Source organism: Castanea sativa, chromosome 3 (assembly GCF_040712315.1).
Source record: "Castanea sativa cultivar Marrone di Chiusa Pesio chromosome 3, ASM4071231v1".
Taxonomy (NCBI): Eukaryota; Viridiplantae; Streptophyta; class Magnoliopsida; order Fagales; family Fagaceae; genus Castanea; species Castanea sativa.
The window spans coordinates 24,867,658-24,939,746 of NC_134015.1; the positions used below are offsets into that span (position 1 = coordinate 24,867,658).

Sequence of the window (72,089 nt, forward strand, 5' to 3'; positions counted from 1 at the left end):
TGACCAAATCACATTGTATCTGCACATGTATCAAAAGTAGCAAAGAATATTGCGTGTTGTGTGTGAAAAACATCGCAAGATTGCATGAGCGTCTACATGTTATGACGATTTGAGACATGATTAAATCAATTTAACTCACATGCGATCATAACTGCTTAATGGGGACTATCACATTTGAGGTACATCCTATAACTTCCACATCTCCTAGAATACACGCTTGCAATCATGTTTTAGAGCATTTTGTTTCTTTTGCTTTGATTTTTCTTTGCATATTTCTCTTTTATTAAGCACATCATGCATGAGCATATAAGAGAGAAAAAAAAACCCAATTATGTTAAGCCTTTTGACATTGCACTTTTGCTATGCCGAAGCAAACCAATGTCATTTCATGATTGGCGAGCAACAGTGGTGAAATGGTTACTTATGCCTTTCTCTTAGGTTTTTCTAGTCCTTCCCGTCAAAAAGAGTGATACGAGTATTAAGTACAAACACGAGTCACAAAGCTCAATTGCTTAGTTGTGCATGGAGATGCTCATCTAAGCTACAAGAGCTACAAAGTTTAGAAAACTTTGTTTCATTAGCCATTCAAGGTACACAAGTACCAATGTACACAAACACACATTGTTTTTGTATTTTTCTAATTTTTCAATTTCTTTTTATTTTTATGAATGAAAAACAAAATAAAAACAAAACTAAAAAACAACCAAACAAAAACATGTCAAATAAAGCAATGCATAAAAACTAGATGCACATGCATGAGGAATAAGGAGGATAAGAGAAGATCATTCCATTGAGATAACACTGATGTTTTGACGAAAGAATTCAAACCATTTGCTATCAAGAGGTTTGGTGAACAAATCAGCCTTCTGATCATCAATGTGAATGAACTTTAGTGTAAGGGTACCATCGTTAACAAGTTCACGAATGAAGTGATGTTGAATCTCAATGTGTTTGGTTTGAGAATGTTGAACCGAAGTCTTAAAGATATTAATGGCATTGGTATTGTCACAATAGATAGTGAGGTGTTCTTGACAAATACCATAGTCATGGAGGAGTTTTTGCATCCATAGAAGTTGGGTGCAACAGCTACCGGCAGCAATGTATTCAGCCTCTGCAGTGGATAAGGAGATGGAATTCTGCTTTTTGCTCATCTAGAAGACAAGATTATTACCCACATAAAAACCCCTAAAGTACTCTTTCTATCATCAGCATTCCCAGCCCAATCAGCATCCGAATACCCGACCAAGACATCATTTGTGTCCTTGCTGTACCATACACCAAAGTCGGCAGTGGTTTTGACATACAACAATATTCCCTTCCCAAAAATATTCCTTCATCACTTCGGGAGTCAAATTTTCTCACATTCTCTCTACCTTTGAGAATGAAACAAGTACTTCCAAAGATTATGAAATACTTGACATTCGGCTTCCTTCCCTTCCATAGCTCATAGGGAGTCTTTTTGGTACCAAGTCTGAAATATACCCTGTTAACCATACACGTAGTGTTGATGGCTTCTCCCCATAAGTTTCTAGCCACATATTTGTTGTGCAACGTGGCTCTAGCCATCTCCTGAATAACCCTGTTCTTTCTTTCTACTACACCATTCTGTTGAGGAGTAATAGGAGCAAAAAATTCTTGAGATATACCTGATCTAGTGCAGAAGGACTCCATGTATGAGTTTTCGAATTCTTTACCATGATCACTTCGAATTCAATCAATCTTTAAACTTTTCTCATTTTGCAATCTTGTGCACAAGGCTTCTATGTGCTCAGGAGCATCTGACTTGGATCTTAAAAGAATGACCCAAGAGTTCCTAATAAAGTCATCTACCACAACCATGATGTATCTCTTCCCCCCAAGAGACTCGGTTTGAGTTGGACCCATGAGATCCACATGTAGTAGCTCCAATGGTCTAGATGTAGCAGATGTCTGAGTGCTTGGATGTTTAGCTTTCGTCTGTTTCCCAAGCTGACATGGTCCATACACAACATTGTCCACTCTACTGAGCTTTGGCATTCCCAACACTGATTCATGCTTAGATACAATTTAGAGATGTTTGTAACTAGCATGTCTCATCCTTTGGTGCCATAGATCTTCATTTGGCAAACTAATACTATTGCACACAATATTAGCATCAAGTACCAGACCATAACAATTCTCTAAAGTGCGAACACCACTTATGAGTTTCTTTCCAGATTCATCCAGCACAAGACATTTTCCTTTACAGAACAACACCATAGAGTCTTGGTCATATATCTGACTTATGCTCAACAGGCTCACCCTCAAACCTTCTATGTATAGCACATTTGCAATATCTGACAGTCTAGGTAAAGAGATGATTCCCTTTCCTTTAATCTGTAATTTGCTCCCATCACCGAAAGTGACATTACCACCTTTCTTAGACTCGAAGATCTTAAAGAGAAAGCGATCTCCAGTCATGTGTCGTGAGCATCCACTAACAAGGTAGCACAAGCAAGTATCCATTACCTTGAACGCGGACTTCATCATAAAGCACACTTCACGCTTTGATGACAAATCTGTAGGAATGGTGTTCTCTTTCATTTGCCATTTACAACTAAGGTATTTAACAATCACCCTTCTCAAATGAACACCTCTGCACATTCTCATTTTGAAGCAGTCTAGTTTCTTCTTTGTCATGTTAAGATCCTTTTCAATCATCATCATAATGGCTTTCAAATAACTTTTAGATTTGCATTTTCTAAAACACTTAATCAAATAGAGATTAGAAAAATAAGATGTATTTGAAATAAGAGATCTTTTCTTGCCAATGGCAGCCATGACAACAGGGGTCAATGGATCTCACAGAAAAGATTAATAACTAATCAAAGTGTGCCCGGTCTAATACCACTTGATAGGCCAAAAATGTATTGACCATTTGTGATGGATTAATTGATTAATTAGCAAGGTTAATTAATTAATGAAATTAACATGCAAAATACGTGGTAGTACAAACAAATCACCAAATAACTAAATATGCAATGGAAATTAAATGACACAGTGATTTGTTTAAGAATGGGGAAAACCTACACGATAAAAACCCCACCGGGTGATTTTAAGGTCACCACTCCAGAGAATTCACTATTATCACAACAAGCGGTTACAAGTAAAGGAATCCCCGTACCTTATACCAACCTACAGTTGAACCCTTACCCCAATACCCAATTGGACTTGTTCTGTAGTGACAATCTCTCCTTGTATTGCATGGCTTCCAATACGTGACTAACCAAAAGATGCACGGATCCCAGTACGGGACTTCAACACCAACTTGAGAAGGATGTTGGATGCAAAGTTCTTCAGTCCATCACATGATGAAGATCACGAAGTTGCTTGTTCACAAAATCCTACAGTGTACAAACACAGAAGCTTCTTCAAGAGAAAGAAGAACTAGGGAAAACTAGGTTTCCAGTCACACTTTTCTTCACACTTGTGGAATTGTGCTCTTGTGCAACTGTGCAACCTATGACAACCCTTAAAATAATCCTTATATATGTTTAGGGTTGTGAGAAAAGAAAGCTCAAACATACATACACGGATTGGATGAAAATCAGCTCTGAAAAACTAAACTTCATAAATCTCGAAAAAAAACCCTATCTATCGAGCAGCTGTCGAGCCTCGGGCTGAAACAGCTCTTTTAAACCTCGATAGATACTAGCTGTCAAGTTTTAATGAACAACACTTCTTCACTTGATTTTTGGGCAGACTTGCATGACTTTAGCACCTGATCTTGAAACCTTGTTTCTTGAAGCATTAAACACATCCTAGATCTACCCAATTACAAGTAAAGTGTGTTTTGTCAAAGGATTAGCCAATTACATAAAATATTAACATATGTTCCTAACATGAATCACATATGTCCTAACAATACGGGCTCTACAATGCATGTTGGCAAGCCTCCTAGTACTCTTCTTCTTCTATATTGCATTTGGCATCTCTTAGAAGTGTAGTCATAGCATCAAGGTCCATGTAATCAACCCAATCAGTAGGAACCCCAATTTGTGTCTTCCTTCTTTGGTTCTGGAAGCTTGTTATTGTAGTAAAATAGTAGCTGAAACCCAGGTATCATAGTTCTAGTCTCAAGATCAAATCTTGGTTTAGGAAATCCCCAATAGCGTTGACTATCTCCAGATTTGACAAACTTTCCATTCAATGTAAAAGTATAGGGCTTTAGGGGTTCTAGGGGACAAAGAAGTCCTTTTGCTTTGGCTTTGCCACGGGCCATTCCTCTCACTTCCATCTTTAACAAGTCATCATTAGTGGGCTTATAGCCTAGCCCAAAAGGTGGCATGGCAATGGGAATTATCGGAACTTGAACAATTAGCTTCCTCACAGTCTTCCCCAAGCTCATACCCGGAAGATAATTCATTCTCCTCATCATTGCTACCACATTATTGTTGCTGTAGGGAGCAAAGTCCATAGGAATCTTCTCCACTTCCTCTTCCCTTCTTTCAAAGCCAGGCCCCTCAATCTTAAAGCCATCCAAAGTCAATGGCTCCTTCTCAGGATCAATACCAAAGATAGGCTTGGGTGCAGTCAAAGTATCACCATATATGGTAACTATTTCTCCTTCATGTGGAAACCGAACCTTTTGCGATAGGGATGAAGGTACAGCCTTTGTGTCATGGATCCATGGTCGCCCAAGGAGCATATTGAAGCATGATGCTATGTTCAGAACTTGAAATTCCACCTTCTTGACCATCGGCCCTATAGTGAGCTCCAGTGTTACGGTTCCCAAGACCTCCCTTCTGCTATTGTCGTATGCCCTCACATGCTAGTTAGTCGGCATAAAATCTTTAATACTTAGGCCTAAGCAACTTGCAGTCTTTAATGGACACACATTTAAGGCACTTCTGTCATCAATTAGAACCATCGGAATCCTCTTGCCTTTGGCATCTACAGTATTGCGCAATGGGTCATTGTGGTGCATCCCCTTCTTTGTCAAATCTTCATAGGAGTAGGAAATAATGAGTTCCCTACTTATGGACCCAATCATAGCGTTCAGATCTTGAGAAGTAGTGGTTGTAGGGACTTGGATTTGATTGAGAAGGTCCACCAGATTCTGGCGGTGCTTGTATGAGGCCATGAGTAAACCCCATAAAGATATGTTGGCTTGTGTCTTCTGTAGTTGCTTGAGGATCTCATCTTCTTCAGCGGGTATTTGTTGGATAGATTTATTCAGGGCTTCTATTGGGTTTTCTGTCTCTAGGTGTGGGGGTTTGAAGTGTCTCCCCCCCCCCCCCCCTCCATTATGATGTGAGCAATTTTTGTTAGGTCATTAGGATCAATATCTTGGGGTTGAAGTGTCTTCCCCCATTTGTGGATGTCGGGTTACTTGATTGGGGTTCGAAGTGTCTCCCCCCATATGTAGGTGCTTGATTATGTGATTGGGGTTTGAAGTGTCTCCCCCCATTTGTGGATATTGGGTAATTTGATTAGGGCTTGAAGTGTCTCCCCCTATTTGTGGATGTTGAGTAATTTGAGTGGGGTTTGAAGTGTCTCCCTCCATTAGTGGATGTTGGGTAATTTTTGGTTTCCAATACATCTTCACTCCATATATCATATCCTGTAATGGATGTCATACCCATCAACTATTCTCATGTCATCATAAAGCACTCGGGTAGGTCATAGATTAATTCAGATGGGTCCTCTTTACTTTCCTCTTCAATCATCAAGCAATTAATCATCAATCCTCTCCTAAAATTGTGGTTAGGCAAGGGATTATTAGGGATGCTAGGCCTCGTAGGCGGTGCAATCACCTTATTATTTATTAAGTCTTGAATTGCATGACGAAGGCCAAAACACTTGTCAGTATCATGGCCAGGGCCTTAGTGGTAGGCACATCTCTTATTCACATCAAATCTTGCAGGTAGCAGGTTTAGAATTGGTCTTGGGTCTAAGGGCTTTAGAAACCCTTTTGCTTTTAGCTTCTCAAATACTTGGCTCACAGGCATGTACAACTCATGAAACTCCCTCCTAGGCCTTGGAAATGGCCCTTGTGATATTTACACAAATGCAATGGGTGCAATAAGTCGATAAGGATCATTTTTATGGATATTAGGAACTTTTGCAGTTTTAGAACTAGATCCTAAATTCTTTTTAAACCTTGGTGGGTCCTCATTCTTTATAGCGCCATTATTTATTGCATCTTAAATTTGGGTTCCAATAGCAATCAAAACTTTAAAATTAGGAAAATATTGGGCATGCAAGTACTTATGGTATACGGGTAATAAATTCTTTACAATCATAACTAATTGTTCTTCTTCACTTGGCCTATTCATCATCTGTGCAGCTTTGGACCTTCACTTGGTAATGAAGGTAAAGAAGGATTCTTTCGGCTCTTGCTTCGTGGTCTTGAGATCCCTCCTTGTTATATCCACCTCTATGTTGTACTTGTATTACTTGTGAAACTCACGGCAGATGTCCTCCCAACTCCTTGCTCTAGTATCTTCTAGGTTGAGGAACCACCTAAGAGCGCTCCAGTCAAAGTGTTTTGGAACATTTGAGCAAGTAGTTTGTCAATCGCTCCTAGGGGTTGCATGGCCCTTATATACATCTTCAGATGGGACTTTGGGCAGCCCGTCATGTCAAACTTGTCAAAGGTTCGCATCTTGAACTTAGGAGTCAATCTCACATCAGGGAAAAGTGAGAGTGATTGGTAGTCCATGAGGTCTTCCATTTTACGAGCTCTCCTAATCATCTCCATCTAAGGTTGGGGAATTATGGTCAGTCTTGTTCTCCTCTTGGCCACTCTTCAGGTTCTGAAACTGTTGTTCCATAAGGTTCATTTCCTCCATCAGTTGGATTTGACTAACTACCATGGTGTTCAATAGCTCTTGGGTGTTCATGGGTTCTTCAGTGCTCAGATGTTCTCCCTCTTTCGTAATGGTGACAGGACCTTCAGTCTTCTTATGACTTGAACTATCTTGTAGGTCGAATATAGGACTGTGATGTTATAGCAGCAGAATGTCTTCTATGCTCACGGACTTTAGTATTGTGATGGGAGTGACGGGCTTGGAACTGGAACTACTAGCTTGAGTGTCGGTCTTAGGTTCTCTTTGGAGCCTTCCCTCTGATCTTAACCAAATTCTCCCTTAAGATAAGGCTTGGTCGAGTCAATCTCAGCTAAGTCCCCATCTATATCAATCAATCAAATAAACACATGCAATATGCAATGAAATTTTAACACTGACCGACCTAAGGGTAGGTTCTAAGTCATTACGTTGTAGGGTGGGTTTGTTGTTTTATTGTTTCCCATAGCTAGGACATTACACCTTCTAGCTTGTAATGTAATAAACATTGCGTTGGTCTAAACTGCTTGGTCTATCCTTTACAGTCAACAAGAAATGATCAAGTGACTTTAGGCTATAAGTTGGTGAGTTCACCACTGGGTACCCGAATCTAATGAAGACCAGTGACCATGGTTACTACCTCCATATTGTTAAGATGGGTGCATACATATTTGTTGTTTTGTTGGCACATACTATGACAGTTAGGGAAAGCTCTTAAGAAATAAACATGACAACACAAACAAAGATATCATAAAACATCTTAAGACATAAATAAACAAACAAACAACAATATCATGCAAAACCATGCAAAAGACAAGGGTATATATTTAGTCACTTAAGTCTAACATGAAGCTTAGCCCTTGACATCCCCAGTGGAGTCGCCATTGTGAGAGACCGCAACTTCTCGAGAGGGTGCTCTCAAAAAAGAGATTTTGGTGCTTTTTCAGGACACCTCTCTTTTTGGGTAAGTGGTGTGGAGTTGCCACTTATTTTTTATACCAAAAAAAAAAGAAAAATAAAGAAATACAAATTTACATAATCAAAATTCTTCATTGTCATTGATTAAATAGAAGTAAACATAGAATTGGCAAATTGAATCATACAAGGCTTTGAGTCCTAGTTACAATCTACCAAAAGAATACATGGCTTTTTGTCCTAATTACAATCTACCCAAAGATAATAAAGAAAAAAAAAGCATAGGTCTACCTATTCAAAAGAACTAAGTTCAAAGGCCCTATGGAATGGGAAAGTGTTAGGCACCCATTCCACCCAGACAGAGTCTGGTCTTCTAGACTCTAATGACTAATATACCCTTTTATGCATGATGTGAATGATATGTTGCATACATGACACACTTGACCAAAACTAACTCACATAAATCTAACTTATATGAATGTATCCTCTTTTTAGAAAAATTCAGATCTATTTTTGTGTAGATAAAAAAAAAATTTGATTTGATTCATTAAAAAAAAAAAAAAACCAGATCTGTTTTTTGTAGATAAAAAGAATAGGGTGTTAGGACATATGTGAATTATGTTAGGAACATATATCAATATTTTATGTAATTGGCTAATCCTTTGACAAAACACACTTTACTTGTAATTGGGTAGATCTAAGATGTGTTTAATGCTTCAAGAAACAAGGTTTCAAGTTCAAGTGTTAAAGCCATGCAAGTTTGTCCAAGAAACAAGTGAAGAAGTGTTGTTCATTAAAGCTCGACAGCTAGTATCTATCGGGGCTTAAAAAGCTATTTCAGCCTGAAACTCGATAGCTGCTTGATAGATAGGGTATTTGTCGAAATTTATGAAAAACATTTTTAGTTCTGATTTTCATCTAATTCTTGAATGCATGTTTATGCTTTCTTTTCTCACAACTCTAAACATATATAAGGATTATTTTAAGGGCCATCACAGAGAGCACAATTGCACAAGTGTAAAGCAAAGTGTTGTTCATGCAAATTGTGACCAGAAACCTAGTTTGCCCTAGTTTATCTTAACGAAGTTGCTGTATTTGTACACCGCAGGGTTTTGTAACCAAGGAGCTTTGTGATCTTTATTGTGTGATGAACTGAAGAACTTTGCAGCCAACATCCTCCTTAAGTTGGTGATCAAGTCGCGTACTGGGATCCGCGCATCTATTGGTTAGTCACGTACTAGGAGCCGTGCATTAAAAGGAGAGATTGTCACTACAGAACAAGTCCAATTGGGTATTGGGGTAAGAGTTCAACTTTAGGTTGGTACAAGGTACTAGGATTCCTTTACTTGTAACCGCTTGTTGTGATAATAGTGAATTCTCGAGAGTGGTGACCTTAAAATCACCCAATGAGGTTTTTGCCTTAAAGGTTTTTCAAATTCGTAAACAAATCACAAAGTCAACTTTATTTTCTGTTGCATTATATTTTAGTTGGTGATTTATTTGTGTTGTCATGCACATTGCATGCTAATTTTATTAATTAATAAACTTGGGTAATTAATCAATTAATTCATCACAAGGGGTCAATACATTTTTGGCCTATCACAAGGTTTTTGCTATAAAAAAAAAAATCAAATCTATCTTTGTGTAAATAAAAAGAACATGATTTTTGCTAAAAAATATCATATCTTTTTTGAAGCAAAGTTAGAAATGGTGATTTTTATTAAGAAAAATCATATATGTTTTGTGAATAAAAAAAATCTAGATTTGTAGAGAAAAAAAAAATCAGATCTGTATTTTATGAATAAAATAAGAAAATGACCTTTTTTAGAAGAGGAACTATACTCATGAGATCTATTTTACATACATCAATCAAAAATCATCTCAACTTTTAACTTCCTCTTTTAAACTTCAAAATCTACTATTTTGTGACGAAGAAAATTTTTCTTAAGAAAAATCAAATCTGTATTTAATGAAAATACAGTTTAGTTTTGTGTGTTAAAAAAATCAAATTTGTATTTAATAAAAATACAGATCAGTTTTATGTGTTTAAAAAATCAGATCTGTATTTAATGAAAATACAGATAAGTTTTATGTGTTTAAAAAATCAAATCTATATTTAATGAAAAAACAGATCTGTTTTTATGTGTAAAAAAAATCAGATATGTATTTAATGAAAAAACAGATCAGTTTTATGTGTTTAAAAAATCAAATCTATATTTAATGAAAAAACAGATCTGTTTTTATGTGTAAAAAAAATCAGATCTGTATTTAATAAAAATACAGATCAGTTTTATGTGTTTAAAAAATCAAATCTATATTTAATGAAAAAACAGATCTGTTTTTATGTGTAAAAAAAAAACAAATCTTTATTTAATGAAAATGCAGATATGTTTTTAATTTAGAAAATCAAATCTGAAAAATTCAGATAAGTTTTTTTAGTTTAAAAAAAAAATCTTTGATATTTAGCAGATTTTGAGATTCAAGAGAAAGATTACAACAAACAAAAGAATCATCTAAAGATACAACATCAGAAATCAAAAATAACAAAAACATCCTAAACCTATTCATGCATCATCAAACAAAATTAATAGAAAGGAAAAGAAAAAGAAAGGAAAAAAGAAAAACTACATCCTGCATGAGCATGCTCTTCTTAGTGAATGAATATTTTAGAGTTCAAAGAAATTTATTCAATTCTCTTTGAAGCCTAAAATATTTTACTTACAGAAAAGAAATTTCTAAGGCCAGAGCCTCCAGAACGTCTTTAACATAAGAGAGAAAAGAAAAGAAGAGAGGAGCCAAAAAGAGGGGAGTCAGAAAGCATGAAAAAGAGTGTTGGATTTTGAAAGGCCTCCTCTATTTATAGAGGCTGGAATGTTTGAAAAATTAGCTGAATGATCAGAATACGAACTGAGACGCATTCTTATTTCTAAAAACTCGAAACGGATGAGTTTTATCTCAATCCAGGAGCCCTCAGGCCGGGGCCCACATTTGTGCCAATCGGCACTCCAATAGTGCCAAATGGCCCTCTTGGGTGCCGGTCGTGTGTTTGAGTTTTAGTCCACTTTGGACTCCTTTTTGGGGTTTTTTGAGCCGGGACTTGTACTAGGATGCATTTTTAATCCATATTCTAAAAATTAAACTCATTTTCTAATGATTCAGGACTTTACAGCAATGATTATCTTGTAGAGAAACACTCCAAAAGTCTTGATTATCCATAATTTTATTGTTATCTGATTTTTCTCTTTATTTCCATGCAAGCAAGCTTATTTTTAATACTAACTAACAACCAATCACAAAATTATTTAATTAATTTTAATTGTCTAGCCAATCAACATTAATTTAAATTAATCATGTGTGGTTGGTTCCACCTAAACAAAATTCATGCAGATCATGCAAACTTGACCATGCGATATCTTTCAATCCGACTGTCCAATTTGGAAATCGAAAATACCGTTGCAACTGTTAGAATCTCAAGATCATTTTTATGATATGCAATGAATGAATTAATGCATGTAATGCGATCATGAATTTTGGGTATATGAATGATCACTCTAGTCATCTTCCTTGATTAAATTATGGGTGCAAAATCGAGTGTCTACACCCTCGTTCACCAATGATGCTGAAACTAAGGCCCAAGGCTAGTTTAAAGCCCAATCGGATATCAAATTAACTTGAGAATGGTTAAAATGGAAAATATAACCTTTTAAATGAGCAAAATCCTATTTTTTACAAATAAAAGATCAAAGTGGCCTTAGCCCACGTATGTGAGCAGCGGCCCGCCTACGTGGGCTAAAGCATGCGTACGCGGGCATACTTTTGCGTACGTATATGCAGCTAGGGTTTCAGAAGTATGAAAAATGCAAGAGTTTTGTAATAATGGCTGAGGTTTGGAATAAATCCCACATCATCTGGGAGCCATTCCAAGCTCCATTTTTTCCACTATATAATGCCTTACATGGTACATTTTCAAAACACATAAAAATCTCACAGGAAAAACCTAAGATTCATTAGAAAATAGTGAATCAAAAGGGTTTTTCACAAAACACCCTCAAGTCAATTTTATTTGATTAGGACCGTTTTTGGTCCCAATCCTTTGAGTTTAAGATTACCAATCGTTTGTTTAATGACTTGTGATAGATTTGACTAAGGGGAACGGTCAAAATCAAGCGTGTAAAGCTTCTTATTGAGGAATTGAGTCTAACCCTTTCTTTTTATTTCTTTTTTTCTTTCCTGATTTTCTTTTTGCATTTTAATATTGTTTTTTACATAGTTTATGTTTGTGTATGCTTGTTTAGGTTAGTTTTAAAGTTCTTTTCATGTTTTATGTTTGTTAGGTTGTTAGATTTTCATTTTAAAGTTCTGCACTGTTTCTGTGTTATTAGGTTTTCTGGGCAAGGATTTGCGTAGCATAATCTTGCCTACGCACACAGGCTTGATTATGCATACACAAGCCTGTTCTCACGTGCGTGAGCCACTGCCTAGAAACCCTAATTTTATTTGTTTGTTTGGTTTTTGCCTTCACATGCTTGTTCTGTTTAGCTTCTTTTCATATGTTTTATGCTCCATAAGTTTCTGTTTGCTTTGTTCACATGCTTGTTTGTCTTTAACGTGTCTAGATTAAGGTTTTATGCTTGTTTCTTGCTTTGATGCTATAAACATGCATTCACATGCCCATTCATGATGCCATAGGTGCTGAGGTGCTGCAAAGTAAGTGAGGTAAGTCATGCATTCATATGAACATGCATTTGGTTGATTTAATCTTTTCTTGATAAATATACCATGCTCTTATGTGATGTTGCTTGCTGCCATGATTGGTTGCTGCTTTGTTTGATGTGTATGATAAGGTTTCACATGTTAGATGTATGCAAGGGTTTATTTATTTGGATGTGGGTTTGGCTCTTTATTGCTTTATGGATAGATATGATATGTTGTTTTGGGATGATGATGTCATATCGTAATGCTTAGATGTATGCTAGTGTGTGTATAAGTATAGATACAAGTATTAAAATGTTTTTAATGAGGTTAAGACGTAAGACACAATGATGGGAAGCCAACCTTAGGGTTGAGCGATCTTGGATGCCTAATACCTTCCCAAAAGCATACCTAAAATCTGAACTCATATCTCTAGTAACAAGATCAATGGTCCTTCTTCGGAAGGACGCTATATTCATAGTTCCTAGACCATATAAGTAGGTGGAGACTCCCCCCTTATGTCCACAGATTAGTTACAATAGGAACATTCAGTTAATGGAACAACTGATACAGCAAATATAATAAAGATACTACAGCAGAACAACTGATAAAGAAAAATATAATAAAGATTTTGCGGCAAAACAATTGGTACAACAAATATAATAAATTTCTAGTAGGTAAAGTTATTATGTGCAAAAGTTTGTAATGAAAGCGAGATGCTGAATCTTCCTGCAGGAAGTGAACCAAAGAGAAACCGAACCCCAACCTGAACAACCTTACTATTGGACTATGCCATTAAAGTTGTGCATTCTGGGGAATGGGCCTAGATGGCCACACTTCTGGGATTTCAAAGAGCGAGTTTGCTTAAGAGGGAGGGAAAAGATATCCTATTGATGCATGTTTTTTTGCCGTGCTTACTCTCTTTTATTTTCACTTCACTTTTTCCCTCTTCTTTGTTATTTTTCTTTTAATTCTCTCTGTTTTTCCTGCCTTCCTTCCTCTTAGTTGCTATCTGTGTCTCCTATCTATGGCTACTATTCATATTTATAGTAGGCTGAACCTACAGGATTTCTCCCTTTTACCCCTAGAGCTTTACCAACTGTTTTTGGTTTGCTATGGACATCCCTTCAGAGTTGCCCATTAACCCATTAGTTGCCCATCCATTACCACTACTGGACATGCCCACATGACAAATTTTCCTTTTGTTTGATCTTGCAATGAGCCTTTTCCCTTTGTTCGAATAGATAAGGCTTTGGAGTTTTTCCTTACCTACCTTTCTAGCATGCATTGAGTAGTCCCAATTGTCTACCACTTCTTTTGGGCAAAATGCAATTTCAGCAAAGCATTTCCCTAAAAGAGGCCCTAGCTAGAAACCAAAAATAAGCTCTTTTCCCCCCATCAACCAAACCATACCCTCTGAATCCCTTAACCGTAGATCCACCTCTCTTGTATTTGTTGGGTACAAGTTGGTGGTGCTCCGACTGCTATGTTTTTGCTCCATTACCCTCTATTTTTATTTTCTTTCATTCCCATGTCATTTCTACCATTGTAGGTTAGTTTTGTATTTATCCTACTGCGTGTCCCTTCTGCTCGTGTTTATCCTTTGCGGAGAGAACATCATGGGCCTTCTTCATGGGCTTGCTTTGTCTCATTTTGTCCCTTCTTGGGTTCGTGAGTTCGCTTGGCATTACTTCCTACCAAACTAGCCCATGGGGCTTTTATCCCTTTCTTTCTTCCTTCCTCAAGCCTTTATGGCCCTTTAGCTTCCACCTTACTTTTATTTCACCTCTCACTATGCCTGTGGACCTGTTGGGCTTTACCTCTTTCTTTAGGCTCTCATGGCCCGTTTGCCTTACTTTTACCTCTTGTAGCATTTGTGGGTCTACTGGCCCACTGGACTTTATTTCCATCTTTCTTCTTTGGGCTCTCATGGCCCCTTTACTTTGCTTTTACCTCTTATTGTGTCTGTGGGCTACTTGCTGCCATTTCCTACCATGTTGGCCCACTGGGCTTTATTTCTTTCTTTCTTTCTTCTTTGGGCTTATTATGGCCCATCTGCTTCTATTTTGTTTTTCCATCATTTTCTTCTTTATTTTGCTTGCTATTAGGCCTTTCTGTTGTTGAGCCCTTTTTATCAAAAACAGGTATCAACAAAGATCAATTGATGTTTTTGATTTGGATGATGAGCGATCAAAGGGGAAAGTGAATGGTTCAAATGGAAGCACCAAAACCCTGGGGAGAACAAAGAGAAATTATCTAAATGAGTTGCAATGTACAATACACAAGGATTAAGATGTGAGAAAGTTTCAAGTTATCTACTCAAAAAATGATTCAAATATGTGATTATCTTTGGAAGATCATTTTATGTTTTCTAATTTTTTGACTTGTGTTATTTTACAAGCTAAAAATGTACTACTATCATTTTATGTTCAAAATGTAATACTAGCTTTCTAATTATTTGTTCATGAATAGTCTACAAACACAGATGTTCCAACTTTGTATTAACTAGTTGGAAACCCGTGCAATGCACAGGAAAACTTTGCCTAAAAGTATGTTGGTTTCAAGTTTTGCATAAAAAGTATAATTAAATTATATTGGTCTCAAACTGAAACAATAAATACAACCAAAAGACTTAAAAAAAAATTTGGTGTACATCTAACTAAAAGTTTTTGTAGTACTCTCTAGTTTCAACTATGGGATACCAAAATTATTTTTGCATCATAGATTTTATACAAAATATTTGTGGCTAGAATCCTATAAATTGTTTAGATTTTCAGAAAGGAAAAATACTATTGGAATCTATTACTGCAATATCTCAATTGTTTGTCAATATCTGAACTTATGAGCATCATTATGCTTATAATGGACCTACCATTTTCATGCATTTGTGTTAAAAATAAAAATAAAAACTGCAATTCAAAGGCACACAAATAGTTTGATCCAACTTGTGAATTTCTTAGACGGTTGTAGGAGCATATCAAAAGTCATTAACAAATTGGCTTTCATACCTAGTACCATAGCATTATAGACGACACAAAATTTAATATGAATATAGTTTTTTTTTTTTTTTGAGAATTTAATTTGAATATAGTTGAATGTAATATGACTATTGGTGACTATGTCATATCACATAGCATTTTACTTTTTCTTTAACACGAAAAATTCTTAGGTACTCTCAAAGTATAGTAAAATGTGCTCCCTCCTCGCACATTCATGATTGACCCCACTATGCATTTAATGAGTGGACCCTACTATAAATGTGAGATAAGGAAGGACTATTCACTGTAATCCGAGAGTACCTAAGAATTACTCCTGTAACACAGCATGAGAAGCACTTGTTATCTTAGTAGACAATCCTTCGAATGTGTCGCCCATTGGTAATATTAAATATTATCTTCAATTTGGGGAATTTTAATATAGCACTCAAAATGAGAGAGAGAGAGAGAGAGAGAGAGAGAGAGAGAGAGAGGTTTTGGAAGAGGAAGAGAAAATAGAGTCGTGGGATTGCTAAGGTTAGACTATACATTTCCTTTTTATATTTATTTTTTATAGTGATTGTATATCTTCCTTGACCATACATCTCCATTTGTTTACACAAAAGGGTTGAATTTAGACTTGAAAAATGAGTAGGAATGTTGGTTTAGTCAGATAGGATTAGTGAATCCAAACTACAAACCATTGTTTGTAAAGAGGTTGAAAAGTGTGTGTAGTTTGAAGGGAAGCTTATATGGAGGAAGAGAGCTTCTAAGTGAGTCAAGGTTTTGACTTTCAAGTTTCATTTGTGATGGGGGAGGAGAAAGAGAGTTTGTAAGTGGGTTAGGGTTTGGGCTTTCATTTACACATAAGAAAGGATCATGCTTAGGTCATAATATGTAAAGGAATAATTGGGCTTGGCCTTTTCACAAGGTTTGGTTTAATTTTCAACAAGAGCCCATCTATTAGATAATAGTAAAAAGAAGTTAACGTGATTTTTTTGGTAACAGTAAAAACAACTTAACGAGAAGTGGTTAAAAAACTAAATGAAATATTAAATCGCCGCATAGCAGGAGTTCATGTACTCCCACATATTAAATATATATATATAGATTAGCTTGAACCACATATTTACATGTTCTTATCAAAAACTACTAAAAAAAAGATAAATCCTAAAACCGTGCATCGCACGGGTTAGAGACTGATTAATATAGACTTTCAATTAAGGGTGTTCGCGGTGCGGTGCGGTGCGGTTTTAGGCCATTTTTAGCACTGAACTTCGCGGTGCAGCTTAGCTAAAACTATAACTGCATCGCATCTCATTTTTGCGATCACATGTGCGGTACGGTGCAGTGTATAGTTTAGCCAAAATCATAACCGCACCGCATCTCATTTTTGTGGTTACATGTGCGATGCGGTGCAGTGTATAAAAATTCACCTGCTATATAAAAATTCAACATATATATCACCATACAATTCAAAATGTATTAGTAATATCACTATCTCAAATTCTCATGTAGGGGTGTTTGCAGTGCGGTGTAGTGCGGTTTTGGGCCATTTTTAGCACCGCACTTTGCGGTGCGATTTAGCTAAAACCATAATTACACCGCACCTTATTTTTGTAGTCACATGTGTTGTGTGGTGTGGTGCGGTGCGGTTTAAAGTTTAGCCAAAACCATAACCGCACCGCACCTCATTTTTGCGGTCACATATGTGGTGCAGTGTATAAGATACGATTTGAATGATTTGAAGTTAGTATATTTTTCAAATTTTGGGTTTTTTCTACCGAGCCCAAAACTAATTTTTCCCTTTATTTTAGTCCAAGTTTTAAACTATTGAGCTAGTTTTTCTTTATTTTGGGCTGGCTTTCCTAATCAACACTTACTAAAGTTATCAAACTTTTTTTTTTTTTTGAAAACTAGGGTTATTAAACTATTAATAATATATTTAATATTAAAAATAATTAAATATATTAATATATAGAGAGGGTGCGGTTTGTGCGGTTTTCTTATTGTAAAACCGCAAACCGCACTGCACCATGCGGTGTGGTGCGGTGCGGTGCACTATTACTTGCGGTGCGATGCGGTGCGGTTATGCCATTTTGCGGGCGGTTTTGGTGCGGTTTGGTGAACACCCCTACTTTCAATCCCTGTTAACAAACAAATGATTGGTATAAGAGAGGATTGAACCCTAGAACTTTGATTTATTATTTTGAATCTTGGTTTTTATTCTAAACATCATTTAACCATGGATTCACTTTATTATCTATTATTACTCTTAGATTGATAAATGCTTATCAAAAAAGTAAATTCTTAAGAATAGGGCAAATTACAACTTACTTACCTGTGGTTTTGCTGAAATTTAAGTTGTCCACCTGTGGTTTAAAAGTCAGCACTTTGTCCACTTGAGGTTCACTCCGTTAAGCTTCCATTATCCACCTCTATACTTTCACTATTAAAAACACAAAAAAACATAACAAAAACATAAAAATCAAGATCTAAAAGCATATTTCTTAAAATAGTGAAACTTTTGGCTTAAGAACATTCTTCATTTTCATAAGAACATCCTTAAGCCTATCAATCCAAACAAAACTGTCAAGAGGATAGAAAAGATTAAGAAAGAAATTTGTGGTGTGTTTGATTTGGTTTTAATTTTTGGTTGCAATGGCTGTGGGTTTACGTTCAAAATTTATGAATTTAATTTTTGGTTTATGTTCAAGATTTCTGGGTTTAGTTTTTGGTTTGGGTTTATGTTCAAAAATTCTGGGTTTAGGTTATAGTTTTGGTTGATTTTGTGGGTTTAGCTTTTAGTTTCTAAATTTCTTTCTCAATTTTTTTCAATCTTGCTGTTATTTGACACTTCTTTGCCTTGATTTTGAGAGACCCTTTTCAAACGAATCGTCCATCTTCCCTAAGAAACCATCAAAACAAGAAAATGATTATATAAAAAAATCAAAAATTAAAAATTAAAAAAAAAAAAACCCATTTTCCTAAATATCAAATTCTTTTTTTTTTTTTTGGTGTGGAAAACCACCAATTCAAGAAATGGAATAAACCCATTTTCTTTCAGCCTATGATTGTTTGAAAGAAAAGAAACACTCACTTGAGATGGGAATGTTGTTGTTATTGGAAGCAGCCAATACCTATGACCTTGTGACTCTTCTGATTAATGATGGGGTGTCCATAGGATTTGAATCAAGAATGTTTAAGAAAAAAAAAACTGAACGGAGTGTTTTGGCAGGGACACCGTAAAGATCAGAGATTGAGAGAGAGAGAGGTGGAAGGGCATAACACTACTTATCGTTCTCTAATTAAATATGTGACCATTATTTTCCTCTTGCATATTTCTTTCTTTTCTACCCGAGTTTTGTTGCATTTCTGATCGTGTCACTAGCAATTCATGTATTAGTTCAATATATTGAACTTCTTGGTGGTGTTATTGAAATTTCTAGTTTTAATTTTAAGGCAAATGCTCTTGTTATTCTTTTTTATGTCAAAAATGCAGGATTCGGCCTATTGGTTGAAAAAATATATGGAATCTTGATGGGTGAGGCTTCTATCTCAAAAAAAAATTTTGAAGGATAGTGTAGAATCGACTGTAAAATATAATTACCCTAGCAATTGTACCTGATGATGACACAAGCAGAAGAATAATCACCACAAATTTCTTTCTCAATCTTAATATTTACAAAACCCTCCCTTTTGATCTTGTTTTGTCTTATTTTTGTATGTGTTTTTGTTTGAGGAAGAGAAAGACTTAAAATGGACTAAAACTACATATTTAGCCATACTTTTAACAGATATGAGTAAAAAAGCTTAATAGAGTGAACTTTAGGTGGGCAAAGTGCCAACTTTTAAACCACATATAGACAACTTAAATTTCAACCAAGTAGGTAAGTTATAATTTGCCCTTAAGTATATTTTTTTAAAAATATACATAAATATATTTAATTTTCAATTAATACACACATCCTCGCTATTAAAGATAACAATTTTGCCCCACCCTGCCCTCTCCGCTTCGCCCCACGCAGGTTTTTTCCACCCCGCAAAGGTGGTGAGGCGGGGATAGGATGAGATTTTAGCCCCGCACCACAAGGTAAGGCAGGGATGGATTTAGATTTTTTAGACCCAACTCGCCCCGTCCAACACCGCATTAATTGTAAATTTTTCATACCCTAAAACCCTACTATTTAATCAAACATATCATCAACGTATTTTATTCTACCCAATAAGACTTTCTACCTCTTTTTTTTTTCTCTAGCAAAGTTGAAAATAAGGTACCAATTTTAACATTTTCTTTTATTTTTATTATAAACAAATTTATATACTATTGAATCATTGATTTTGTATTATGTAATTTTTGTTTTTATTATAATATTGTCTTGTAAAACATTTTAATAATATTATTCAATGTTTGCTAAAAATTAGTTTGATTTGATGGGATAAATTTATTTGTAATTTCAAGTATATTTTTATTAGCGAAACAAATTTTATTAAAAACAATTGTAATAGTTGTAGGCAAATTAACAAAAAGTGGGATTTTACGAGGTGAGACGGAATTTCATGAGACCCCAAAGGGTGGGGATGGGACAAGAAAAGTTTTCTCATCATGCAGAGCAGGGCAGGGATAAGGTAACACAAAACCATGTAAAGTGGAGGCGAAGTCTCCATCCTTCAGACTCACCCCACCCCGTTGCCATCCCTACTCGCTGTTTTGTATCTTAATTTTTCAATAATTCCCATATTGGCATATAATATATCATTCGTAGCAGTGCTTCTTTTATATATATATATATATGACTTTGTGGGAAAAAAAAATGGAGGGGGGAAGCTTCCTCCAGGATTAAATCAACAAAACAGGAGGGCTAAAAACCATGTCAAAACTACCATATGCAGAATAGCCAAGAGACCATTTCGCTAAAACATGAGCAACGTTATTCCTATCCCCCTCCCTCTTCCAACGGAGGCCTTTAGAATAATTAATAGAAGAGTAGCTCTCCAATTCGTAACGCTTTCTTTAGTATTACACCAGGAAACAACCTTAAAGTAGACAAAACTTGCAAATACAGTGACCAGTTTTGCATAGTATAGCAGCTCCTAAAGGTAACAAAAACAAATAGATCAACATGTTTACATGAACATATGTGCTTATACATGTAACTGATATACATATATTTTTTTTCATTTCTTTCTTAAAAAATTTCATTGTTACAAGAAAATTACAGTGGAAGGCCGCCAATATGTGTCAGGAAGAAAGAGGATGGCAGTTAGAGAATGCTAACCATGTTCGTGCATCCCTTCTTTATTATAAGAACGTGAATATCAGAAACCAACGAATTTTCCCTAATCCAAAGAAAAGGCTCCATTGCAATACCTGCACAACTCAAAAACAAATAGATGATTATTATGATTATTGTTGGTCTAAGATCACATGAAATGATAAATAATAACTGTCAAAATTGATAATTAAGAATAAGTGCTGTTAGAATTGATATGCAATCCAGCCAAGGTTTTCAAAATCGAGATCCTACATAGGATCGTTGAAGGTAGGTGGGAGGATCGTAGATCATAGAATCAGATCGTAAATCATAAGATCCTACATATATTCAGATTTAAAGCAAAAAACACAATGATAATGACTTTGTATATTGAATAATCACATAAATTATAAATTCATCCAAAAAAAAACTAAGAGTTGCATCATATGATGTAATTTGCATGTCAGACATCACCAAGTCTATACTAACGACACAAATATATTTTAGTTTTGACCTAATGTATTTAAAAAGTTCAATAAATGTTTAATTAGCAACCAAATACCAAAATATTTATCTAAACTTACATATGGAAAATATTTTTCAAGTTCTAAGTTTCAAGTTTGAAATCCAAAATAAGTTAGCAAATGGAAACTAGCTAACTACAATATGAAATCCAAAAGCAAGATGAATATTAAGGTGAAGTGAATATTTAATTATTCCTATTCTAAGGTTCTTATAACCACTGTCCTAAATTCCTAATCATCATCATCTATTTCATCATCTATGTAGACATTATATATTTATATACTAGAGCTGCAAAAGACATCAAGATACAATTTCACACTCAACTATTTAAGTTATACCACTCAGCAACAATTAAAGAGCATGCTCAAAAAAATCAATCAATCAATATAAAAATACAAACGTAACTGATAAAATTATATATAAAAAAGTATTTTAGTAATATTAGAACACAAATTAGTATATTGATCAAACAAATTTAACAACATTATAGTTTAGAAGGCAGCAAAGCTAACATCAAAATTTTCATTTAGAAATGTTGAAACATTCATTCATTTTGATTACAAGTGAACTAAAAACTAGAAAACTTTTGCTTAGGTTAACATACTTTTATAAAAATAAAATCAAAAGTCATATCATCACAACATGAAAATATAAAAAACCCTTAAAACTTCATCAAAACAAAAAATTTATCTCATAAAAATAAAAAATAAAATAAAATAAAATAAAAGCCAAAAATTTTTGTTTTTGGTAGGATCTCATACGATCCTACACAATCCTACGTACGATCCTATCATTTTTACAATCCTAGTGCGATTATAAACGTTTCGGTGAGGTGGGATCGTAAAATCGTGCAATCTTACGATCCAGATCACGATTTTGACAACCAGGATTAATCATTGATTGTCAGGGAAAGACAATTTTCTAAGACAAAAACGCTTCAAACCTAGATTACTCAAACAATTATGGAAACTATTTCATAAATAAAAAAAATTAAAAATTAAAAAATAAAAATAATAATAACAACAATGGAAACTAGACTCTTCCGCCCAATGGAGTGTGTGATCAGACCTCTTTTTAATTTTTTTTAATTAAAATTTATCATTTTTTCTTTTAGGGTTCCTTAGAAATTGGGTAATCTCAAATTATTTTATAAGTTAGTTTTGGCAATTGAGTTTCCATTTGAATTTTTTTTTTTTTTTTCAAAAAAGATAAAAAGAATAGAAAAGGTTAACGACTTGGCAGTCTTTTTTTTTGTAAGAACTCTTAACATGTGGGTAAGAAACATTTAAATTCAAATGATGAAAAATAACATTAATGAGAGTGGTGAAATTGTGTGAACCTGGGTTCTGCTTCCAGTTTGTCTTTTAATCATTTGTTAAAATCTTTTTTTGTTCTAAATTTGTATTTTTTATAAAATCAATTTGGGCTAAAAAGTATGGGCATATTTGGATATAATGAAAAGTGAACACCAAGAGTCCTATTCCAATTATATACATATATTTCAGTCAAAAAATTATATGCATATATAGAAAGATTTTCATTTGGGAATTTTCTAAAAGGAAACTCTCTCTTTTCTGGGAAAAAATTATGCAGCATCATAATTTGAGTTTTGTGAAATACTTTTTTGTCAACCAAAACAGGTGGAAAGAAGCTTATCTTGAATTTAAACCAGGCCATGATATTCATGCCTTTTTTATTATTTATATTTTTCCTGGTTACCTTAAAAATAATTAACACCAAGGGAAGCATATAATAAAATGGGCTACCTGTTGCTGAACTTCTCAACAGCATCAGAGGCATAAAGAACTGTTTCGTTGGCTTTCTCTAGAACCATATAAAGCTCCTTCCCTTTTGTAATACGAGCAATAACCCAAGCATTGTTTTTAGCTCTAATGCAAACTTCCAAATCTTTCTCTTGACCTGCATTATCATGTTCCATTCGACCTTTTTCCAAATCAACTTCTTCTCTAACCTTACTTAAGGCAAGCAAAGATTCCTGCAACAGTACAATACTTGAATAAACAGCCTAGTTAAGTTTTAAAATCATCTCACAAGAAATCAGCTGACCAGTAATAAGGTCTAAGCAGACAAGTCAGCATCCACCATCTGAAATTATGTCATCAAGTTCCATGCTAATGCCCTAACATTAGACCACATGCAGAGCTAAAGGTTTGACTAATAAGTCAGAGTCGTGAGACCTAGAGTTTAACCAATATATAATTGTCAATGAATAATTTTAGATGCAATTATGGATGGGTACTAAATGATAAGACTAGTCCCATCACTAAGCTCAGACAGCAACCACAAGTTTTAGTCCCTAGGCAGCAGCAGTAAGTCTCACCAACATGGCCCTGGAGGCCTCAATTCAGATTCCATTTTTGCGCTAAAACTCACTAACATTTGACATTAACCTAGTATCACTTTTATTATTACTCCCAAACATCTTGCAATCACATGACATCACAATAATAACAACCAGTTCCACCAGTATCATCAGTCCCCAGACAGCATGATAACTTCAGCATGACACTGCAGGCAAGTATATATATAACACTGGTCTTCAGGGTTCAGGCTAACTCATGGATATCTAGCAATTTTATATTATCATAATCAACATTAGTGCCATCATCATCATCATCATCATCATCATCATCATCATCATATATATATTTGATAAGTAATAAGTTTTATTGATATCAAAAAAAGGACACCCTAGTTCACAGAGAGTGTATAGGGGTCAACAAATCACATATAAAAATGACAAGAATCAAGAAAATCAAGAAAAGAAGAAAATGATTGGTTTTGCAAAGCAAACAATTAATCCAATAAAGTTCTAAAGAAAAATAACTTGAGGTCTGGTATGGATCTCTCACTATCTTCAAAACACCTACTATTTATTTCCTTCCAAAGACACCACATTAGACAATGGAGAACAATTATCCATATATGACCATTTCAATGACGACTAAACTGGCCTTGCTAGCAAGCTAGGAGCCCCACAACTAACTTTGGCATAACACAACTTAATCCAAATAAACCCAAAATCATAGACCACAAATCCATAGCAACCATAGACCACATATCATCATCATCATCATCATCATCTTATTTATACTATATTGATAATGTTAATGATGGTGAAGTTAAAAAAGAAAAGAAAAAAGATGGAAAGCAATTGACACCCAGGGAATTATCGAGAAAATCAATAAGCTAAATTTATTCTTGAGCATCATTTTTATTCATTCGACTCAGTTAAAGAAGCAAATAGATCAACTAAAGGTTGTCTAATAATGTTTCTTCCAAACAAGGGTAATAAAGACCGGAGAAAAGTTCCAAAACAAATGAAAATGCTACTCATTGGCTCAAATCTCAAAGCAAGAGATATTATTATCCTGAGGAAAGGCCCAAAACATACCAAACAGAGGAAGAGATTTCACAACGATTACCATTCTGTAGGTTGCCATTACTTTTGACCTAAAAAGATATAATAAGAAAAAAAAATCCAATTATCTTTAGGCTACCATCACCTTTTGATCTAAAAATATATACTAAAAAATATCCAATCAATGATCTAAAAATCCGATTGTCTGTAGACTATCATCTTCTGAATTTAAAATATATAATGAGAAAATGATTTGTATGGAAGAAAAGTTTTGAAAGAGGAAAATTTTCAGCCCAGGCTAGGGTACAAAGGCCCTATCACATGTGCATCCACTAAATTCCTTTACTTTTATTAAAAAAGGAAGACAGCAAACCAGCAGTTAATACTTCTTCATGCCATTAGAAATGATATGATACTAAATGAGGATTCTGGAAAAACCGCGATGTTAAACAAGAGTCAGGAAAAGGAAAAGGACAGCACTCTCTACTCTTCAGGTAGTTCTTCAGGAGACATAAAAGGTGGGATTACCACCTCTAGACAACCACTGAGTGGATGCCTTTGGATTTATGTTTTGTGCATGACAGTGGGAAGGCCACAAGAAGTAGAACATGTATACCTCAAGAAATATAAGAGGCACCTGAGTGCTATAGAAAACCTTGAATCCATGAGGCAAAGAAACGAGAAGAAAACTCTTTCTACTGAATAATTTGATGGGCAATAGGCTATAACACTCACTTATATAGGAAAACATTAGAGAAAGCCTAGGCTAGGAAACCTTAATTTTGTCAGGCACGAAATAGGCTAAAAAAGTAGAGACAAAATTGCCAAAAAAAAAAAAGACAAAATAGAGAAAATTACAGAAAGCAATACTATTGACTCTAAGAAACGTCCTGAAATGGGGTCCCATCAGGACCTTAATTTAACTCTTAAACAAAAGGAAACGTTACCATAAATAGAAAATTTATTAATATGGAAGCTTAAATGAAGGAATCTAGCCGAAAAGTGGTGTAGGTTAGGATCATAAGGCGGTGAATTTTTTAATCCCTATGTCGATTCTCTTCAGGTCACCAAATTTCATGTAAATCAGCTACTGACTCCTAGTATTTCTACTGGTGACTTTTCACCTCCCAAACTTCTTGCGTTGCAACTTATGATAATCCCTCTGCTCAAGGAAAGCTCGGGCTGTCCGTTTAGCATCAGTGCATCTAGATTGTTTAACTGGGGTTGAACAATGAACCAACTCTTGCTACATAGTTGCAAAGGCTATAACCAGTCCAAAGCAGCGATTAATCATTTTAAAGAAGTATAGCACCTCAAAAAGATCAATCACTTATAGATCAGAAGGCCTCAACATGTTACCAAGCTCATGTAACAGTAGTTTCACCATAATAATTCTTTTTGTTAATCTTTGCTCTGGGTATCTACGGATACTAAAGGAGAATATATTGCAAATCAATGTCATAACTGTCAAAGTATTATGCAGCCTCCATTCAAATTCACAATTGTAGTTTATTTATCCTTTTAACCAAAACAAAATGGAGCTGGACATGCACCTCACATTTTGATGAGTGTGACTCACTCTGAGACATTAAACATAAGCATCACAATATTCTACTTGAGTCATACCTAGAATCCCCTTTAACCAAAGATACAAACCTTATAAAATGTGAAATGATATAATCCAGGAGGGAAGTGAGAAAGTGTGAGGACCTCACTCCAAATGATCCTAGAATAATTATAAACAAACCTTTAAAATGATAACACTCTTGCTTCAATCAATCTCCACACATTAATCCCATAATAAAAATCTTGAATGGACGAAACTGTAAAGTAGAAACAAATTATCATCCAATGAGACTGAACTCTAATCAGATAAGGATAATGGGATTTTTCCCCCCTTAAATCATGTAAAGTTGTTGACATAACATCCTAAAAGAACAAGAAGTAAAAATTAAATTATAAATATGGAAAATAAACATGAGTGTAATTTTTATGCTAAAGAAGAGGACCAAGTAAGCATGCTGTCAACAAGCTAAACTATGCTAGGACACTTTACCTTGGTTAGGGTTGTAACCTTTCCTGGTGGAGAAGCTCTGGATACATCTCTGTCACCATCTACTAGTAAATAGCGATACCCACTGACATGATAAGCATTCTCACCAGCCCATCCTTTCGAAAGTTTTTCTTCAATTTTCAACATCTTAAGTGATGCCTGACAAATTCGGCAAGAAAGAACATAAGATTAGCCACAGACAAGCTTCCAGTCTCTCAATGCAATATGTTGGTTAACCAATTGTTCAAAACCTTAAGCTCATAAGAAAGGGGCCCAACAGTGTATTAAGGCCCCCAGGACTCGCCCCCAACACCCCCCCCCCAAAAAAAACTTTCTGTACAATGGTAGTTTACCTTCTCAAGGACAAACAATAGAAAGCTGAAAAAATGAGCATAAAGCAGAAAATTATCAATGCCTTATAACCAAAAATATGATCAACATGCAGCAAAAGAGCTCCAGAAATGAGCATCTAACATCAAACTAAAGTGAAAGGTAATTTACTCCAAGTCCAACTGAAGGATTAGTATAGGAAACTTTTCATTTACCTAACTGCATGTATTGACCTTCTTATTACTTGTTACTCCTTGGGAAAGGCACTTTTTTTTTTTAAAGTACCATATGCAACCTCATACATTAGTCTTCTTTTCCATTATGAAATGAAAACTTGATGCTTTGAATTTTTGAAATGCACACTCATTTTGGGACATGCCAGAAAAAAAAAAAAAAAGAGGACAATCGTTTTGGGACATGTGGAGTAATAGTTCTATCCACCAAGGGAATTTTGGCTTTACATCGTTCTCTATTCACAGAATAGTTGAGGGCTTGAAGAGGTATAACTCCTTAATTTACGAGCATTTTCCATTTCTTTCCCCACTGCTGTTCTTTTGTCTTGTATTCACTTATTCTCTCAATTATGTTTATGTGTAAAGCTTTGCCAATCCTTCAATTATGGTTTACATAGATGAATTGTAATGCAAAAAAACATGACCTAAATTTGTTAGTAAAGAATTGGAGACCGCCAGTAGCGAGTGACAACATTTACATTATGAGTCAAGAGTTAACAGAAAGTCTTTCTTATGGTGGGAACAGAATGTTTAGATGCTTTGAGGATTGTCAACAATCTATCCTCGACATGAAGTCTTCCTTCTAAACTCTCCTTGATTGGAGTTTAGTTTTGTCATCTTGTTCTTGTTTGTCCCTCCTTGATCTTATTGATCAATGTAATCTGGGTTCTTGATTTTTGCCATTGTAGTACATTTCCAGTGTACTTGGTTGGTTTTTTATTCTTAATAAAATTTATTCTGTTACTTATCAAAAAAAGAAATGCTCATTCTAGAAATGTCAATTCTCAATGTAGTGCATTTACATTACACTGCTGAGTAATTCAGGATCATTCTTTCTTTGAACCTACTTTGTGAATGCTTAACAACATCATTTTCTATGTATTCAAGATGTCATATGAGCAAGCAAAACTGATGGGATGATTAGATGTATGGTATGTTTTCTAATTACTCATATGTACATATGTATATATGGATGTATGCAAGTGTGTGCATGCGAGTGTGTGCGTATTATACATATAAGCATTTTAGTCATTTTAGCCACATTTCCCACATGGTGGGTATCTCATGTTAGCATCATTCATGTGGTAATCATATTCCCCTGAAACATGGGAAGGTGACATTCTTGGAATGTGTTATGTAATTAGAGAACCAAAGATGAAAATCCAATCAATTCCTGGAGAATGATGGGAATCTTGTCAGGATTCTGCAGACCAAATGGCCCCTCAATGTGTTTTTCATAAGAAATACGAATTTTATGAAGAACAGAAGGAAACTAGCGTTGCTTTCAGTCATTTATACTTACAATATTTGCTTATTTATAGGGATCCGTAAAAATTAACAACTTTATATTAAATCAACCTAGAATAGCCCCAATATGCCAGGAAAAAGGATGATGAATGTAATTGTTTGTCCCTTCAGACAATGCCCATGAAAACAAAAGCAGACCCAATGAGACAAAGTGCTAAAGAGGAGGTTGAAAACTCTAAAGGGACACAAGAAAGATTCTAAAGAAACAAACTATACATATTTCAATAAATAATTAAAATTCATTGGAACAACAATGTGGCACACTTAAGAAAGTATCACTACACACACACGTGCGTGCATATATATATATATATATATATATATATATATATATATATACATATATTAATTATTAATAAGAAAGTATCACTTTATCATCAGAGGACAACAACTCCAATAAGTTAGGGTGGCAATTAAGGCACCAAATTGTTTAGGACAAGAATAAACAGAGGGATTCAGTAGAGGGAAAAAAAATTCAGTAAAAACAGGTAGGAAACTAACATTTTCAAGAATTTGCTGCTTCACCGCTGAAACACCTTGCTCCCCAAGAATGGAGGCAACAGGAACAAGAAGGATTAAGGTAAGGCTCCTATACTGATAAGCGCAGACATACACTCTCTCCTCTGTCTGCTGAAGCCAAATGGTTGGGGTGGCCGAAGTTGAACTACTAGCTTCTGCACCCCATATGTCAGTGACAAGAAAACCATCTTTGCCTTTGGACCACCTGTCCGGCTGTAAGGGCCTTGCAATGTGATGGCTATTATCTCCACCAGGTGGAGAGGTATCCCGAGAACGAAAATTTTGTTCTGAAACAGAAGCAGACTGGGCCAAGATGGAGCCAGTGGCAACATTAGATGTTGTACTTCCTTTGCGTAAATAGGACCAGGAACTAACTCCAGAGGATAGAGCACGCGGTGTCAACCTTAGAACAGCATATGTAAATAAGTTTATGGTATCAACCTGACAAAAAATTTCATAAAGAAGGTTAGAGCAGAAATTCGCCAATGTTCATTATCAGAAGTCTGTTAACACGAATGTTGTACAGTTGCTGAAAATCTTGTCAACTTTTTGGATTGAATTAAATAGTGCATAATATTAATATAAAAGCATCAAAGATCAAATAAGATTCAAATATCCATACAGGAGAAAGAGTCGTAGACACTAGCAGGTCCTGAAATAAAATCAGCGAGTAGAATTGTGTGTTCCCAGCAAAAGACTCTAGTACCCTGACAAGCGACTGCAAAACAAGATGTAATCATTAGAAATAGGTGAATATAAAAATTCATGAAACTCAATTCATAAGAATATTTACTATAAATCAGTCTCAATGAAATTAAAGAAAATGAAACATAATTGTTTAGACCCACCTTTCAAGAACACACACACACACACACATTTATATATATTGGTTGTAGTTTATAGCTAGGTTAAACCTAAATTCTTAAAGCTGCACAAAGATGGAGAAACCTAAAAATTTGCTCTGGATATATGGCCCAAATTAACATATATTTGAATTCCCATCTAGAAAAACTACACAATCTTGCACGAGATCAACCACAGATAATTCCCATTTTCCCTTAATCCATATGTGGTACTTCAATACACTCCTTTTTCTTTTTTAAAGAAAATGATGGCTTTTATAGATACAAATTATATTTAAGCAAGAGAATGAGATCTAAAACTGTCTAAGTAGTAGCACTATGGTTCTTGAGAGGCATTCTGACTTAATAATACATGAGTTTAATCGGTTACAAACAGAATTTTTTTGATAGAATTTCTGCGTTTGAGAATGGTTTTGGGAAGTATGATTTTTTGGTGGAAAATCAGGAAACAGGTCGAAAACATAATTTTTGACAGAATTTCTGCAGTTAAAAAATGATAATTTCAATAACAATCAGCCAAATTACTTATGACCTGAAGAAACATGGAATATATAATAAATAAATAAATAAACCATTAACACCAGGATTTTTCAATTACTATCGATTACTGCAAATGGAATGGTCCTTGATCCAACAGAACAAAAATTGTTCCACCATGCTTATAAATCAGAAATACAAAGAGTCCAAACCACTAGTAACCAAGCATACCAGAAAACAAATCTCCATAAAATAAAGACAAAAAAAGAAAGTCTAGGCAAAGTCCCACACTTACAGCTTTAATCAAAAAAGTTATAGGTTAATCATGAAGATATTTACGAATTACGATACATCCGGGTTGGGAATATAGATGAGTAGTACAAGGAATATAAGAAAATAAAATGGAATAACTATTCCTATCATTTTTTTGGTAATAACACATGAATAGAACTTTGAATTTGTATTTCATGGTTTGGTACAACATGATAAGATGGTGGAATGGAATCATATACCAATTGAATTTATTAAAATGCCTGTATAAAATTATTTTTCACTCTTTGTGAGTCTCATTTAACATCTTATTATGCATAAATTGAAAAAATTGTAGAATTAATATAAAAGGAAATTAGTCTTGCACTATTACGGACACCAGAGAGAGAGAGGAGAGCGGCCAAGCTTTTAGGGAGTGGTTACCAACAATGGTTTTTTGGGGTTTTATCTTTTTGAGCTATTATGTGGGTAAAAAAGTAGCAATTATGGAATTTTTGGTAAGGAATAATTATTCTTCCATTTCAATCCTTAGAAAAAATTATTCCTAGTAATGAAACATAACCCAATAACTGAGTAGCAAATTTGAAGGAATAGCTATTCTATCCTTGAATCTATTCTTGTGTATCAAAGAAGCCCTTAGGATTTTCACTTGCACATGACTAATGAACATAGTTCTTAAAGACAAACCTGAACTTCAATTGCAGCCTCCCGACTTACAGTCAGCATCTGCACAGTTCCACGCTCCTTTAAACAGTCACGGAATGATGGTAGCTGGAGTTTCTTGCCAAGAAGAAAATCTGCCTCAAAAGAGAAAAGTTACAAGGTATGAGATATCGCAACTTCAGCATTACGTGGGTAGCACAAATCCAATGGAGAGCATTTGATACAGCAACTTCAGCATTACCCCAGCAGCAGTTATCCAATAGAGACCGCTTTTGACATGCTGGCAATTAGTGACTTACAATGAAATATTTTGAACCATAGACTAAAGAAATGTAGATATAGGTTAATTTAATAGGCTTATGATTGCATGATAATTTACCACTTAGATAATCCATGATGAAAGGGTACAAATGAGATCGAATTAATCCTCCAGCAGGTTCTTTCTCAATCATTGTTCTAATGGATCCATGAAACATTAGAAACAGAGAGTGAACTTCTTTAAGAACCTTTCGTAATGCATCAATCCGCCATATGGCTTCTGACTCATTCTTCTCCACTACCTTCAATAAAACAGAGCATAACTTAGAACTACTCTTAAGAAACTTCACTAAGCTTATGAGCAGGCATTCAAACATCTTTCTGAAAAAATAATAATAATATGATACATACTGAGCTCCATATATTCTTCACAAAAACTAAAAGTCTTTCTTGTGAATTATTCCCTCAAAGACACAAGCATAGAGGCAAATCTTTCATGTTACAGAGTCACATCCACAAGCAATGTATGGAGGAAAGATGGCACATACATTCTGACAATGAAACCCTTCAAAGGAAAAATAACAGTTGAATAAGCAACTTCTCAAGCCCTATTTTCCATAACTAGCAAACAGTTCCTGGTATTCCGTATGGCAACATCTTATACTAGATATATAGTTTAAAGGCTTAGATTTGAGTGAAAAATATTAATCAACTAAAGGGGAATTAAAGGGCTGAGGTTTTAAATTAATTTTGTAATGAGGGAGACAAGTCTACAATTTTAGATGCAGATTGTTAGAATATAATGACCCAGAGCAACACCATAACAGATCTGCATAGAATATAACATATTACCTTCTAAACATTTTTTGATAGGTAAATTAAGATGCATATTACCATCAAAGTAAGATAATAGTAACTACTTTATCAACCTATTCAGTACACACACGCACGCACGCATGCACATACATGTATATATATTTTTTCTTTTTTCTTTTTTATAAAAAGCCACACAAAAAGGAGATAGCTTACCATAACCATCCAGATATCTGGTTCTGCCTCATAAAAAACATGAGAGTGCCTCTCTGCTTCTATGACCTCACAGGCAGCCTCAGGAGAGAAAATTCTGCATTAAAAAAGAGATGTTGTACCCTTAAATTAACATCAAGAATAATAATAATAATAATAATATTAATAAAAGAAACATATTGAAAGTGTTAGTGGTCAAATCAATTTGCTTTAGCTTGTAATAGGATTTTAAGGCAAATATACTCGAGTAGGATCATGCCTTTTGCAGAAACAAGTCTCTTACAATTATAATGATTAGAAGACAGTTGTATCATAAAATTGTAATTGCCTCTTTGTAGATAAACTCAAATAGGCGCAGTCAACTGCTAGGGTATTATGAAAATGGAAGTAAAAAAAATATCTAAAACAGGCTTCTCTCATCAAAAAGAAAACAAAGGAAAAAAAATGACGTATGCACACGCATGCGCACACACTAGATTCTACCGGTTTCTCCATTTATTTTCATTATCTCTATATTGATTGAATTCTGATTTCTCTGCTTACTTCCCCTTTGCTTTATCATCATTATCACAGAGATAAAGCAGAAAAGTACCAAGTTTAGGGTGTGTTTGGATACCGCTTATTTTACTGAAAACTGAAAACATTGTAACAAAATAATTTTTAATGTGTGAATAGTGCCGTAGAACCCATTTTTAATGAAAATTTTGCTGGAAAAAGAGATTTGTGGATCCTGTAAACAGTGCATAGGACCCACTGGAAAGCTGAAACACGCTTCTCAAAAAAAAAAAGGCCAAAATGCAGACGCGCTGGTTTTCATCATTATCCAAACACATACTTAGCTTTGTAAACAAGAGGGAGTACTAACCTTGTAAACGTGATAAGTCCTTCGCTCAGCCCTATAACAGAAAGCTGTGCTGAAAAGGGCAAATCAGCAGGAAAGAAAAACAAAATCTTGTCGAGCTCCTGCCCCTCTTGTTGTCCCCTTCTCAAATCAAATATGCAAAATTTTATGCCTTCAGCGGCAGTAGTAGCAGCTGACATCCCCATTCTTTTGCCCACAACTCATAAACCTTGACAGGGAAAGGGAAGAAAAGAAGAAAATAAATGAGATACAACACAATGAACAGATAATAAAGGATTTCTCAAACAATTAAATCAAACCAATAAGTCAAGAGGCAAAAAAAAAGTTCACAAATGCCGAGTTGACAAGCTGTTATTGCTTATTGTTAGGTAAGAAAAGTGATGTCAATGATGCGCGCCCAGATGAGAACCAGTAAAAATTTGCACCGTCAACTGTTGGGAAAAAATTGTTATGTCTGTAGCATTACTCTAACAAGATGAAAAATCATGACCAAGATAATTCACCCATATTGGTTATAGTTATAGTCACTTTTTCAAATTACATCAAACCCAAATCAAATTATATCACATACTTACCATAAAATAAAATTTGGGTCCTAAAAGCCGTGGTTGTACCAGGTCCCAAATTACACTTTAGATTATATTACCAAAATATGATCTCTCCAAACACACACCTGCCTGGGGGGGTGCCTATTTATTAGTAGTAATTTCAAAATGTTAAAGCAAAATGACTGATCTAAGCTAAAACTCACAGAGGCATTTCTACAAACAGTTGGAGCAAACTCCAAGTGGCATCTCCACAATTATTACAAGCATATTTGAAAGACTCTATTAAGAACATCCCAATAATTTAGAGTAGGAATTCCCAAATGTACCAGTATAGTTAATCAACCATCATCAGCAAATAAAAAGGAAATGAGAGTTGAAGATGAAAAACGAAAGTAAGCGTTGGAATTTAAAGGGGGATTCTTGAACATACCACAATTTTGAGTACTCACTGTGTCAGCTGTGGGTTTGAGATTTTGTAGATCTCCAAGGAGGGCAGCCAATTCGGGTTCCTAAATTCCAATTGCACAAAAGCTAATTGTGCAAAGATTGATTGAAATTTCGGAGGGAGTAAATGTAAATTGATGGAAGTAGTGCCTATTTGCAAAGGTATAGGGATTACTATTAGTCGTTGCGTTGCGTTGCGTTGCGTTTGTATTGGAGGGGAATTTGAGGTGAGAGAAGAAGTTTCTGAGACTTTGAATAGTAGGAAATAGGTAGGTAGATCAGATGGGGGACCCACTACAGATCAGACGGGTCATCTATTTCCTTCTTTTTTTATCTTTTATAAATAAATTTTACTGCCTATACTATCTTTTCGAGCTGTTTCACAATAAATGATGCGGTAAGTTGTTCATTTGCCTACTTTCTTGGGTTGTTTGGGTGAGTAATTTAAGTTACGTGTTTTTGATATATATGCGAGTAAAAAAATATGTATAAATATGTGTAATGTTATTTAAAATATGTAGAAATATGTTTAAACATGCTTGTTAAACACTTACTCTCCGATGCTAAACATTCTAAGGATGCCTTTTGATTTTATTTCTTTTTCTCGTCTTAGGCTAGGCAACTAGCTCATAACTTAGCAAAAATATGTCGGTATTTATTCAACTTGGATGGAAGGTATTTCCTCACAACTGAATAATATACTTTTTGGTGATTTTGGCTAATTTCTCTTTGAATAAAGTTCTTCGGTTTGTTTCTCCAAAAAGAAAAAAGTGGCAGATTGTTATAGTAGAAAAAAAATAATTTCAGTGGTAAATTTAAATTAGAAACAATAACAATTTATTACTTATGATTTTTTGTAAAAATATTGTAGACATAATACTTTGTTATATTATATTTGAAGGAAAAGATTTTATTATTCAAAAAAAATAGTTAGAAATACTATAAGTTATAATTATTTATGCTGTCAACTCGAATGAAAAGTTTGAAGATATATTCTCTCTGTGTGTGTGAAGCCCGTTACATTACCCATAAGCGTATCTTCGTACTTCTTAATGCAGTGAATAGGAAAATTGCCTGTGAATACAGCAACAGTCTTGCAGATTCTGTAAGATGATTAATATATCTATATATTGCTTGATAACCCTTCGAATTTGTAGAACTGTTCATATTTTTCAATTTATTAGCTATTTAACTCATAATTCAACAAAAAAAAAAGTACAACAATTAGAAACTTGGTATTCTATGAGCAGTAATCCTAAATTATGGATGTTATAGTCACTTTGCGGAAGAAAATTTGCCATTGTGTTTGTTTTGAGCATCCATGGACTTTTTTCTATGATAAAAATCAGAAAATAACCAAAAAGAAAGAGGGTTGTTAGAATGAAGTTAGGGCCTGATCAGTGAGATGCCTCTTACTAACATTGTATTGTAATGTCTGATCTGTGCAATTCTCACCATTTACTAAATATGGGTATTTTAGAGGTTTGTTAGTTTTGACCATTTATTATTTATCTAATTATGTTAGTGAAGACTGTAGTTTTTGATGTCACACTCGTGTATCTCTTTCTTTCTCTTCAAACTTTTGTGCTCAATACAGGTAAGGGTCATCCGCTATCCGTGAATATGACATGCGATATCTGAAGCTTAGAGTTGGTTCTCGCAACCTCTGGCGCAACTCTCTAACTTGGGACAAAAGTACATCATTTTTTTTTTTTTTTAAGATAGGGGAGGTTTTAGTTTTGATGTTTAAGAGGGGGTGGAAAAGTAGAAAGATAAAAAAAAACTCTTTTGCTTGGTAAAGAATAAAAATGAGATGATGAAAACAGAAATTAGATATTAAAAAAATGAACAAAAAAAAAGAGACAAATGCCACACAAAAAAAAAAAAAAAGACAAAAACCAGAAAAGAAAGAAAAAAAAAAAAAAAAAACCAAAGCAGATGATAACCAATAAAAAAAAGCCAAAGAAAATATGACAACCATGTGAATGTTGCACGGTGTCATTTTGGTCTGCCCATGCGAGAACTTTTTGTTCCCAATTTTCTTTCTAGTTTTCTCCAAATTTGAGAAGAAAATATTTTAATGAGTATGGAAAGAAAAAACCTAGACTCTACTAGTTTTCTCTCTTAAAATCACTCTAATCAAACATCCACACAATTCATTCTCTCCCCTCATGTTCCATCCCTCAACCAAACTGGTCTTTAATGCCTAGAGAGGTACCAACTAGAATAAAGTTGTGTTGTCTTTTTTCTTTTTTATTTAACGGAAGTCATACTCTTGTTTTTGTTTTTTGTTTTTTGTCTTTATTTTTATTTTTTATCCTTGTTAAAAGGAGACAGTATGTTAAAAGATTCATTTAACAAATATTCTAAAAGCATTTAATAATAGCTTTAACTGACATGCAATAAAATAAAATAAATACATAATGGGTCCCACTATGCTTGGGAGAACGTAAAAGATAAGAGGTTAAAAATGGGTAATTACACGTAACCCACTTGTGGTTTGGGCGAAAATCACTTTGCCTATCCGTGATTTGAAAAGTGTCACTTAACCCACCTGAAGTATGTCTCGTTTGTTTTCCTTAACACACCTCTGTTAAAATCAGGAATAAATATGTATTTCTACACCCCTTTTATGTCTCTCTAAAAAAAAAAAAAAGACACTAAAAATAAGAGAAAATAAGATCAAAATATGCTATTTGTAAAAATTTAGAAACTTGTCTCAAGAACTCCAATAAATCACAAACTATATTTTTATAACACACTCAAAAGAAAATAACACATAAGGAAAATTTTACTTTACCCATAACTTATTTTCTTCTCGATACATTAATTTATTCCTCACGCTCTTTCTGCCCCTCTCTCACTCTATTCTGTCCTTGTCTCTCTAATCTCTCACACTCCAGTTCTGACCGTTAGTAGCGTTAGGTCGTGGTGGCTTGGGTGATGACTGTGGAGGAGCACGAGTTGGTTGTGTTAGTTGGGTATGGGTTTTGAGGAGGAGCATGGTGTTGGATTGGGTCTGGGTTTTGAGGAGGAGCATGACGTTGGGTTGGATCTGGGTTTTGCCAAACGTTGTCATAATCGACTCTCCCATCTCAGCCAAGTCTATCTCAGTGGCAATGGCAACGGCAGAGGCTAGAAGACTAACGGCAATGGCTTGAAGATTGGTCGTTTCTGGGTTTATATCGTGTGGGTTTTGGGTTTAGATCAATGTTTCTGTGGTTTCTTGGTTTGATCGATGGTTATATCATGTGGGTTGTGGGTCTTGGGTTTGATCGATGTTTCTTGGTTTTGAAGATTGGTCTTGGGTTGCAATTTCTTAGTCGTTTCTGAGTTTTGAAGATTGGTCTTGGGTCGTGGTGTTTGATTGGCTGTGGTGGCTGGTGATTCAGTGGTGGGTTTGGCAGTGGCAATGGGTGTGGATCTTGATGGTTGTGGCTGGTGATTTGTGGGTTGTTCTAGTTCGATGGTGGTGATGGCTTTGGTGGGTTCTTCATGTTCTGTGGTTTTTTGGACATGTTCAAAATTTGTGTAAATGGAGAGAGGGACAAATACCACTTTTTGATCTTGTTTCTCTTGCATTTTTATTCTATTTCTTGTTTTGGGAGGAGAGAGACATAAAATTTGAGCAAAAATACCTATTTACCCCTGATTTTAACAGAGGTGGGTTATGGAAAACAAACGAAACATACCTCAGGTGGGTTAAGTGACACTTTTCAAACCACGGGTAGACAATATGATTTTCGCCCAAACCACAGGTGGGTTATGTGTAATTACCCCGGTTAGAAATGATGATTAAGATGAATTGATTTTTAGAGCATTTATATCCGTCCGTCTAAATTTTTTTTGTCTATTTTTGGGTCTGTTTGGGATTTGCTTATTTTACTAAAACTGAAATTTTTTTGCTGAAAGTACTATAGATAAAGGTAAAAGTTAGTTGAAATAATACGATAGGACCCATGAACATCACCAAAAAATGCAGTGGGACTCATGAATAATAGCAAAAATAAACTAAATAGTCAAATAAGTTGGTAAAAATAATCTTTGCCAAATGGAGACTTAAGGTCTGTTTGGTTAACCCACGTGTACGTCTGCGTTTGCTTTGTTCTACGTTTTCCGCTTTTTTTTTTTTTTAAACCAGCGCCTATTGCACTGTTCATGGGACATGAACAGTGCAATTAGGCATATGAACAATACTTTTAAGCATGAAAAGTAATTTTTTATTTTTTATTTATTGTTTTCAGTTTTCAGTTTTCAGTTTTCAGCAAAATAAGCAGTAATCCAAACGCACACTTAGTATAAGAACCTACTTTTTCTATTTTACACAGACACTTTTCAAAACTATTCATCTATTTTACACTATATTTCATTAAAATACTTTTTTTGAATTTTTTATTATTATCTTAAATAATATCTCTCTCTTCCTTACCAAAGACTATAACCCCATAACTGCAAACACATTGCCCCCATCAACTGGAATTTCTAGCAAGTTGAAGCCAAATAGGAATAAAAAACACCATAACAAAACACATAGTCCAACGTTTTCTAAAAAATAAAAATAAAAATTCCTTAGATAACAAACAGAAACTAGAAACTTCTTCTCACCAAACCCACAAACTTCTCAAATATCAAATACCCATACCCAAAACAAATACCAACTGTCTTGGAAATTTTATTTCAAATCAACTTTCTTCCACTTCAATCTCTCAACAAAACCCCCAAAACCCAGGTCTCAAATATCAAAACCCAACAAAAATTTTTAGCTTCTACTTTTCTAGCTTCTCAAATATTAAAACCCAACTTTTGCTTTTCTAGCAAACCTAAAATGCAACAAATTTTCCAAAAAAATCTTACCCAAAACTTGCGATTTGAGACTAAACCATGAGAAAGAGAGAAATCAGTGAGAGAGAGACTGATATCGCGAGAAGAAAAAATCACTGCCATGACGGTGGTGGCAGTGACAACAGGAAGAACCTTGAAGTGAGATCGGTCATGGTATAAGAGAGAGAGAGAGAGAGAGAGAGAGAGAGAGAGATCAATTTATTCTGGGTTGGGAACATTAGAGAAAGAGATGAGAAGTGATTGAAAAATGAAATGCAAAGCTATAGTAACTATGTATATTTAGAAAAATTCTTAGGTAGTCCCGGAGTATAGTGAAATGGTGCTCCCTCCTCTCACATTTATGGTGGACCCCATCATGAATTTAATGAGCGGACCCCACCATGAATGTGAGAGGAGGGAGCATCATTCTTCGTGCTCCGGGAGTACCTAAGAATTACTCGTATATTTACATGGTTACTGTAGCAAATGCGTATATTTGCACGTTTAGAGCAATCACATTGATGGTGTTAAATTGCTAAAAAGTTATTTTTAGCACCACAAACCACAAAAATTAAGCTACATTGATGGTATTAAATTGCTAAAAAGTTGCTACTGCTTTTAATTCTATTTTAATTCTTTTTTCTCATCATTCAGCCTCTCTCTCTCTCTCTCTCTCTCTCTCTCTCTCTCTCTCTCTCTCTCTCTCTCTCTCTCTCTCTCTCTCTCTCTCTCTCTCTCTCTCTCTCCGTGGGTTGTTGTGAGCAAGGGATATAAACTCAAGAGACTACTTGTTACCTTTAGCATGGCATAAGGGTAAATAGAAGCGCTTTCCCCTAGATGCATTGCTAATAGAACTCAAGAGACTACTATGACCAACAAATGCATTGCTAATTAAAATCCTACTGAATGTCAAAGGAAAAGTCATTAGTCCTTGGATTTTATTAGCAATACATTCATCCTACATTGTTGGTTTTTGGGTTGTGCAAATGGGTCGTGGGTCACAAAAACTTGGTTGATTTTTGGGTGTTGATTTTTGGATCTTTGTGGTGGTGGATCGTTAATCACGTTGTGGGTGTGGTAGGTCGGTGGGTCACGCTATGGGTTGTGGGTGTAGTGGATCATTGATTTGGTTTTGGTGTGGCTGGCTTGTGGTCACGGAGGTGGTGGTAGTGGATAAGAAAAATACATTTGAAGCCAAAAGATGTACTTTTTTTGAAGCATCAAGACTAGGGTGTCCTTTGATGTTTTATCATTAAGGTTAGGGACCTAAGTCAGAGGCTGGTACAAAATGGGGTATCCATTTAGGTTCCCTAATTAATTTCAATCATGTGGTTTATTGGCCACATGATGGTTTCTCAATTTTCTCTCCTAGTTGTTTGATCAATGAGAAACTAATGAAAAAGAAAAAAAAATCTTATCTAGTATATCTGATATCATTTAATTTGATTTCAGTAAAATAAATAAATAAACAGGTTAAATCTAAAATTTGATTACAAATCCTACTTATATAAACAAAAAATATATATAATTAATTAATTATACATCCTCTTTTCTCATAGCCAAACAAATAACATTTCACCCTTCTCCCTCACTCATACAAGGTCACACTCAAAATGCATCATTAGAAGCACCAAAACTCCAACTAGTAGCCACCTTCTTTAGTTACACAAATCTTGCTACCACAATCAACAAACTTATCACCATTATCAACCCAAAGTTGCCAACTTACATAAACCTCATGCTGACATAACAAAACCCAACACACAAATAAACTCATCAGGCAATACACCCCTAAATTGATTTATGCCATCTTTGGCCACCATTCAAAACTCAATACCTACCTAAACAAGACACAACCCAATGTGACTCACTAACCCAATGAAACCAACCCAACCCGACTCACTATATATATATAAGTTCATTTTCCTTATTTAAGTTCTTAGTTTTATTTATTTTGGTATCTTTAGAAATAGTTTTGATGGATTTGGAAATTTGGAATATAATTTAGGTATATAATGTGAATTCAAATAATTTATTGAAAACAAAATAATGTTTAAATAGTTTATAATCGTCAATTTTTTATAAGACATGAAACATGTAAGCACAAGTGCATAACCCATTGACCTAACCTAACCTAACCTAGTCCATACTGACCTATGTGTATTGGGTAAGATGGTCTAAGAGACGATGTGAAATTTTAAGGGTAAGATGGTCACTTCTCTTGGGTAACCGTAAAACCTACCCTTACCTTCGTGTATTGGCCCATTTAGAACCTTCCCATAGGTCAACCCACTCATGTAGAATTTGCATTCCATATCATGCTTACGATTGGTCTTTGAATGATTTTGTGTGAACTTTGTTTGGTGTGCAAATAATGGGCTTTAAAAGGAAAAATATATGTAAAAGGCCCAATTTGTTTTAAGGTAGAGCTTGATCTTGTGATATTGATGGGGGTTAAAGTGGACTTCACCAATTCCTTCACCATCATCAAAAGTTTGGAATCCAAGCACAGTTAGTTTTTATTTCTTAGAAGCTCAATTTCAACTAGAGAAGGACCACAAGTTCTTGCTCCTAGGCCAATCCCTACTTAGGATTTCTTCCCCTTATTTTAAATAATTTTTCTACTTATCTAAGAGAAATATATATAGTACGGTAAATTACAATTAAATCCAATCACACCAGCCAAGATCCTAATACCAATGTAAACCAAACCCAAATCCAGTCCCATTACTACAAGATCTCCATCATTGTTCACCGAAATAGAGATATGAGAGAGAAAACGAATCCGTCATCAACAAGATTCAGACAACCAAAGGCAAAGAAAATTGAGAGAGAAAGAGTGTTAGATGAGATTGGGAAAAAGATGAGAGAGAGAGAGAGAGAGAGAGAGAGAGAGAGAGAGTGTCGGATTTGGAGAAAACAAAAATTGAGAGAGAAAGAGAGAGTACTGTAAAATTAGGATAAGGAAAAGAGGAGAGAGAGAGAGAGAGAGAGAGAGGGGAGAGAGAGTCAGATAACTTTGTTTTTAACGGCAAATGTTAACATCGTTTGTGTTGAAGGATTAAATTAGCTTTTTTTAATAAGTTGTGGATGTGTTTGATATTTCCTCAAATCTCAAAGTAGTTTACTGTAATTTACCCTATATAATAATCCCTAAATTATTTGGCCCTTGATATGTTTTTTCAAACCAAAACAGTCATCCATGTTATGAACATGGGCACAATGAAACCAATGATATTTGTCCCACAATCTTTTCTCTACTAGTGTATGCAACTTGTGGGTCACTTGAGATTCTCAAATCATCTTGGATCCACATCAATACTCAATGTGCTCATTAAATTGAATGTAGCAAGTGAAACAGCTAGCCCAACCTCTCTTCAATTGTGGATTAAGAATGTCTTCAACTTCTTTATACTTTGATCTAGAGCTCAACCTCTCAAGCTCTAGGTCTTGTCCTATCTCTTCTTGTTCTACCAGCTTCATTTCTGGTCAATCTTGATCCCTTCGACCATTCATGACATCCTCAAAGTTTGTGTGTTTTTGAGCTCACAAAATCAACTTGAGAGGTGCTTTTGACTAGGAGAACAAAACTCAAAGGGCCACAACTAGCCATGAAGGCAGCTAATGCCACTTTTTTGTCAACCTTGTTTACTTGTAAAATCTCTATGTTCAAATATAAATATTATACCTATAATATTTTCGTAATAAATCCTAATGTGTTAAGTTATTATTGATTATGACTTAAAATCACCATTAAAATTGCTTCATTTTTTTCTTAAAAAAAAAAATTGCTTTTTGACTATCAATGACTATCCGTAGCAACTTAGATTAAAGCGTTATGAATTTTTTCTTTTTTTTTAAGAAAAAGTGTTGGGTATAATAACAGTTGCTCATTTTTTTTTTTTTCCTGCAATATAAGGACGTTAGTATTGATGACTTAATGATTGACTCTTTTTCTTTTTTCATGATAACCCCTCCCTAGCTAGTCTCTGATGATTGTAGCCAAGGGACGGACCAACGATATTTGACGTGGACGGCCTTGATGCACCATGAGCTTTCGCTGGAGGCTCCAATGCCACCAGTAGACTAAAAGAGGACGCAATCTGACCATGTACGGACGTGGGCAAGAAATTCATGCTGACGTGGGACCACACCATATATAAACCTCTCCTTCAGATCCTCCCCACGCATGCCCCAACTTCCATAACCGTTCTCTCTCTCTCTCTCCCTCAACATTCAGAGAACCAAATTGCCAAAACTGAATCCTCATTGAAAAAAAAAAAGCTCAATTAGAATACAAAAATTCAAAAAAAAAAAATCATTCACAATGAGAGTAGCACTGAGCCGAGCAAAGCGAAAGCTCGAAACAAAACCAGCTCCGCTCATCAAGAAGAAGCTCCGCTCGGAGCTACCTCGCCGGAGACGATCACAGATCTCTCCGATTCTATATTCGTCTCTGACTGTAACTCTTCCTTGTAAGAATTCTGGTTCCTCTGCTTTTCTTGTGGACTGTAGCTCTTGCTCCTACTTCGGCAGCGAAGTTTCATGCGATTCTAGCAGAGTCTCCGTTGGATCGGAGAACAAGCCGAGTTCGAACTTGCGGAAGAGAAATCTCGGTGAGATTGAAGGCTCTGGAGCTGTGGTTAAGGCCAATGCACCGGTTCGTAGAGTTACCAGATCGTATTACCGAAACAAGGAAAATGAAGGTAAAGTCGGTGAAGCGGAGGTGTCTGAGTCGTCGTGTGTGGAATCGAATTCTGAAGTTGATGCTGGAGTTTTCGTGGAGAGAAGCTCCAAGTTAAAGAGCAAAAGTGGAAAACTAAATGAAATTAAAGAAGAGATTGAAGAAAATGAAGGCTCCGAAGCTGTTTCGAAATCGGAGATTTCTTTTGTTGAGCAAGTTTCCGATGGAATTTTGAATTTCAGTGATGGAAATGTAAAAGCAAATTCCGAGTTCAATGAAAACGAAGTCGTTTCGGTTGCTTCTGCTGCTAAGTTAGCTGAGGAAGCAACTGAACAAGTTGTGAACAGAGCATCAGAATTTGAATTTTCTGAGATTTCAGGAAATCTGTTCGACGCGAATATCACGGTTCCGAACTCTGAGTCCACCATTGATCAAAAGCAAAAGAGCTTTGAATTCGACTCCGATCTCGCTTGTACTGAGCAATTCTCATACGAAGACGTCTCCGAGTACTCGTCTAGCTTCCAATCGGAAATTTTCCTGGAAAGTTCTGACCTAGAGTTCTCGGATTACACTCCATCTATTTTCTTCGAAACTGGAAGCGAATTTTCGGAGCGCTCGGAGGGAGATTCAACTCCTTCTCGTACTTTCTCTCTGCTCCTTCAGTACAGAGAGGATTTCTCGCGCTCAACTACTCCTCTCGACACCAGAATTTCTCCACGCCTCGAAAACGAAAATCATCATCAATCTAATGTAAGCTTCTCATGCAATGCAATTCGATAGATTTCTGTTACTTTTTTTTTTCCGTTTGTTTTCTTGGCAACCAAACAGAGTAGTACAATTTGCGTGTTTTAATTAAAATCTAATTATCTTATTTTATTTTATTTAATTATCGAAATTTGCTTTTTATTCAAGTCTGTGAGGGGGTTCGAAGATGAGGTGGACGAAGAGAGCTACGTGGCATTAAGAAATAGAGAAAGAAGGCAATTGTTTCCATACAACTACGCCGAGGAGTATTGCTCCACCACAGACTACGGCGATCTCGTTCTTCAGCTACGATCACAAATGGTCCACTGGATCGTTGAGGTGAGTGAGTGAGTGAGCTAGCGAGCGGGAGAGTCCACGTAATCACGTCTTCGTTCATGTTTTCAATTAATCGCCGTAGTTGAAACAAACACGTTTTAGTTTCAGTTAGAGAAGGGGCCAAGATTCTCTGCATTGACTTCTTTTCTGCATTCGTTGCTCCTTCCAGTCGTTTTCTGACACGTCAGCTTTTATAGATAACTGAACCGCTTGCACTTTTTTCTCGTTAAATGTTCACTCAGATGTTAGAACTTGGAACTAACTAATAACTCGTTTTGCACTTCTTCTATTGGCTAGCAACTGATAAAGAAGCTGTATCTTATAGTGGTACATATTCCGAGGGTGATTTTGTCATTTGCATGCATTTTTGGTGCTATAGTTTACGTTAGCATTTCCCTATTAACTGAATGAATAGTGTGTGGTAGTAGCCAATGGGATCTAGGCTGGCACAGTGTTGTGTGTCAAAACTTGTTGGACAATTTTTCCTCACGAGTTTTCGCACACATATAGAGGGTAAGATTCAGTGTGGACAGTAAGTTTGTGCAAACTTATCAGTTACCTCAAGTGTCTATATATAAATAACAGAACCCATAATTTCAATTCGTTAATATTTATTGCACACAACTAGTTATTGCAAATATAGTATGATTTTACATTTTAACTAAAATTGTGTTTTAAAAACACGGTTTCAAATAAAGTGGCGCTCACACTCTATACACACCAGTGTGTAATAATTAGCGCTCATTTTGATTTCTTTCTTAAAAGAATAATTAGTTTCACCGTATAGTTTAATATATATGAATATAATTCAAAGAATCTTATAACTACCAAAATATTGAGCATGTACACACTTGTCTAGCGGCTGAATTTCGAAATTACAAATTGGGAGCACTTGTAGATCCCCATTCCCATCGAAGCTCATTCAAGTATTGGTTACTTAACCGATGTGTTCTAATGGTTGCAAAGTCTTCCACCAATTGGTCGCTCTTCTACACTTTTTATTCTAGAAAAAAGAAAAAGAAAAAGAAAAAAAGAAGTGCACCCACTTGTCTTTTATACTTTTTATTTAAAAGATTTTGATGCTTATTGTATTATTGTTAGTTTTGTTACTTGCTAGTTGTATAATTTGTGCAATTTGGTATGAATGGGCAGCAAAGTACTGAAAAGGAGCTTCACCAGGAGACAATGTTCCTAGGAGTTACCCTCCTTGACCGATTCCTAAGCAAAGGTTTCTTCAGAGACAAAAGACACCTTCAAATTGTTGGAATAGCCTGTCTTACATTAGCCACTAGGATTGAAGAGAAACAGCCCCACAACAGGTAAATCACACTTCTCTCATCTTTCCTAATCGTACTTGCAAAGTTCCCCAGAAGCATATATAGAAAGAACTCTTAATAGCCCACTTATATTGGTTTTTTTTTTTTTGTTGATAATCTTCAATATTATATAATCAAGCAAAAGGAACACTACAGTCTACCTTACAAGCATCCAAGAGGACAACTGGTAGGCTGTGTTTATTGAAACAAAAGGACTGAACAGTATTAATGGAGAGCTTTGCAGCAATGTGAGCGGCTGCATTACAATCTCTCTTGACCCAAGAAAACAGACAAGACCTGAAAGATTCTAATAGAAGAAGGATATTACTAATAGTAGCACTTACATTGGTTTATGCCATAGTAACAGGTTCATTATTAAATGGAAATGATATTTTACTACAATGTGTATTATTGCCATGTGACAGTATCAGGGAACTTTAGCCATCTTCTGGAAAAACATAGGCACAATATCTTAACGGGTCATTTCGTATGTCAAAGAGTATATAAGGCAGTTTCATTTCTCTTAGATGGTTCCTATTTAGAGACTTATAGTAAAAATGAATGAAAAAAAGAAGAGTTAATGCTAAATTTATGAGAGCTCTAGCTCTTGTTCGTCTTAAATAGCTCGAATACCCACTTTTTCCAAATTCTCTGTCCAATTCTGTGTTCAATTGCAATAAGTCTATTCCAACCATGTTCTCAATCACACAATGGTATGATCATGACAACTGTCACTTAATTGCTTCGGAAGCTAAGATGATTAGTATAATCATCAGTTTTCCCAGAAGGATAAGAATTTTGCTGACTGTAAATTTTCTGATGGGAATTGTAGCATTCAGGAAAAGTATTTCTTCATGGGAAGCAATGTGTACAGCAGATTCGAAGTCGTGGCCATGGAATGGCTGATTCAAGAGATCCTCAACTTCCAGTGTTTCTTGCCCACCATTCACAACTTCTTGTGGTACATCCTTTTACCCCTCATTGTATTCTTAGTAGTCTTGAGTTTCGCATTGAGCAATTCAGCTTTCTGTCCAACTACTATTTTAGCCAAAAAGCTTTAACTGCAGCTTGCATTGTTTCCACTACCTATTAATGCCTAGTTTGAAACACATCATAGGTTCTACCTGAAAGCTGCTAAAGCTGATGCAGAGTTAGAGAAGAGGGCCAAGTACCTGGCAGTACTAGTTCTTTCAGTCCAAGAGCAACTTTGCTACTGGCCCTCAACAATTGCAGCAGCTCTTGTCATATTGGCTTGTCTAGATAGTAGACAATATGCATTCCAAAGAGTACTTGAGGTACACATATATGCTTACAACATAGCAATACTAGCTTTATTGAATTTTCTGGTCTGTGGCTTCTAACTGCTGCATCATATAATTGAGCTGGTTTGGGCCACCGCTGATAGCCTCAGGCAGTGCTTACAGATGCCAATGAACAGTAGTAGTGGGCTACTTAACTCCCCCTCCCTAATATCCTACCACTTTGCTTAAAAAAGCTATTGGCCATTGCTTTATAAACTATAATCTCGATTTTTTATTTAAAACTTTGTAAAATTTCCAGTCTTGCTTTATAAAATTTGTTTAATCTAGTCAAAATTTCATAATCTATAAGTTATATTATTGCCCATGTCCTCTTTCTCAGGTTCCACCTCTTTCTTTTCCACTCAATTCTCATTTTAGTTCCTGGAAATACTAGAAAATCCCCTTTAGTTTGCCCTAACTGGCGTCACTATGAGATTGTGTATAATATAAAATGCATCAAAATCTTCAGTTTTTCACTTAGTTAACGTGTGATTTTGCAGACTCACATCAGGACAAAAGATCACGATATACATGAATGCATAGAGGTATGGAAGTAAAATGAAATCCTCTCTTTTGTTCTACTTTTCTTCAGTGCAATTTCTCAGATTCAAAGTTGCAACAAGTGAACTAGTCCCATCCACTAAGGCATTGCTACACATAAGAACTTTAAAAAAAAAATTGTAATATCATCATTTAATTAGAATTTAGCTACAACGTTTACTGATATTGTGTTTGTTGCAACAGAACCTCGAGTGGTTGTTAAGGTACATATGATGGCATGCTAGCAGGGAAGGGACAGTAACATCATTGTTTGTTGAAATTTTCTTCACCCATCCCAAAGGCATGGGTGAAAATGTAGCTCAAGGTGATCTTCTTTCTAATACCTGATTAATAAGACAAAAACCTGATTCTTTTTTCAATGTAAACACATACTGGCTGCTTGTTTTACACTTCCCATAAAAGTAAAAATTCTAGCTGTACGTTCTTTCAGTATGCCCTAAACATTCAAACTCGTTCATCTGTTCCTATGCAAGTAATGACAGGCAGAGGATTACTTCCCATAAAAGGAAAAAAAAAAAAGGCTTTGTTTCTTATGTTCTCATTCTGCGTTACAAAAGATCTTTGGTCTCTTCACAGGCAGAGTTCAGTGGTTGCTGTGCTTTTAATGTGGGAGCAGCAATGCTGTAAAATGTGTCAGAACGACAAGGACGAGAATGGCACAGTTCAAATATTAAGGACTAAAATGAAATAATAAATTTGTTGAGGATCAGCATTAAACCACCCCAAAATTTCAGGACCAAAAGTATATTCAAGCAATCAAGCCTATTTCGGTAATCTAAATAATTTACTGTTAACTTTTAAATGTGGTATTTCAGTGGAAACAAAGCTATCCACACCATCTAATTTCTGATGGAGGGGCATGCTACCATAGTTCATAGTTTTCGTGAATTAATATTCCTGCCAAGTCTGTGCATGGAAGCAACTTCCTGTCCCATTCCTTGAGGGCAGAAGCTTATGGTGTTTGTGCAAGTCTAAATCTTCATACAGAATCCCCCCACTCACTTTCTCTGAAATCCTGGTAGTGAGGATTAGTTTTTGGGCTAAAGCATTTTGTTCAGTGGCATTCAAAGCTACCATGGAGATCAATTTATATCCTATCAAGTGATAAAACTAGTTTTGGGATTCAGAAGTTGCCTAATTAGATGCCAATTAACCCGAGTGTAGTGCTGCTTAATTTAATGCAACCCCATAATTGCGTATCATCAAGCTAATTGAAACTAAATTCCTTACCAAAATGTGTTAGCTTTTAAGAGTGTCCCTGACACCACTATTTCGCACTCATTGTGAGTCCAAAAAATGATCAACCAATACAAGCCTCTTCTTTTTTTCCCGACATGGATAGTATCAAAGTAATATGTCCATTTATTCATTATTCAGTGGCAATAGTTCTTATAATTTCCGGAACAAACACAATGCCAAACTTTCCACTTGATTGCTTTTAGATGTTGGATTATGATGCCCCACCGACCGTTTCATCATTCCTCTTCTATCATTCTTTCGGCTAAGTGAGAGAACCCTAATCTTTACACACTACCCTCATGGGCCTTTTCAGCCTTTAACTTGCACCATATTGAGATGCCCTTTGTAGCCACCCAATTTGACCATTACCATTCTTAGCAGAATAGCAGTCGATGCATCAGATTTCATTTCAAATGATTTACAGTGTAAGTCACCAATGTCCCCCCTCTTGTTACAATCCATATGTGCACGAACTTATTCAAATCATCATGTATTTAGCTGGCAGTAGTAATCAAGCGAAAGATAAAAGATAGAAATACACAACCACAAAACTTGTTTAATGATTCATGAAACAAGACCCAAGAAGACATTTAATTAGCAAATGAGATTACCTTCTTGGACTAATAGTCTGTTTGGATTGAGGGGGAGGGAAGGGGAGTAGAGTAGAATTGACTGGAAATTAACCTAGTTTTCAGACAACTCTACTCTACTCTACTCTCTCTCCCTTTCTCTAACCAAACAGGCCATAAGAGAATTTGGAAGGAAAAAACCTAGAAGCAATATATACCATAAAGGAATTGTTTACTTAAGTAAAATCTGCATTCTAGTTGGAAAAAATATAATTAAATTCATTACCAGGAACAACACACGATTCTATAGCTAAATGGAGGACAGTAGCATTTCAATATTTCAGCTGACAAAGGAGGTTACTTCATATAAACCAAAAGAACAAAATTTTCCATTTCAAAATGAAATTTATGATGGAAGTAGTTTAAGACTGCTATCCACTTGACTTAAGAGCAACTCCTTTCAAGGGCAGTATTACATTTCTTACCTATATTTGAGTTCAATGGAGATGTAAGGAGCAAGCCACAAAATTTAAATTCACTAGAGCAATTAACATGACCAACCATTGTACAACAGGCAATCTATGTCACTGAATCTTTGTACTGAAGCATATCACACAGCAAATTGAAAAGTAATCCAACTGTATTGGAGAAAGGAAAATCCAAAGCAGTTATATCATTCCAAGCTTACTATCATAAGCTGAATTGAGCGGAACCATTGGAGGCTCTGCTGCGGAAGACCCGTCAAGATGCATCTGTGCAAAATCATTGATGATCCCTGTCCTTTGCCTATAAATTATCTCCTTTTTTTCCTCCTCTGCCTTGTCGACCTTCTCCTTGGTCATCATAGTTACATCCTCAGCTGCCTTTGCAACTGCACCAAATGCACTTGAAATCCATGAGGCTCCAGTTAATACATAATGATTGTTTACAATAGCAGATCCTGCACTGCTTGCCTTCTGTTCAGCAGCAGCAAAAGCAGATTTTGTCTTCTCAGACACATGGAACCGCTCATCCATCTCTCTCACCTTTTCATTGACTATTGTGGTTCCAATGCTTAGCTTCTCACTCAGGCCAATTTTACGGTCAATGGAAGCAACTGTGGCAGAGGCATTTGATGTCAAGTGATGTCGTTCATCAAGGGCTTTAGTCTTGTTAATTGCGTCCTTTCCCAAGACAAAACCCTTAGCAAGCATGGTGCTCACCACATCTTCAGCCTTCTTAACAGCTGAGCCAGTAGCAGCTGGCTTTTTCTCCTTTCAAGAAGAATATATAGAAAGTTCAGAAAGAAGGAATTGCTTTTGGAAAACTTTTTCTTTTTTTGGGGAGAGAGAAGAAGAAGTTACTTTATATAAATCCACACATGCAGCATTAATTTTAAATTTCACCCAAAGAAGGAAAGAAAGACAGAAATATCTCATCTGAAGTGTTGCAGACAGAGAAACACAGCAGTCTAGCAAAGCAAACCAGATTCAGTGTAACTTCACATAGTCATTCTCTTTTGAAGATGGTTAGAACTTAGAACACCACTAGGCTGCAAATGTGGTGGTTCAATATACTCTGTCAAGTTCATAATTTTCGTTTATTGTCTAAATTAATATTTATTGCAATGCAAGAAATATATACTGATAGAAATACCATTTCATATTTTAGAGATTAGACAAGTGTGAATACCCTCTACCCACACTAAAACATCTGAAAGCAAGAGGCTATACCATATGCATTTAGTTGCTGAAATTTAAATAATAGATGTGTGTGTGCATGCGTAACATAAATCATATATACTACTTGAAAATATAGAAGTTTAGCTCATTGCTAATTTTTGCCCTTTAAATATCTGAGATCTAGAATATAACTTCAAGTATTACTATATATGGCAATCTCCATATGTGACCAAATGATGCTGCACATCATTTTATTTCTTTTGAAACTGTAAAGTCTCCAATATTTCATAAGATCTGAAGAAAAATAAATAAAGAATATGAGCCTGAATACCAGAAAAATGGACAAAAATTATTCTCCTACTTGTTATTAGTCATATTCCACTAAATTTACACGTCAAGTGTAGCACTGGAGTGGATAATCGTCCTTAATGGCATGAATATAAAGATATAACTCTAAACAAGCTATAGGATCTACCGAGCTTGGTGGGATTGCTTCAGGGGGCAGCTGGTAATTCTCAACAGGTGTAATGGAGACAGAAAGATCAGCTATTGTAGCTCCCTGGGTTGACATGTAAGAAAAATTAGAATAGGTACATATATATTTTTAAAAAGTAAAATATTCAAATGGTATCCAACAAACATAAGTGTTAGGAAGGCATGCACGAATGATGCATCCAAGCTTGCCTTGAGTTGTGGTCATTGTCAATGCCATCAAGTGAGACCTTGAGGCCCACTCCTTTAGTGCTTCTACTGCATTAGGCCTTGCCAATGCCTTAAGCTGACTGACTAATACAGTACTGTGAATGAGTTCTACACAGAGGACTAACACTTAAATTGCCAGATAGTGTAGATTTTCAGGGTTTTACTAATTATGATTTTATTTCGTTTCAAATTTTTTGATTTTTAACGAAAAGGGATTTTTATGGCTCATGTATTATCTCAACACCTTCCCTGGTCTCACATAATTGACTTATGAAACTTGCTACACAAGTATAAGAACTAATAGTTCAAACACCATTATAGACGGACATACCGATAGGAGTGCTGCTGTATCTGCTCCCTGTGAATCCTTGAAGGTAACATAGGCAAGCCAGGTCTTATCAGTTTCCCTGCCATGAGTATAGCCAAACTTTTTTCAGAATGACTTTTCTGATAACCCTAATGTACATATAATTCAAACATATTGACCTTTGCATTTCGACATAGTGAATATCACCAGAAAATGAAAAGAATTCTCGGATATCCCTCTCAGAAGCAGCTAGTGAAATGTTGCTAACCTTAACTGTTCTTATCTGTAAGGAGTAAAAGAAGAAATAAATCTGGTTACTTTTTCACCGAGGGACTGATGCATCAAAACAAAACTTTATGGTCATTTACATTGAATTAAGTTGAATGCTTGAATGCCAGACAAATTTTACAATTGGGTTTATGACAACAAAAATCCTTTTAAGTTCAAGTTCTTGATTGATAACCTAACAAGTTGTTATTGAAACTAACAAATAGGTAGATAAGTGATTGAACTGAAACCAGACTTTCACTTTAACAAATTACTAAGTCCCATTCACAACCTCAAAGAGACCTCATATGAATATGAAGCCATAGTTCTTATAATTATTGGTGGTGCTACTGCTAGTACCAATACTATTCTTGCTGTTGCTGAAAAGTTCCAAAAGAAAATACATGCGTTCAAAAACCCAATTATAAAAGCAGGATTTTCACAACTAATATCCAGATCATGAATAAAATTCTACTGTTAATAGCAGTAGCTACTGTCATGCCTAATTTATTTTTACCATCACATCTGAAACATTGATTATCCAGTTTGGTGTCGTGGATGGTTGGGGGGTTGTTTCAATCCCCTGATCAGTATGGTCCTTTGGGACCTGCACAAAAAATCTACATAAGGTACTTTTTAAGGTTAGAGGTAAAATGGAAAGCTTTATAAGCAACAATAAGCAAGAAGCATAATACAAATTAAGTCATACAAGGACAGAGTAGAAATCAGTTATTTGAGCATAGCACGGCAATGAAGTAAAGGTGAAAGAAAAGGAACATATGCAAGACAAAATAGAGTACAGAGGATAAGAGAAGTTGGCAAAAAAGTACACTGAATTAATTGAAAATTCATAGGGGAGTCATATGATGGAGCCATGCTATATCATTGCATGCTAAAATGCATCACTGGGACAATAACAAGTACGGTAACAATTCAATTTAATCCAATTTGTGGAGCCTAAAGCTCATGTTCAAAATTCACAAAAACTTAGTGAAGAAATTAGTGTACACGAGATGATAACTAGTAATTATTCATTACTCTGAAAGCAATACTCCCTACTCGCACACACATAACAATGGATCCGCAAATTATATTTACAATTCGACCTCATTATTCAAGTGAGAGGAGGTGGCATTGCTCTAGTAATATATACTAAAGAATTTTCCACAATAAAACACAAGCAAAATCTCTAAGCCACAAAGCTAAAGAGCAATACAAAAGAAACATACATTCCAATTTCATTTCTTCGCTTGAATTAAGGTCCCTATGTTTAGTTCAACGTTAATGTAGATTGAAATCAAGTACATTTGAATAGTCTAACCTATTGGTCCGATCATTCATATTCCGATTCCATGTTTGCTTGCCTACTTGGCACTTGCTAAGAAAATTAAGGACAGAAAAATTTATTTAAAAATAAAAGAATAGAGTGTCTAAAGTTACATTTGGTTTGTCTCTTATTGAAAAAAAATATATTTGCTTTTCCTCTCCTACAATAAGCATAAGACAATAAGACATAATAAAGCATAGAAAGAAATCTTAGACATTGGCATCAGACAAAACAAATCTATCAACCAAAATGGTAATGAGCTACAAATCATGATGGATCTAAGACCCAAATAGTACTAAAATTATATGACACAAAAAACACACAAACTCACCGACATTTCAAGATTGTGGTAACAGTAGCAAAAAAAAAAGGGGACCTCCGGTGGAAGAGAAGAGAACGTAGAAGAAGTGATCTGATAAGTTTCAATGTTACGGAATCCTAGTGGAAGAAAGCATTTGATTTGAGGTTGTGTTTTTTGTGTTTTTGTTTTTATTACTATTATTATATTTTATGAGTTCGCGCGCTCATCACGAGAGATTTTCGGTGTGGGTTGTTCATGCTTGGATGGTATGGCTTGTTCCACCAACAAGAGTGGCCTACTACTGCTTGTTAATGTCTCTCACGTCCTTGCCCTTTTTAATATTACCTTATTAAACTTGTAGTATTTTTAGCATTTTTCTTGTGATGATCATTACACTATATATATAAATTACATATTTTTCACCCTAAATTATATATAATTTTACATTTTACGCCATAAACTATTGAAATGCATGATTGACTCCTTAAAGTTATAACTTTGTAATACTTAAACTTCATCTGTTTTTGGGTCAAGTTTATCGAAATGTAGCATTAAAAGATCAATCTACCCCTCCCTCCAAAACATTTGGTTGAGGATAAATTAGTTTTTTAATATTGCATTTGGTTAGACTTAATTGAGAAAGTGATGAGAAGGAGTAAAGTATTGTTATACAAGTTTTATTTTGAGTGATTGTTTGTGCATTCTTTTAGTTTGGAGGTAAGTGTGAAATGTGGTATAGTTTAGGAAGGGGAGAAAAAAAAGTAATTTCCTTTTTTTATTTTTCCTTTAAACTTTCAAAATATTAAGAGCTATATCAAACAAAAGTGATTCATAATCCTAAGTCTTTATAAACTTTATACAACTTTAAGCAACTTTACCATCATGCCATCATTTGGCTTTTAGTTCACGAAATCTTATCAAGATTAGAGATTAACATCTATCACTTTCTGTTTAATGTGATGACATTACCATGTTTGATCAATATTATAAAAAAAAAAAAATTGAGAAACCAATAATTGAGTTAGAGAATTAGAGTTTCGGCTTTGTATTTTCTATATTTTTCTGGAAAATTGTAATTTCATTTTAACTATGATGTAATTGCAATGTTTCCATCAAATTACTAAAATTAGTAATTTATCCCCCTTAATTATCGGTAATAAAAAATTGTCGGTAATAAGTACTTCGTCCTTTCGACCCTTGCCATTAGGATTTCCACCAAATTTAACATATGGATATGTCTTTTTGAAAAAAACAAACAGGGAAGACAGAAACTTCCATAGTAAGGATCAGATGCATAATTATTATATACAGTATAATAATTATTAAGAGAGAACATTGTTTGGTTTAGAAAGTCAAGGAGCAATTATCACTGCACCATAGTTCAAGGGTAAAGTGTAATTAACCTATATTTTTAATGTGTTTTTTTTCTTGTCCAAAATTGTCATATTGATTTCTTGTTTAGAAGTAAATATAATTGATATTTGACAAGAAACTTTACCAATTGAGTTTATTTGAACACAAAAATCAATTACCATCTTAGTATAAAAAAAAAAAAACAATCATTATAGAATAGAAACTAGCTAAAATTCATGAGGTTATGATTAAGATGGTTGTCCAATCTATCCCATTAACTCTGAGTATTTTTAAGCTACTAGTTGGCAATGATCCAAAAGTTTTGGTGGGTAATGGTGATTCAAAGAAACTTCATTAGGTTAAATGGAACTCTCTTTGGCCTTCTAAATTGATTTGGGGTATGGATTTTAGAGATTTCTAGAAGTTCAATAATACTATGTTGGCTAAACAGGTTTGGCGTCTTATTCATCACAAAGATACGTTGCTTTATAGTGTTAGTGCCAAGTATTTTCCTTTTGGTAGCATTTTGGAGGCCCCTATTCATCCGAAGTGCCCTTATGCATTGAGTAGTATCTGGCAAGCTCATGAGGCCATCCATAAAGGGGCAATTTGGAGGGTGGGGAATGGTGAAAAAATTGATGTTTGGAATCATCGCTAGCTGGCTGCCTAAACCCGCTAGTAGCAGGATTGTGTCTCCAAAATCTAACTCCTTAGTATCTCGGGTTTGTGATTTTTTCTATCCAAACACTAGGATTTGGGATCCTGGAAAATTCGCTAGCTGCTTTCTCCCTTGAGAAACGGAGATGATTGGAAGGATTCATGTGAGTGATGGTTGGGATGAAGATATTCTGATTTTGCCTTTAACTCCGAATGGTGAGTATAGTGTTAAAGAGTGCCTATCGTATGCTAGTTCCAGTTGAAAATCTCTCAATGCCGAGCTCTTCCACGCCAGGTAATTCGCAGGTGGTATAAGGAAGAAAATCTGGAAGCTTAAGAGTGCCAAATAGAATTCGACATTTTCTGTGGCTTGTTGCGAAAGATTTGCTCCCCACCAAGTTGAATTTGAAAACTCGGCATATACCTATCGATGATATTTGTGATGGCTGTGGGGATCATACGGAATCTCACATGCGTTGCCTTTGGTTGTGTGATCAAGCCTGTTCAATTTGACTGTCCGATCCGGGCTTTATGTTTTTGGTTCAGAAGCAATGCAAGTCATTCTTTGTGGTCTTGGAGGTTCTGTTCAATGAAGGATCTGCTTTCAGGTGTGCTGTGTTTGCTACGGTGGCATGGTGCTTGTGGCAGAGTAGGAACAAACTGAGGGAGCGTCAAAACACCTGGCAGCTGCACGAGATTGGGGACAGAGCTAAGAAGCTCGTTCGGGAGTTCTGGGATGCTAAGCATAGGGAGCCGCAATTACCTGTTCGTCGACCACCTGTCCGTTGGTCCCCTACACCTATGGCATGTTTGGATGTTTAAAAAAGGAGGGGGAGTAGAGTAGAGGGAAGGGGAGTAATTCAATTACCTTGTTTGGGAGTTTTTTAAGGAAGGAGGGAGAGGGATTTGGAGGGGTTTGGAGGGGTTTCAACTACCTCCAACCCCCTCATTTTTAATTCCCCCAAATTGGAGAGATTTGGAGGGAGAGTAGAGCACATAAAATTATTTATAAAGTAAATTACCTAATTTACCCTTATTATATTTATAAAATTACAATGTTAAAAACAAGGGAAAGGGCTAATTACTCCCTTCCCCCTTACTAATTATAAAAACATCCAAACAAGGTGAAGGGTAATTATTCTCCTCTACTCTCCTCCCCACTACTCCCCTCTACTCTCCTCCCTCTCTAAACTCCCAAACAGGCCACTAAAGCTAACTATAAAGTGAACTTTGATAAAGCGCTTTTTGATGGAACGAGCAGTGTTGGGATAGGCGTGGTGTTTCAGGATCACTCAGGTAGTATTATTGCAGCCTTAAGTCAGAGGGTCGAGTCCATCCGCTCAGTTGAGATGGCTGAAGCTTTGGTTGCGAGGCGGGCTGTGTTGCTGGCTAGGGAGCTTAGTTTGTTTAATGTAATATTTAAAGGAGATTGTTTCCGAGTGGTACAAGCTTTAAGGTGTTCTGGTCGATGCAACACGTTGTTTGGGCACATTACTGAGGAGTCTAAGAGGCTTGGCTATTCATTACGGCAGTGTCAATTTCAGCATGTTTCTCAGGAATGGAATAGGTCGGCTCATGGTTCAGCTAGAATAGTAGTTTCGACTGCAGATACTAATGTATGGACAGAAGAACTACCTTGTGACTTGGAATCTGTTTTCCAATCTGATCTGCGTTAATTTCTTTAATAAAATTTCACTTACTTCTTCTCAAAAAAAAAAAAAAATCTATTGCATTTATCAAAAAAATATAATTGTAAATTGAATGAAGAATTTATTAAATTTCATACCCTATATTGCTCTGTGCCCGTAATTGTATTTCTAATTAGAATAATATTCATCTCTCTCATTCTCTCTGTAGCTTTCCATTGATGTCATGGTACTATACAAAAGATTTGTATGTGCTCAGAATCAATCAAGTTGCACTTATTATGTGAAAGAAGCCATCCCATGAATCTTAATACATGTACTTTCTTCTCTCTCATAGTATACCTACATATATTTGATTTATGAAATAATTATTATAAAAGGGTCGATGCAGATATCACAGCAACAAGGCAAAAGAATAGCTACATACAATTGTGCGATTATGGCTTGTGGCTATTGTTAAAAAATAAGCTACAAGTTGTCGTGCGATTATGCTTTTTTGTATTATGATTTAGAACCTCACTAAGATATGGTCTTTTTTATCCATCCCCGAAAAGTAAACTCCGTCCGGATATAAAATCTTGCCCGCAAAAATTGTGTACCAATTGTGCGATCATGCATGTTCAATGAATTGCCCTTTTTTGGTGTGTGCGCAAATAGGCCCCACCCCCCTAAAAAAGAAATGGCAATCTTGTGTTATTTGAATGAGACAATTGTACTACTTCTAAGATGGAGAAGCCACAACCAATACCTGTAACCAGAAGAAAGCTAAGTCGTTGGATGGCATCCAATGACAATTGTCTTAGTCTAACGCTTCTTATATAATATTTTTCATAATAATTAAGTTGGCAAGTTTTTATTAATTCTCATTTAGGGATGTCACTAATATTATTTTTTTTATTCGCCAATTACAATTTAAAACTTTTAATAATTATAAAAAAAAAATTGTGAAATTTTGTGTACCTCTAGATTTATTGATTAAAAATGTTGCTACTATAAATTACTATAAAAAGTACAGATTATGCTAAGAATATGATAAGTACTACTTAAACTAATTTTTTTAAATGATTTGTGATGTTGGTTTTTGTAAAGTTTATGTAATAAAATTGCAGTATGCCTACTGTTAGCATTCTGAAAATTACCTAGAGATGGATTAAATTTTTCATCCGACTGATCAAATCCCAACCTGCACTTGTGTACAAGGATGGAGGCATACATTGACCTTGGGGGCAATGCCCCCCTTCCCCCTCCCCCCTTTTTTTAATATATTAGTATATATATTCATTAATTTTAGCAATTCTGTTCTATAAAATTACATTTTGCCCCTTTAACAATATCATTGATTCTTTTTAGAGTAACATTCCAGTTACAAACTTATCTACAATATTTTTACAAACTGTTGAGATATAAATTCTTATTGGTTCGCATCTGAGTCTATCACTTACATAACTTTTTTACTTATCAATAATCACTCACTATATCAATAATATTCCTCTAGCATTTTCCTCATTTTAAAGGCCATTAAAAAATTTATAGATCTAAAATTTAAAACAACATATACTAGCCCAAAAACATTTGTGCAACAACAAAAATCACCAATAGCAAAGCTAAAAAAAATTAAGTCCAATTAACTAATTTTACTCAAACAAATAATTGGCCATTTAAAAAGTTTTAAATAGAATAATTGTTTTTACCCAGCAAACGCACACATCAAAAACTTTATAAAAAAAAAACTTAGCGGCTAAGAAGCTGCCAAGCTAAGGGTCAAAGTCGTTGTGGGGAGTAAAAGGACCCAAGTGGGCCTATAGGCCTTTGGGCTGTAACATGGAGGGCCGACCTGTTCCAGGATTAAACTCTATGAGTTGGCCCATACGCCGAGGGTCGGAGGATACAGCCGAGGATGAGTTTCTCCTCGGACAAACCCTAGAGAATTCAAAGTTTCATTATGAAAGTCAAAGCACAACTCTGGAAAGACCAGTAGTTAAAAGGGGACATCCTGAATCTTCTAGATGCACCAGTATTAAAGAAAATATCAAGAGTAAAGGCTGCCACCTCCGCATTAAAGGCTCTGCACCTACCTCCCTGGCCGCATTAATGGGGAGGTGACCCCTGAACAGTGAGGTGGAAACTTCTAGTCACTGTTCAAAATGTATCAGGGAATGAAGTATAAAAGGGGGGTAAAGGCCAAAGAAATGGGGATCAGAAAACTAAGAAAGAAATTAAGAAATTGTAATCTTAAAGGAAGAAAGAGAAATAACAAAGAAGTAGTCCTCGGCTCGAGTCCGAGGAGATCCATTTGTCATTGTCGTTTGTTATTTACTTGTGTTTATTTACAAAAGCCTGTTGTGAAGTTCCCAGTACTTCTAACTTAGGTTCTAAGCCCACGCTCTACAAATTTTTATTGTTTAAGGCTCATTGGGCCTGAGCCCGTGATTGTCTTTGGGTCCAGGTGCAACTGTGCACTTACAGTCGTCTCTCTTAACTCAAAATCTTGGCTCCATTCCTACTTTTGTAATGCTCAATCACTAGTGCATGGAACTCTCGAATATACACAATGACTAGTGAAACTTGTAAAACATTGAAGAAGAAGAAGAGTTCTTTACTTTGAGATTATATTAATTAGAGATTTTCTATTTTAAAACAAAATCCAATTAATAGCATTACTTCTCCACTGGTCTTTCGTGTGAGGGGAAAACTAATTCGTTGCCGCAAAGAACAGCTCGTAGTACCCCATCCAATCCTCCATAATTAAAGCTTTAAACAGTTTGTTCCATCAATTGCATAAAAATCTAAGAATGAAGCCAATGCTAAGCATGTATCTCATCTAATATTATTTTGTTAATTGAGGCAGATTGGTCAGTAATTAGATATTGCAATTTTACCCTAAATTACTAATCCAGGGTATCCAAATAAAAGAAAAAAAATTAATCCAAATTTGAGTCGGATTATAAATATATCAATAGAGCTAAATACTATACAATAATACTCATGAATTTGTTTACTATAAGATTTCGGCATTAAGTTATCTTTTTGACGAATAATTAAATTAAATAAATAATACAGTTTTTTCCCTATCAAAAAATAATAATAATAATACAGTTTTTTAAATATAATTATAAAACCTAAAACATTGCAAGTAACGTAAGCAAGTGTAATAAAGTTTTAAGATTTGTTTCCCATATAAAAAAATAAAAAAAAGTTTTAAGCTGTGCCGCCTTTGTGTATTCTTATACTAGCCTGAGTCTGAATCCTATTCCTATTTTAATTAGTACTCCGTTCTTTTGACGAACAGATTGTTATAAATAGCGTACAAACACAAATTGTTTGCAGAGCCACAAGTACTATAGTTTCTTGAAAATTTCTTCTTTTAGCATTGCAAAAATCCTGAGTTCTATTTTCTTTTCTTGAAGCTGATGAAAAAGAAGAGATGATGAGTAAACATACTGATACAGATTTGAGGATCGATTCTCTTCCCCCAAGCGAAAACAACGATGGGGATAGTGCTATTCTAACGACTGAGGGGGTTTTGAAGGAGTTTTTTTTATTCCACATAAAAAACTCAGCACATAAGCAAGTATTCGAGCAATCCTTCTCGTCTGTATGTTCGGATCGTGAAGCCAATAAGAGGGTATCCAAGACCATACCACCCAAAAAACCTGATGATAATCAAGCTGTAACAACAACAAAGCCAATTCCAGACTCCAAGCCTACAAGCTCCAAGCGGCGCTTCTATGAAGACAATAAAGAACAAGAAGGAAAGAATAAGAAGAACAACAAGAGAGTGAGGGTGCAAGCAGACCCAATAACACCAAAGCTTCCCACAGAGTTTGAACAAAAAGTTAAGGGAGAGCTTAAAGGTTCAGATGTGAAGCTTGTGATTGAAAAGGAATTGTCCAAGACTGATATGGAGAAACATCAAAATCGGCTTTTAATACCAAGGGCTCAAGCAAATGTTGAGTTTCTTACTGAGGAGGAAAAAGAGACTTTGAATGAAAAACGTGGGAACCATTACCTAGGCATGGAGGTCCCAATGATATACTGGAAGACAAAAGAATTAATGGAAGCTCCATTGATGGAACCAAGGCTTGACTCATCGACCATTTGGTTGAAAAATTGGAAGTCGGGTAACAAAAACGCATTGGTGTTGGCCTCTGCATGGACAAGAATTGCATCCGAAAACGGACTCGAGATTGGCAATATTATACAGCTTTGGTCTTTTAGAGTGAAGCAAGAGCTCCACATGGCCCTCGTTAAGCTATAGAGTTAGTGTTTTAGTTTTATTGAAGATCAAAATGCAGAAACAACCTCTAAAAATCCAAGACTTCATTATAATTAACTCTCTGAGATTTATAAGAAGACTCACCAATTAATTGGTCTTCTTAGTCACGTGATGGTCATATTATTTCCGTCCATGTATAAGAGCCAACAGAAGTCGGTCTTAGGAATCAATTTGATATATATAAAAATCTCATGGAATTATAAGAAAGAATTGATATCTTAAACCTAAACCTAGTACGTGTTTCTGCATTTAGGGTTTATTTTATTTTATTTTTAGTTTTTAAGAAATTGTATTAATCTTCCCCTCAAATAGTATTAATAGGTAGTGGGTGAATTGTTCAACTTTGAATTTTGGGAAATTACTACTCCACCATAGTTTAGTGACGAAATGCAATTAACGTAATTTTTTTTCTTCTGCTTTTATTTGTTAACCAAACTTTTCCTATGGATTTCCCTTGTTGTACAAGTAATGAACGAAGAATAAATTAAATGTTAGGAACTATTTCCTTGATCTCTTAATTGTATTTCAGTTTTCAATCTATATATCTTGGTACCAAGATTTTGGACATGGAATAATTATACATCCACCACAAGAAAATAGCCTTATTGCAACGAAATTTTTGTTGCAATAAGCTTCATATTGTTGCAATAAACCTCTATTGAAATGGAATGTTTTCGTTGCCCAATGTTGTGATAAAGTCTGTGGCAATATACTATTGCAACAAAAATTTCGTTGCAATAGAGTTTTGTTGCAATAATTTTATTGCAATAAAATTTTTTATTATTATTAAAAATACTTTATTATAATTTGGAAATCGAGCATATTGTCACAATCCTTAGGCTCTAATTGGGAGTTCATAAGGGAATGAAATAGAATTATCATAAGGGAATGGAATAGAATGTATTTAAGTAAGGGAAAGGAATTGAAAAAAATAGAATGGATTTAAATAACCTTGATTGGATGTTTTAAAATAAATGAATGGAAATGAATGAAAATGAATGGAATGTAAATAATCTTGTTTGGGAGCAGCATGGAGGGAATGGAATGGAATCATTTTATGACAATATTACTATTAGACCCCTATTTTAAAATAAAGGGTTGAATATATAGGGGTATTTTGGAAGTTTTAGTAAAAAAATCATTAAATCTAATTTCATTCCCTCCTATTCTTCTCAATTTTGGGAGGAATGAAAATTTGAGATTTTAAGCTCCTACCTATTCCATTCCCTCCAACTTAAATTCCCAAACAAGGGGTTAGAGTCTCAAGATTATTTTTATGATATATGCTGAATGATGTAATGCATTATGATTTTTGAGTATTTAGAATAATCATTTCAGTCATCTCCTAAAATTAAATTATGGATGTAAAATTAAATGTCTACAACTTTATTATAAATTTCACACTAAGAGAGCTCAAAATGACTCATTATTATTCATGCGCTATATTAGAAATCTGGCAACAACACATTACCAAGTATTTAGAATAACTTTCTATAAAAAAAAAAAGTATTTAGAATAATACTTCTCCAGTCTTGCCAACTTCCAATACCAACGTCTTAAAGTTGTGGAATCAATGTGTATCGGGATGATTAATTGAGCAGTGTGGACTAACAAGATAGCCAATTGAGATTTTATTAACTTAAAAAAGGATTTAGCTTACCTCTAGTACTTGTTTAACTAGAGGTCTTTTTTTATTTTAAATATACAATAGCAAGTGGTAGTGGGTTTTAATCTCTACTTTTTGTTTAATTAGTAGGTGATGTGGCAGTTACCCATTAAAATAAAAGGAGATTCCAATTAAAAAATACTAAAAATAAGCCAAACTCTTTAAAAATAAAAGTAAGTTTCAATAAAATAGCAAGGTGGATGACACACCGTCCTGAAAATTGGGTTGGAAAAAATTCTGCCGTATTCATGGAGGGAGAATCTGTGTGGATAGTTGATGAAGTACTACACACGATCAGTAGTGGATGATTGATAAGTACCAATCGTGGTCTTCTAAATAGCAAAGTGCTGCACACGGTCTTGTAAAATATAACAAAGGATCGTTACTGCATACACAATACTTTTCATAATTTTTTTTTTTTTTTTTGAGATAGAATTTTCATAATAATTGAGTTAGTAAATTTTAATTGATTTTTATTTAAGCCTACCACTGATTTTATTTTTTTTATTTACCAATAACAATTAGTCATCTGCCAATTTTATAAAAAAATTTGTGCTTCTATACTTATAGGATGATGAAGGAAAATTAATATTGAGTTCTCCTTAGTTTCTCTTACGTTCTAGGTAGATCTCTGCTTTAGTTGGGATGCCTTTGGTCTGTTGGTCATAGATTTCTGCAGGGAATGGATGTCTTTGGTCTATTGATTATAGCTTGGTTTATATATCTCTATGAGTCTGATGGCTTAGAGCCTTAGAGAGCCTTTGCCTTATCCGGAGGGCTTTCCTTGAGCCTTGTGGTTGAATCGACTTTATTGTCAAGTGTGGTACTTATTAGTGAGATAAAAATAACATTTGGTTTTAGCCACAAATAGAAGGATTCTCTGCTGATGAATTGAGCAATGTTAAGGCATATCATCAGAAATTAATGTTACTATTAGTCTTTAGAAAGGAGTGAAGTGGTTGAGATATCAAATTGTCATTGGCTGATATGATTGAGAAGATTAGAGGGGAAATCTAAAGGGACAAGAAATGTACACTTGGTTTGACAGTGCATGTTTAACAAGTCAATTATTCATCAGAAAAAACATTCCGATACTGGCCAAATCATTTCACCCTTTGATGTAGAATTCAAACTGTTCGTGGGCTTGGGCCAGAGGCTAGAACCTAGAAAGGATTAAATGTGCTTTTAGTGGACATGCCATGTACCATTTTTTTTTTTTTTACAGATCGATGGCCATGTGATCTGGCTCATGCTGTCAGTGGTTAACGATATTGTGAGACATGCTTGATTGGAGACAAGCGACGGGATGGGAATGTTTTGTAGTGTGGTTAGTCAACATCTACAGGTTCTATCTGGCAAGGACGGAATCATGATTTTATCTTTTGGAGGCCAAAATATAATTTAAAATTCATTTATGAATAAGAAATAGGGTCTGGTTAATATGGCACACATTAAGCTATTTATTTATGGTAAAATTTTTTCAAGAATTGAAAAAATTATTAATACTTTTTCAATTCTCGAAAAAATTTTGTTAAAAAATGAATACTTATTAGGGCACACATTAGCAAAATCCTGTATCCCCTAAAAATATATATATATATATTAAATGAATACATAAAAATACAAAACTAACATTTTCTAATTATTAACAAGGTATGACACAAAATATTGTTTATTAGTAAGATATTTCAATTTAATTATCCATGTTCTATTAAAATAAAACTAACTATTCTTTTAAATCTTGAAAAAAATATATGTGATCATGAAAATTAGATAAGGATGACTTGGTAGTTCAAGCTAGTGACATTGCAGGTCAGCAAGGGCATGAGAAGCCTTGATGGTTTTTAATTTTTATTTTATACACGATAGAAATTTTTATTTTAGCCTAATCTAAATGTATGTGTGTGAAATTCCATTCTGAAGATCTGAACCTTAGCCTTTGCCATGTCCCCTACACCGCACAAGTATTTGTACTCCGAAGTGACCATCACACCAAATGTAAGCGATAGTGAGAAGCCTCAACCGTTAAATCTCAACAAATTAAGTCAATTCTTTTTCCATATGGAAGAACATTCATTATCATCTACCCTCATTGAGATTTACGGTTCCAATCTCAATATCAACATGATAAACTCTGAACAATGGGGCAAGTTAAGAGGAATAATCTCACTACCTTACCAAAGAGATCGGGTCCTAGATAAGCATACATATTAAATAGGGAGAAATTAACTATTTATAGTACCAATCAATGTTTTGGACTTAATTAAAAGTGGAGAAAAAAAAGAGTACAATTCACAATTTTTTTTATATCATTTTATTTTTTACTTATTGGCACCCACACTTGGAGGACTTTCTCTAGTAGGGAGCCGTGGCCTAGGCCTAAGGCAGCCTGGCCAAAGAACCCTAGAGGATTCCAATCCTACTCATTAAAGTAACCATTTATTTCTCTCTTCTTCTTTTTTGATGAACAGTAACCATTTATTTCTCTCTTCTTTTTTTTTTGATGAACAGTAACCATTTATTTCTTGAACATTAAAGAGCCAAACACATAAATATCTTAGTCAAAGACATAATCATTTGAATAAAACAGAAGGACAAAAATTGTTTTTATTTAAGTGAAACACAGCCAACACAAATTGTTTTTATTTTAGAAGTAGAAACTGTTTTTTTTTTTTTAAGTGGTCATATTTTTTTTTTTTTTTTTGTTTATAGCTAGCTTTCAATTTTAAGAGGGGCGGAGTTTTCAATTTTGAGGGGCCAATTTTTTGGGAAATTTAATTTTAAACTTTATAGTATATATATATATATACACACATATATATTTATATATTTTTGATGGGTTAAACTTTATAGTATAAAGGACGTAACAAATTAAACTCTATAGTTTTAAAAAAACAAATTAAACCATAATTATAAGGGGTGTAACAAGTTAAATCCCTCTCAAAAGTAAAAAAGAAATATACCATAGATTTTTAAAAAGTAACAAATTAATCCTAAGGTTTTGAAAAGTAACAACTAATCTCTCAACCTATATTAAGTATCTGTTTGAATTCGGAGAATTGTGTTCGCGTTTGCTAAGTTTCACGTTTCAGCTTTTTTTTTTTTTTTTTTTTAAGCCGTAAAATTTGACTTTTCCACATATGCACTGTTCACGAGTTTTGGATTTTCTTTGACAAAGTGCATTGTTCAGCACTGTTCATGGGACTCACAAGCCCTTTATTCAGGAAAAAAAAATATTAAAAATGAGTCTCACGATACTATTCACATTTAAAAATTATTTTGTTACAGTGTTTTCAATTTTTAGTTGTATCCAAACGGACCCTAAACCTCAAACATTGTGGTAGAGATTTAATTTATAACTGTTTGAACTTTAATGATTGAATTTGTTATATAATATGCTCACTAATCTTCTGTTTAGGGTGGCTCCATCATGTCTTTTTTTCAATTATCAGTGTCAGTTCGGTAAAAAAAAATCAATCGCTGTTTTTTAAAGTACAATTAATTTAAATTTTACTTCTTTTTAGGTGCAATTTTTTTTTTAAACAACCTTATTTTTAAAACATTGAAAAATAATTGTACCAATTAGCAGTGGATGACTCATGCTTAATTTTGACTTTGTACCAAAAAACCAAAAGATGCTCCTATGTATGGGCCTACAGTCTGTGGGGCGTACTGCTGATTATTGAATTAATAAAGTGGCAACTGGGAATATTCTTTGCAGCCTAGGAAGAAGAACATACAAGGCAGACCCATCAAAAAAAAAAAAATACAAAGCAGCAAGGGTAAACGGCTCAATGAATAGCTCGAGCTTTTTTTTTTTTTTTTTTTTTTACAAATTTTAGCTACAATATTAGTTGTAACCTTAAACTATAAACTCACTCAATTGAATAAATATTATTGTATATTTTAAAAATCTAACCATTAAATTGCATGTTTCTTTAAGTTCTTTTTTTTTTTTCTATATATAAGACTTTACGCTCTTAATATATATATCAAATTTTATGTCAATCGGATATTATTTACTATATAATCTATAAACTTATATTTTACGCTTAATTTTAAATTATAAAAATTTGCAATTTAAAAATATATTGATAACATAGCTATTAATCTTTAATTTTTTTGAAATTTTGCAAAAATGAAAGATTTAAGAAGAAGATATAATCCAATAGTAAATTTGTTAAAATTCACCTTCAATAAAAAGATATTGAGTGAGTTTATAGCGTAAGGCTATAACCGATTTTATAACTAAATTTTGTCCTTTTCTTTTAGGAAAAAACTTCTTATTATTACTGCTTTATTTTTATAGAAAAAACTTCTTATTATTACTTTAGAAAATACGCCAAATACAAATTCATGTTTAGAATCCACCATTCATATGAAAAGAGAGAGTATTACTTCAAGCACATTAAATAATTTGCCAACAATCATGCCTTGTTACTCCTTATGGTAAACACTACCACATTATGTGAACTGCAATAAGAGTCCCCTAACAACCTCACTCCATGTTACAACAACTAGCTGCAGATAAATACATATTATTGTATTCTAAGAATGAAATTGTACGTTTAGAATGTGCACCGGCCCTTTAATTAATGCTTGTCAAATGAATAAGATGCAGATGAAAATATGTAACTTTTAATCCATCAACCATACGGTCACTTTTTATTAGTGCCTGACAAATGACAATTTCAACAAAAATGTGATAAGCTTGGTCAACCATCTGCAGAATGCACAATTTCACATAATTCAGCCGCCTACCCACCTGCTAATTTCGGCTAAATCGTTGCCATTCCATTCACTCACAAACCCATTTCAATTTTTTGTCTGCCATGTTCACATGAAAACAAAGAAAAAGAAAGACTTTTGCCATAATTTAAGGAGAGGAAGGGCCCAATAATACATCTACTAAAGATCATATTAAACAAGAGGCCATGACTGAGCCAACAGGGGTTCAAAAAAGTCCCCAACATGGTCGACATGGGAGAGATTTTATTTTTACTTCAATGATTTATCATTAATAGGACTGTAATAGCTGTGGTATTTCTGTTTTAGTACCTTAATAAGCCAAAAATGTTGAGTTGTTAAAATGAAAATTAACTGAAATTTTATATAAGGAATACAAGTATAAAAAAATAATGGAACATTAATTTTGTTTCCAAGCATTAGCATCAACAAAGAGGCCATCACTGAGCCAACAGGGATTCAAAAAAGTCCCCAACATGGTCGACATGGGAGAGACTTTATTTTTACTTCAATGATTTATCATTAATAGGACTGTAATAGCTGTGGTATTCTGTTTTAGTACCTTAATAAGCCAAAAATGTTGAATTGTTAAAATGAAAATTGACTGAAATTTTATATAAGGAATATAAGGGAAAAAAAAGAATGGAACATTAATTTTGTTTCCAAGCATTAGCATCAACAAAGAGGAGCCCTATGAGGTATGCCTTTCCTCTTGTGCAATACTTTCCTTGGCTTCAAGAATGAACTTACCCAAGCCCTCTCCTCAGATGAATCAGCAACAGAGATTGATGATTCCAGTTCATTCACATCTGTATCTTCATAAGAGTTTTCCTTAAAAGACATATCAATTTCTGGAATTGGGTCTGGAATCAAGTTATGGGTTTGATCCTTAAACTTGACTGCTACCACTGAGACCTGAAAACATGTACAGCATGAAAATTACCAACAATAATTCAACGGCTCGTGCAAGGTGCATAACATTGACTAATTGAGTATTACAATTTGAGTTCAAGAAATCAGGATTATGGTATTTACCTTGCATGCAATGGAACAGAAGCGATTAGGGAGGTCTTGTATGTATCTCCCACATCCTTCACAAGTACCACCAAACTTTGATTTAGTTGAAGGTCTTGCATCTTTGGATCGATGCCGAGGATTGAGATGCACAGCTTTTTTACCATTGATTTTATATGTCTGCCAAATCAAATCACAATTAATTGAAGTAGACATTGATCTATTCATTTCTAAACTGAAAAGAAAATTGAAAGCTATGGGTAATCACTGATTGACGCTGCCATGAGGAAAACCATATGTGTATATAAGCTATCAATAAGAGAACTATAATCAGGAATATGAGATGAACTACATCAAATTAACAATAATATTCAATAGCTAAAACTAGCAGACCAATTAAAGATGCAATCAATTTAATAACTAAATTCATTCCACAAACTAACAAATTAGTGACTGATGATATGAATAAGGTCAAAGGTTTTTGTACTTAAATAGAAATCACTATTAATTTAAGGAACAGTCAATTTATTTATTAAAATGAATACTCCATTGAATCAGTACCATTGAGAAATGACCATAATATTTGCTAACTTATAAACTAAAAGAGAGTGATAAATACTAGAATTTAACGTGCTACATCAACAATAGAATTTTGTCTAGTTATTCCATTAATGTCTACAAAAAAATCAGAAACTTATAAATGTATGTTCATGATTACAGGGTCAAATAATCAAATAGGCTAATTGGACAAATATTGATCAACTAAAGACGATCAGTCTTCCCTGACCCCCCCCCCCCCCTCAACCAACAAAATCAATAAGATAGAAGAATTTTTAAATCCCCTCAATAATTAAAATAATGAATTCAAGCTATGATTTGTAACTAGAAACTAAACAATAGTCATGGAAATTGTAAAATTACATCAATGATAATTAGATTTGAAATACCAGATGAACTAATTCAATTCCTTAGTAAAAGTCACTAAAAAATTGTCATGATATTGATAATTACAGAAAAACCTGAATTTTAGAGCAGTCAAGATGCTTCTGCATTTCTTGAAGGCGGACAACATCATTGAAGAGATATTTGCAGATCTGTAGCTGCCGGTGGAAGCAATGATCATCATCCTTTATACAATGTCTACAACACCCAATACTACAGTCGATGCAAAACACATTCTTTTCATTTTTCCGAAGCTCTTGATGATCACTACAAGAACCAAAGAATTTGCAATGCAAAAGAGCACTAAGCCAGTCTGTTTCTTTTATGTAACACTTGAATCCTACCTGAAAAATCAATCCATCCACCACATAAATTTCAGAAAACCCACGTTTCAACAATTCAATAATCAAGATTTACCAATAAAGCATATGGTCTAGTCATCAAATTGACCAAACTTCAATCCCACACATAACACACCCCTTTTTAGAAATCAAATCTAAATCAAGTATAAGTCTAACTTCAAGATTAAAGATTCAAGGGCATAGTGATTTAATTTATGAAAAATTATATCAAATTAATATATCCCCACAATACAAAATTGAACCAAATACAAATTTTACTGATATATTCACTTTATAGCCTGTTGAATTGATATATTCTACAATCAAACAAATTAGTAACATCAAAAAGAAACACAATCACAATTAAAGAATCAAAAAGACAACAAATTTGTAGAAAAAAAGATTATAAATTTATAAAAAGTGACTGACTTTTTGTTTTTGATCAACAAAACCCAATAAGGGGAAGAATTTTTTTTTTCTTTAAAAAAGAGAACTTTGATAACCCAATAATAAGAAAAGACTGAAAACTATTAAAATCTTACCATATCTTGGATTTCAGATTGAACTCACTGCAGAATCTGCTACACAAAACAATGACAAGAACAGAGAATTCTTAAAGAATTCAAAGGGTTGTGTTGTGAGATGGAGAGAAGAGAAACCTACCATCAAACAATATGGGACTGAGTGTGTCTGTGTGTACAAAACAAATAGTACTAAGAAAAAAAGAAAAAAAAAAACAGAAACAAAATAAAATAAAAATGGAAACAAAATTTTCTCGGAGGAGCTGTGTTCACTACCCTTATAGAGAGAAGAGCAGTCCTACTATCGGCGGGAATGTGAGGACATTATAGCCGTTAGATTGAGATTCATCTGACGGTCATAGATTCAAGATGGCTTTCTATTTTTCT

General features: G+C 34.7%; 4 protein-coding genes across 5 annotated transcripts; 1 reads left to right on the forward strand and 3 right to left on the reverse strand.

The window, feature by feature from the left end:
• Positions 1 to 20,384: 20,384 nt before the first annotated feature.
• Positions 20,385 to 34,638, reverse strand: LOC142629640 (vacuolar fusion protein CCZ1 homolog B-like). Of its 2 annotated transcripts, XM_075803661.1 has the most exons (11): positions 34,391 to 34,595; positions 33,416 to 33,620; positions 32,554 to 32,647; positions 31,646 to 31,826; positions 31,508 to 31,546; positions 31,291 to 31,400; positions 29,616 to 29,711; positions 28,976 to 29,434; positions 26,607 to 26,762; positions 22,935 to 23,164; positions 20,385 to 20,759 (listed from the first exon to the last, which is right to left on the reverse strand). In XM_075803661.1, the coding sequence occupies exons 2-11, from the start codon at positions 33,595 to 33,597 to the stop codon at positions 20,729 to 20,731; spliced, it is 1,578 nt and encodes a 525-aa protein (XP_075659776.1). In that variant the 5' UTR covers positions 33,598 to 33,620; positions 34,391 to 34,595; the 3' UTR covers positions 20,385 to 20,728. The 2 variants fall into 2 exon arrangements, with proteins under 2 accessions (XP_075659776.1, XP_075659777.1); XM_075803662.1 differs by lacking the exon at positions 31,508 to 31,546 and having other exon boundaries at positions 34,391 to 34,638.
• An 8,721-nt stretch (positions 34,639 to 43,359) lies between these two features.
• On the forward strand, positions 43,360 to 48,535 carry LOC142629908 (cyclin-SDS). The gene is given in 9 exon segments (XM_075803961.1): positions 43,360 to 43,497; positions 43,500 to 43,532; positions 43,535 to 44,659; positions 44,822 to 44,992; positions 46,142 to 46,308; positions 47,138 to 47,266; positions 47,423 to 47,600; positions 48,107 to 48,151; positions 48,351 to 48,535. Coding segments are annotated over 9 exon segments (2,016 nt in total). The 3' UTR covers positions 48,381 to 48,535.
• A 1,807-nt stretch (positions 48,536 to 50,342) lies between these two features.
• On the reverse strand, positions 50,343 to 54,816 carry LOC142627489 (binding partner of ACD11 1). Its single transcript, XM_075801366.1, has 6 exons — positions 54,571 to 54,816; positions 53,430 to 53,519; positions 52,825 to 52,928; positions 52,670 to 52,745; positions 52,112 to 52,195; positions 50,343 to 51,228 (listed from the first exon to the last, which is right to left on the reverse strand). The coding sequence occupies exons 1-6, from the start codon at positions 54,574 to 54,576 to the stop codon at positions 50,644 to 50,646; spliced, it is 945 nt and encodes a 314-aa protein (XP_075657481.1). The 5' UTR covers positions 54,577 to 54,816; the 3' UTR covers positions 50,343 to 50,643.
• A 14,564-nt stretch (positions 54,817 to 69,380) lies between these two features.
• LOC142627458 (protein RGF1 INDUCIBLE TRANSCRIPTION FACTOR 1) lies at positions 69,381 to 71,958 on the reverse strand. Its single transcript, XM_075801323.1, has 4 exons — positions 71,724 to 71,958; positions 70,918 to 71,184; positions 69,920 to 70,078; positions 69,381 to 69,799 (listed from the first exon to the last, which is right to left on the reverse strand). Exons 1-4 carry the CDS (start codon positions 71,724 to 71,726, stop codon positions 69,560 to 69,562), a joined length of 669 nt encoding a protein of 222 aa, XP_075657438.1. The 5' UTR covers positions 71,727 to 71,958; the 3' UTR covers positions 69,381 to 69,559.
• Positions 71,959 to 72,089: the final 131 nt, after the last annotated feature.

Excerpts from the sequence above, each read along its gene's own strand:
- LOC142629640 (XM_075803661.1), bottom strand. The coding sequence starts at position 33,597 with ATGGGGATGTCAGCTGCTACTACTGCCGCTGAAGGCATAAAATTTTGC. Across the intron at positions 32,648-33,415 it reads GGACTTATCACGTTTACAAG|AATTTTCTCTCCTGAGGCTG; the intron begins GTTAGTACTCCC and ends TTTTTAATGCAG. Across the intron at positions 26,763-28,975 it reads AGCAGCAAATTCTTGAAAAT|GCATCACTTAAGATGTTGAA; the intron begins GTTAGTTTCCTA and ends CGAATTTGTCAG.
- LOC142627489 (XM_075801366.1), bottom strand. Across the intron at positions 52,929-53,429 it reads TCAATGTTTCAGATGTGATG|ATAAGAACAGTTAAGGTTAG; the intron begins GTAAAAATAAAT and ends TACTCCTTACAG. Across the intron at positions 52,746-52,824 it reads CACTATGTCGAAATGCAAAG|GGAAACTGATAAGACCTGGC; the intron begins GTCAATATGTTT and ends TACTCATGGCAG.
- LOC142627458 (XM_075801323.1), bottom strand. Across the intron at positions 70,079-70,917 it reads TTGACTGCTCTAAAATTCAG|ACATATAAAATCAATGGTAA; the intron begins GTTTTTCTGTAA and ends TTGATTTGGCAG. Across the intron at positions 69,800-69,919 it reads TCTGTTCCATTGCATGCAAG|GTCTCAGTGGTAGCAGTCAA; the intron begins GTAAATACCATA and ends ACATGTTTTCAG.